The sequence below is a fragment of the Taudactylus pleione genome, unplaced genomic scaffold, assembly GCF_031769625.1.
Source record: "Taudactylus pleione unplaced genomic scaffold, aTauple2 ptg000484l, whole genome shotgun sequence".
NCBI classification, from domain to species: Eukaryota; Metazoa; Chordata; class Amphibia; order Anura; family Myobatrachidae; genus Taudactylus; species Taudactylus pleione.
This window is the reverse complement of record NW_028284886.1, coordinates 3944054-4016142: the sequence shown is the minus strand read 5'-3', so window position 1 is coordinate 4016142 and position 72089 is coordinate 3944054. Positions and strand designations below refer to the sequence as shown.

The following is a 72089-nucleotide window of genomic DNA, read 5'->3' as shown; positions in this document are numbered from 1 at the left end:
TTTGTGTTGCAAACCGTTTTCCGGTGCATATTGATCCTGAGGTTTGCCAGGATGCTGACCTTTCCTCAGCACCACCGGAAGGTATGGACGACGGAGTCTTTTCGCGCGAAGGCCTCATCGAGGGGTTAATTTCAAAAACTAATAATGTTGTTTATATTATGTTTTGCTTGCTGTTTAGCTTGATGGTCCTTTGGGATTTTTTCGTTTCGATTTGTTGCCGCTCTATTTTTTTTTTCATGTTGAAGAGTTGTTTTTTTTCCGACAGTTGTGGAAGTTCTGTTTTTTTAAGGTACGTTTAGATGTAGAAAAACTTACAAAATATAAAATGTCATGTAAAATGTCTCGTATTGTAAAATTTTACATTTTTTCTTTTTTCTAGTTCTGTTCCTGTTTCAAATTATTATTTTGGGATGGTTGGTTGATGTCTTTGTGCGATTGGAGAAAGTATCCAGAGGCCTCTACAGTCCCCCAACCGAACCTTATCCACTCGGCTTCCATGAGTACTTGTGAATGTCTCCAAAATGTGGGTCTCTATGCTGCACATTTGTTTCCATGGCTCGTTGCTATGAAGAACCAAGACGCAGCACTTTGAACATGGTGAGTTGAAATGTTTTTTTTTTAAAATATTTTTTTACTTGGTGCAAATGTAAAATTGTTGGCTAATAAAGTTTTCCTGCCTTTTTATTTAGCGGATTTGTTTTCCCTGCTACTCCTATGTTCATCTATTTCAGTTTAACGTGCTGTCGTTCGACGACCTACCCATGGACAGTGCATTTCACCTGAGTCCAACAATGCCCTGCCTGGCTTGAGTGCTTTCGGAGAAAGTATCCTGAGGCCTCTGCAGTCCCCCAAGCTAACCTTATCCACTCGGCTTCCGTGACATCCTCTTGTCTGACCATCCCAAATGAAGGACTTCAGCCTGCACGGTTGTTTCCAAGGTTCGGTGCTAAGAAGAACAAAGACGCAACACTTTCATCATGGTGAGTTGCAGTGTTTTTCATTGTATTTTTTTTTTTACTTGGTGCAAATGTTATTTTTATTTTTTGTTTTGTAAATTTATCAGCCTTTGTTTTTATGCATTTTGTTTTTCCCCTGCTACTCCAATGTTCATCTATTTCAGTTAATCGTGCTGTCATTCGACGACCTACCCATGGAGAGTGCATGGCACCTGAGTCCAACAATGCCCTGCCTGGCTTTAGTGCGTTTGGAGAAAGTATCCTGAGGCCTCTGCAGTCCCCCAAGCGAACCTTATCCACTCGGCTTCCGTGACATCCTCTTGTCTGACCATCCCAAATGAAGGACTTCAGCCTGCATGATTGTTTCCAAGACTCTGTGCTAAGTAGAACAAAGACGCAGCACTTTCAACACGGTGAGTTGCAGTCTTTTTTATTTGGTGTTGTTTTTCAGTTTGCGCAAAAGTAAATGTTTTTTTTTTTTTTTTAAATATATCACCCTTTGTTATGTAGCGTTTTGTTTTTCCCTGCTACTCCTATGTTTATCTATTTCAGTTCATCGTGCTATCGTTCGACGACCTACCCATGGAGAGTGCATGGCACCTGAGTCCAACAATGCCCTGCCTGGCTTGAAGTGCGTTTGGAGAAAGTATCCTGAGGCCTCATGCAGTCCCCCAACCGAACCTTATCCACTCGGCTTCCGTGACATCCTCTTGTCTGACCATCCCAAATGAAGGACTTCAGCCTGCACGGTTGTTTCCAAGGATCGGTGCGAAGTAGAGCAAAGACGCAGCAGTCTTATACAGGTATGCTATAGTGTCAAATAGGTTTGATGGCTGATGTTGTAAATTTGTGATATGTTTAATTGTATTTTTTTTTAATCATTGTCCTTTATTTTTTACATATTCAAATGTATTCCAGAATACACCACCTCCTTTGAAAACCCACCCTTGTGAAAGTTACACTCAGGACTTTTGAAGAATCTCATGGCAGGCAATGGTGCATTTGGTGAATGTATGTTTAAGCCGGTGCAGTTGGAAAATCCACTTTACTAAATCTGATACCGTAAGTATTTCTTGCTACACCAATCATATAAGAGCTTGCACCCTGCTTCTATGTTTCCTGGCTCGATGCTAATAGGACGTAAGTCGCTGCAGACTAATGTTGGGGAGCTGAAGTGAAATAGAGGCATGGAGTTGTTGGATTTTAGTAAATGTCCAATTTTAAACTCTAATTTGATGTATGTGTTTTTTTGTTTCTTATGGTGGAGTTTTGCCTGATGTCCTATGGGATTTTTTTCCTAAATGCTTGCTGTTTTCGTAGCCATCGCCCTTTGGTCAAAGAAAGTTATTGGATTACTTGAATTATAAATTTGCCTTATTCAAATATTGCCAGTAAGTATCCACATTCTTGTGTAGTACCGTAAAAATATCTATGCCACATCGCTTCTATGATGAATTTTCCTCTCAGTATGTAAATGAGGACCTTCAATATTTGTATGTTATTTTTGTTTTTGGGTTAAATTGTAGGTATTGTAGACTATTATTACAGTGTTAATAATTTTTTTGGTTTTAATTTTTTCACTCAGAATGGAACAAATACCTTGTGAACATATTGACCATCAATTTACTACTTTCAAGAACAAATCCATGTCATGTGTCATCCTCAAGGAAGAGACACTGCCTGTTTGTGACTTTTGGAAAATAGGATTTCTTAGATGCAACTAAAGGTATTTTTGTTATATTTTTTTTTTGCTAAACTTTTGTGTTTACATAGTGCTCGCCGGAAATATAGCTGTCATTGGGGGTTTTTTGTTGGAGAAATGTTAATTTATTTATTTTTTTTCCTAGACCACCTTAAACAACTGTATTAGAAGAATTGGATGAAGACGCAACTGTACTGGTGTTATTTTAAAAAATATTAAAAACTTTTTCTCTTCAAAAAAACAAACAATTGTTTTGAAATTTACATACGAAACTACAAGTTATGCTTAATTTCCACTGTGTGTAACTTATGAGAAAATAAACCTTCAAGATTGTTTTTGAAAAATGTGTTTGTCTTTTATTATTTGAAAAACATCTGTAGGGATGACATTTATCAGTTATTGTATATAAATATTGCTTAAAGGTCGAATAGCTGCTATAATGGAATGTTTTAGCATTTATCTACGTGTTTTTAACCATTATGTTTCGCAGTAGAATTCCTTCAACAATGTTTAAAGGCAGCAGTAGCGGGTGCCACTTTAATGAACACAAACACGAACACACCGTGAGTCTAGACTAGACTCACGGTGTGCCCATGTGGTTTTTCATTAACCAATTGAGCCAGTGGTCAAAGTGGGAATTATGAAGTGGGGGTATGGAGGTAGTCTGCATGTGCGCCGGGAAGGCATACGCCAAAAATGTGTTTGGCTGTTTTGTGGAGAGTGGCTACTCAAAATGGGGGTGTCAGCATCCTTCTCTTACCCTTTGCACCCATAGTAAAATAAAACGACCAGAAATAAAACACAAACGGAGTGAATTCAATTGTTCGGGGTGGCGTCTATGCTAATGGTTGATGGATGGAGCAATTCAATTGCTGCTCTTTCGGGCTCCCATTAGCTCTCGAAGACACATTTGTCAACGCAGTAGACTGACGTAGCGCGAAGGAAAGTGTGAGGTTTTTTTTGCAAAATGGTAGTTTGGGTGTAGAAACAATTACTTTAAAGAAGTTTAGTCGTGCATATTTTGCTTTTGTGTGCTTCAAAAATAATGGGGCACAAAAATTTAGAATTGCTCTCTTGGTCGCCTGGTACTTTACACACCCTGAAGAAGTGAATTTCCCCCTACAGACTTTGCCTATAATAAATGTACATATTGGCACTGATAGGAAAATATACAAATACATACGCCACCACTGATGGATAGGAAAATGTAGTGGGGTAGACAGAGGTAATAAGGCACACAGGAGTCATGGGATACACAGGGGTGGCGAGGGACTCAGAGGAGGCCTGGGACATGGGTGGCAGGGTACACAAGGGATGGTAGGGTACACTCTACACAAGTGTGTATTGTGGTATTAGCCAGCAGTTAATTTGATACAGACCTATGGAGGAGACTGTCAGACTTTGATTGAGGCCTGTAATGGTGTGGAGTGGAGAGATATCCATCCGGAAGATTGTGCAGGGCAGCAGGGAGCAGTGCAGGTGACAGTGGGTGGCAGCAAATACTATACTTAGAGGCCGCTGCATCAGGAATAACTCCAGGGCTCATCCATCCACACCAACAGTCTAAACGGTGGACCTTTATTGACCAGCTTTCATTGTCAGCATTGGTGCAAAGGCAACACAGGCGGCACTCTGGAGGGATTTGCTGTGTGGTTCAGTGAGGCACAGCCGTCCGGCAGGGGAAGATGCGCAAACAGGTCGCCCACGGAACACTGCAGGATACACACACACACAAAGGCCAACAGCAGTATGCTACAGTCCCCACAACATGGATAAGAGTTTTTGAATATCGGCAAAGGTAGCCATATCCAGACTGTGCCGCAGTGTCCACTAACATATGCTGTCAGGGTGGCGGGTGGCACCGCAGGGCTCCGGAGCATGCCTGAGTGAAACTGAGTGTCACTCTGCACTCAAGGAACGCCTCGGCACTCAGCTGTGCAATAGTGACATGTGAAAAAATAAAAAATAAAAGTGCTGGAAGTGGCGGTATGTTAATCCGTTGCATATTGGCACTCTTCAGGCACTGATTTGAGTGCCACCCGCTCTTGCTGCTTGTCTGTTGATTGTATAATGGGAAGTCAGCTCCAATTACTAATATATAGGTGTTAGTGGCAAGTATTTACAGTAATATATATATATATATATATATATATATAATACACACACACACAGACACTATCTAACAGCTCTGTAAGAAAATAAATATTTGAGGCCTATTAGGAAAGGATAGATTTTGTTAAGGTCCAAAAATATGGTAAAAACCCTTAGCGAATTTGCTTGTAACATGTGATATTATATATATCTATATATCTATATATATATATATATATATATATACACACACACACATACACAGATATATATATTTATATATCTGTATCTATCACAGGTTAATAGCAAGCATGCTCAGGATATTAACATTATTTTTAAATCGAAATGTACACTTTACCCAATTTGTAAAAAACTATTTTGGGTATATTACAAAACTGTTATTGGGTCTGTGCATATATGTGTGTGTATATATATATATATATATCTATATATATATATAGCAAATGAACGAGGCGAAACTAGAGGAATATATCCATGCTTAATCGTAATCGTATACGATTAAACATGGATAAAGTCCTCTAGGATATTAACATTATTTACATTATAACATATATTAACATTATTTTGAAATCGAAATGAACACTTTACCCAATTTATAAAAAAATTTTGGGGTATATTACAAAACTGTTATTGGGTCTGTGCATATATATATATATATATATATATATATATATATATATATAGCAAATGAACGAGGCAGCACTGGAGGGATATATCCATGTTTAATCGTATACGATTAAACATGGATATATTCCTCTAGTACCACCTCTTTCATTTGCTATTAGTTGTTTACTAAGGAGGGCAAAGAGGCAATCTGTTGAAGGGAATCAGGAGTGCCGAGCCGATGCGAATATATATATATATTTAATTATGTTAAAATATATATATATATATATATATATATATATATTGTGATAGGATCATTGGTAAAGTGGTCTGTGGCAGGTACATTTGTCCCAGATTCCTGTCTTATGTGTTTTAAACCTCCAGGAGAAAGTCTGCAGTGTAGCAGGCTTGAGTCTCGGTTTTTTGAAAAGCCCGTTTGGGGGTTGTGGGTGAGAGGAGAGGGAGGGCTCCACCCACGGCCACTCCAGGTTTTGGTTCTCTTAGCCTGGTAACAGGCTTGTTAGGGTTTCCACCTGAGAGTGACCAATATAAGCCTAGTGTGTTGAGGGCTGATTGTCTCACCTGGGAGAGCAGACAGGGAGTTTGCTCAGAGACACTTGAAAACCTAACTGTAAAGATGGCCACACATCTAAAGATTATCTGTCCAACCAGCCAACTAGTAGATTGGTTGGAATGAAAATCTGGTAAGGAATACAATCAGCAACTTGCTCCCAGACGCTGAAAAATGGACCAAAACTGTTGAGTAAACAAATAGTTTAAATCAAACATTTAACAAACTTGTCTGATGACCATTTTCATCTGTTTTCTGGCATTTAGGAGTAAATTTCTGATCATCATTTACTCCCATTCCTTACCAGATTTTCATTCCAACCAATCAACAAGTTGGCTGGTTGGATGTAAGTTGTTCTAGTGTGTGGCCAGCTTAAGTGTTGTGCTGTGCCCTTGTTGCTGGTGAGGGCATTAGGCCCTGCCAGGTTCTGGTAGTGAGGGAACTACCTGTGAAGTTAGTGCCCCGACAAGGCTAGGATTTATGTTTATGTTTTCTTTATGTTTGTTTCTGACATTGTACAATAAAGACTGTCGCCGACCAGCTTGTACTTGCATCCAGTCTGGCGTACTGTTTCCCAGCTGCTGTGTGTGAAAGGAAGGAGTCCTCTACCCAGGAGAGGGACCCCCTAACCTAACTGTGTCACAATATGGTGGAGAATGCGGGCAACCACACACACTGAAGTTGCAGCAAGAGGAAAACTTTCCGTTTAAAAATTAAAGGGACAGACACCCAATTTGTGAGTGTGGAAATAACACTGTGTCCTTGGAGTCCCATAGAGGAGGCGTCAGCCAATGCTCAGAGAGGCAAGGTTCAGCTTCCAACCTACACCCCAGGACAAAATGGAGGACATGATTAAGGCCTTCTCCAAGCTACAGCAGTTCAGCAGGAATCTACCAGAGCTCAGCAGGAGACGAACAAACTTCAGCAGGAATCTACCAGGGCTCAGCAGGAATCCACCAGGGTGCAACTGTTGGCCTTGGAGACAGCCCAGAGGCAACAACAGGTCGCCATCGAGGAAACCCGCCAGGCCTTAGCGGAAAACAGCCAGGCCATAAAAGAGGTGGTACAGCACCTGGTCGCCCGGCCCAGAGATGTTGCTACTGGTCCTCCCACCACCACTCACTCCGTACGAGCCAGTCACTTCCTCCAAAAGATGACTTCGGGCGATGATGTGGAGGCCTATCTCGCCGCATTTGAAAGAACGGCCGAAAGGGAGAGTTGGCCCAAGGAGCAGTGGGCAAGTCTGGTGGCCCCTTTTTTGTCTGGGGAGCCACAAAAGGCCTATTTCGACTTATGCCTGGCTGATGCCAAGGACTATAAAAAACTAAAACAGGAGATCCTAACTCGCTTGGGAGTCACCACCTTTGTTCGTTCCCAACGGGTCCACCACTGGGAGTTCCATATGGACAAGCCTCCACGTTCGCAGATACATGACCTCGTCCATCTGTCCTCAAAATGGCTACAGCCCGAGACGCTGGCGGGACCACAGATCGTGGAAAGGGTCGTGATGGACCGGTACCTGCGATCGTTACCTGTGAATCTGCGCAAGTGGGTGAGCCATGCAAACCCTAAGTCCGCGGACCAGTTGGTCGAGCTGCTGGAGAGGTACGTGGCGGCTGAGGAGCTGATGAGTATGCCCCACCGAGCCCCAATGGCGCACCGGCGAACTCCCACAGACACTGGTAAGACTGTTCCAGGGGAGAAGGGTGCTGGGCGGTGGAATGTACCTAAGACTGAGGGTGTAGAACCTGGAGACAGGCCTGCCAGGCCAGGAAGGTTCTTGCCCCGTAAACGACTAGACATTAATATGACTCAGTGTTTCCGATGTGGTGGCTTCGGCCATATTGCCGCTAATTGTTCACTTACAACTGAACCTATGCAATGTGATACTGCTCATGTCTACCGCAGGGGGTCTTTCTTTGCACAGACAGCCTGTACGGCTGACCGGCAGGCTGAGACTGATAAGCACATGTGTGTACTCACTGTAGATGGCAACCGAGTAGAGGCACTGTTAGACTCTGGTAGCTTGGTGACACTTATAAAAGCTGAGCTGGTGAACCCCTTGAGGCATACAGGGAAAACTGTTGGTGTGACCTGCATACATGGGGATACTCGATATTATGTTACGGCCGAGGTGAACATCGAGACACCATGTGGCTCTGCTATAGTTTCTGTGGGTTTGGTGCATGGTCTGGTGTACGATGCAATATTGGGGAGAGACTTTGCTCACTTCTGGAAGTTGTGGGAAAGCCGTTTTGTTCCAGAGGTGAACAACCCCGATCCATTTGAGAAGGTTGTCGATGTAGTGGAGGAGGGAGTTTCTTCTGAGTCAGAGTTATTCCCTTTTTCTACTATGGTTGGCGAACTAGAGAATGCGGAACGTGACGGTGGCCCGCCAACTGATGTGCCTCCCATTGAGGTGGGAAGTGTTGTTGGGCCAGGTGATCGTCTGCCTGATTTAGAGGTCAGAAGAGAGGTCTTTGCCGTGGAGCAGTTGAATGACCCTACTTTGGTAAAAGCCAGGGAGAATGTAAAAGTAGTTGATGGTAAACCCGTAGACCATGATAGTCCTTTGTCCTATCCCCACATGGCAATGTGTCAGGATTTGTTATATCAGGTGACTAAGAAGGAGGAAGATATTGTGGAACAACTAATAGTTCCCAAAGCCTACAGAAGAACAGTGTTGGATCTGGCCCATGGTCATATAACGGCAGGCCATCTAGGGGTAGAGAAAACCACTGAGCGAATAATGCAGAGGTTTTTCTGGCCCGGGCTTCATAAAGAGGTGTCTGACTTTTGCGCATCCTGCCCTGAGTGTCAGTATCATGCTCCCAGGCCACATTTTAAGGGTCCACTAGTTCCATTGCCTATTATAGAGGTGCCGTTTGAAAGAATAGCGATGGATTTGGTTGGACCCTTAATGAAGTCTGCCAGGGGACACTAGTATATTCTGGTCATAATGGATTACGCTACCAGGTACCCGGGAGCGATCCCGTTGCGCAATACGTCAACCAAGACCATTGCCAGAGAGCTAGTTCATGTCTTTAGCAGGCTGGGTATACCCAAGGAGATACTAACTGACCAGGGTACACCGTTTATGTCAAAAGTCATGAAAGAGTTATGTCGCCTGTTCAAAATTGAACAGTTAAGAACTTCGGTTTATCACCCCCAAACCGATGGGCTGGTCGAGAGGTTTAACAAGACGTTAAAACACATGCTTAGGAAAGTGGTCGACAAGGATGGTAGGGATTGGGATTACTTATTGCCGTATTTATTGTTGGCCATAAGAGAAGTTCCCCAGTCCTCCACCGGGTTTTCACCCTTCGACTTGTTGTATGGGAGACACCCAAGGGGGTTACTAGACATTGCCAAAGAGACATGGGAGGGGCAGTCTAGTCCTTACAAAACCGTGATTGAGTATGTTTCTCAAATGCAGGAGAGAATTGCTGTGGTAGTGCCGATAGTGAGAGAGCACCTGGAACAGGCTCAACAGGCACAGCAGAGGGTATACAACCGCAATGCTCGGTTACGCAGCTTTGCTCCTGGGGACAGAGTGTTAGTATTGGTTCCCACTGTGGAAAATAAACTTTTGGCTAAATGGCAAGGGCCCTTTGAAATCTTAGAAAGAGTGGGGCAGGTCAATTACAAAGTTTACCAGCCGGGGAAAAGAAAGCCGGAACAGATATACCATATAAATCTGTTAAAGCCCTGGAAAGATAGAACGGCACTGTCGGCCGTCCGAGCCCCTCCAGTAAATCCAGGGCCCTTAGTTCCCGAAGTGACAGTGGCAAAAACCCTGTCGGCAATTCAACAACAAGAGGTCAAGGAGTTTCTGATCAGAAATAGGGTGCTGTTCTCTGACGTACCTGGAAAAACCTTGGTCATTAAACATGACATCATCACTGACCCAGGGGTTAAAGTTAATCTAAAGCCCTATAGGTTGCCAGAAGCACAAAGAGAATCGGTGTCGAAAGAAATTAAAAATATGCTAGAGTTAGGGGTTATTGAAGAATCACATAGTGAATGGTCAAGTCCCATTGTGTTGATTCCAAAGCCCGACGGGAGTGTGCGTTTCTGCAATGACTTCCGAAAGTTGAACAGTGTTTCAAAATTCGATGCCTACCCGATGCCAAGAGTGGATGAATTGATTGAGAGACTAGGGACGGCAAGGTATTTAACCACTCTTGACCTAACCAAAGGGTATTGGCAAGTACCATTAACCGAGAGCACCAAACAAAAGACAGCTTTTTCAGCGCCAGAGGGCTTGTTTCAGTACAAGATGTTGCCCTTCGGGCTACATGGGGCACCTGCTACCTTCCAAAGAATGATGGACAGGATTCTAAGGCCCCATAGACGGTATGCGGCTGCTTATCTGGATGACGTGGTCATTCATAGTCCTGAATGGCAGTCTCACTTACCCAGGGTACAAGCAGTTTTGGACTCCATCTATAAGGCAGGTTTGACAGCCAACCCAAAAAAGTGTTGTCTAGGCATGGAGGAAGTAAAATATCTGGGATACACCATTGGCAGAGGCCTGATAAAGCCTCAGCTCAATAAAGTTGATGCCATACAAAACTGGCCACGGCCTCTGAATAAGAAGCAGGTGAGAGCCTTCTTGGGAATTACGGGGTACTACAGGAGGTTTATACCCAACTTTGCCACCATGGCAGTCCCACTGACTGACCTGACCAAAGGCAAACAAAAAGTCATGGTAGAATGGAGTCCTGAGGCGGAGAAAGCTTTTCAGGAGTTGAAAGTAGCGTTGTGTTCTCAACCAGTCCTGATGACTCCTAATTTAGACAGGGAATCCATAGTACAAACCGATGCATCAGAAGTAGGTATAGGAGCGGTCCTGTCCCAGAACAAGGAGGGTGAGGAACACCCTATTTTCTATCTAAGCAGAAAGTTGAATGTACATGAGAGAAACTATGCCACAGTGGAGAAGGAGGCGTTGGCCATAAAGTGGGTGTTAGAGGCTCTCAGGTACTACTTGGTTGGAAAAAAGTTCAAATTGATCACTGACCATGCCCCTTTGAAGTGGATGTCCGAAAATAAAGACAGTAATGCAAGAATTACGAGATGGTTCTTGGCGTTACAAACTTTAAAATTTTCAGTGGGACACAGGCCAGGAAGCCAGCTGGCCAATGCTGACGCGTTGTCACGCGTTCATTGTTTGGGGGCTTCAGTTGTTCCGCCCCACAGGTCGAAACAAAGGGGGGGGGGTATGTGATAGGATCATTGGTAAAGTGGTCTGTGGCAGGTACATTTGTCCCAGATTCCTGTCTTATGTGTTTTAAACCTCCAGGAGAAAGTCTGCAGTGTAGCAGGCTTGAGTCTCGGCTTTTTGAAAAGCCGGTTTGGGACCTGGGGGTTGTGGGTGAGAGGAGAGGGAGGGCTCCACCCACGGCCACTCCAGGTTTTGGTTCTCTTAGCCTGGTAACAGGCTTGTTAGGGTTTCCACCTGAGAGTGGCCAATATAAGCCTAGTGTGTTGAGGGCTGATTGTCTCACCTGGGAGAGCAGACAGGGAGTTTGCTCAGAGACACTTGAAAACCTAACTGTAAGTGTTGTGCTGTGCCCTTGTTGCTGGTGAGGGCATTAGGCCCTGCCAGGTTCTGGTAGTGAGGGAACTACCTGTGAAGTTAGTGCCCCGACAGGGCTAGGATTTATGTTTATGTTTTCTTTATGTTTGTTTCTGACATTGTACAATAAAGACTGTCGCCGACCAGCTTGTACTTGCATCCAGTCTGGCGTACTGTTTCCCAGCTGCTGTGTGTGAAAGGAAGGAGTCCTCTACCCAGGAGAGGGACCCCCTAACCTAACTGTGTCACTATATATATATATATATATATATATATATATATATATATAGATAGATAGATAGATAGATAGATATATATATATAATATATATAGAGATATAAAAATACTCACTTTATAAGCAAACACGGTCAGGTTTTTTCCAAATAGGCCTTAAAGAACATTACCTTTCTTACAAATCTGTGTGTGTGTGTGTGTGTGTGTGTGTATATATTATACACACACACACACATTAGCACCATGTACACTCTGGTTATTACCAAATTACAGGTAATTGAATATAGTCACTGGACTGAAAAAACAACATTTAATAATGATTTCATTTTGCAATGGGATCAGGGCATCCAGTACCACCCTTGTTCGCATTGCCAAATGTGAACATACAGGCTGAATGTACTATCCTGCACATTCAGGGATACCAGCTCCGAAAGGAGCCCGTCCCTGCGATGTGTTTGGAGTACATGCGGGATTGCAGCGCATGCGCAGTCCTGCGGTCTGCACATGAGCGGCCCCCAAATGCCGACAAAAGGATCTAGGAGATCCCCCCCGGCTGAAATGCCGTATGTACCCACAGACTACAGCGGCTAATGCTATCTTGAGATGGCGTTAGATGCTGGGGACAATATCGGGAATGCTTTGCATTCCCAATATTGATCAATTTTCCAGCATCGCATCCCCCATATAAACCTATGAGGGATGGGGCTGCTGGCTGCAATGGAGGGATCACAGTAGGTTTCAGAGATACCTGCTGCGGTCCCTCTTTCATACATGCGGGGGGATACTAAAAATTTTAAGTACACATTGCAAATTAGGTGCTTTTGGGGACATTACATTAAAGATATTTTAATAAGTGGCCCCCTATGTCTTGTCTACCACAAGTAAAGGACTTTAATACAACACTGTAGTCTGTGACTGATTTTGCATACATCCCTTTAACGTTTGGAGGCACACAAGCCTCATACAAATGACCCATGTGTGCCTCAAATTTAAAAAAAAAAAAATAGCAAAATCAACCACAGACTACAGTTTCCAAATAAAATATCTCATAACTTAAAAAACACCCATAAATTACTTCTATAAATCTATTGGAATAAAATGAAACAGAAACAGTAATGAAAAAAAATAAGATTTTTATTTTTAAAAAGATTGATCAATGAGCAATAAGAAAATAATTAAAGAGACATTGAAAGATCATATTTATTAAGTTTATTTCAAAACACTTTCTTGAAGATGTTTTCTTTCTTGGGGGTCTGTTTATTTTCTGAACAGCTAGTAATCTCTAAAAAAAAACAAAAAAAAAACATATTAGATCAGATGATTAACTTTTAAATACATCATTTTACAAATAAACATCTGGATGAAAGACTAATGCTGCCCATACACGCTACAATTATCGGGACGATCCGCCCGATATCGGCGGATCGCCGCGATAATTGTAGCGTGTGGGGGGGCGACCGAGGGTTAAATATTGCTCGGTCGGGCATGCTGGATTGTCCAGCATGCCCATCTGATGCGATATTTCCCGTTAAACTGTCGGCCGCATCGGGCAGTGTATGCCCAGCACAGCCGACAGACAGACATTTCCTGTGTTCCATCCTACGAAAGGAACAGGGAAATGTCTCCACCCCCGGGGGCGGAGCGCAGATGTGTGCCGAATACACTGTGCGAGAAATCTCACAGTATATGCCGGCGACTTCTGTGACTGGCAGCCAGCCAGATAAAATGTCTGTCGGTCTGACAGACATTTTATCTGGTAGTGTATGGCCAGCATAACATATCATGAATATGTACATTAATACTCACCAATGTTTAAATATTCCAAATGGGTGTTTTCTTGAAGTTCTCCCCAAATAATGTACTTGAAAGACGGTTCACATAATATGGCTCCCGGGGAAAAAAAGAACAAAACAAAGATAAAAAACGTAAATGATTTGTTTACAAAAATACACACAAACACAAAATTAACATACAATCATAGGATAAAAAAAAAAAAAAAGTGGGCTCAGAAAGCAAGTTTATGGCTATTTTGAAAATAAGTCAAAATTTTGGGAGCTGTCATCATTTAGCCACTTCACATACAATCCCATGTATGTTTTCGAAACACCCAAAACTCCCATTACTTAACTTGTGTTGAGGGGGGGGGTTTGGAAGGAAATTACATGTTAATTAAAATAACACATTCCAAAAAAAAAAGAGTGATACAACCTGATATTTTTTAGGAAGTTAATATCTTCATGAGGGACCTTCAACCTCCTGTTCTGTTCTTCAGACAATAGCTCCTGGTGGGTCGGGCGTTGGTGGACGACGTGGTTTTGATGGCCGTGCCGGTGCTCCCCTTTGGTAGAAATATGTTGGTGGTTGAAACTGCTGGGCCTCCTGACCATGCCATGGCTGTTGCGTTGAATGGGCATAGGGACGAGGCGATCCATGAAATGATGTCCTGTGTGTTCTAAGGTAGATCATCATGTTCTGTGTGATTTGTTGAAGTGATGTGGCGATGAGGCTGTTGCTCGTGGCGATGTCTCTTTGTGATGTCGCTTGGCATTCTGCGTTTTCAGCCATCCTATTGAGTGCGGTGGTCATGACAGACAGCTGATGTTCAATTCCACGAAATTGCTCCAGGCTTTCTAGATGTTCCTGTCTTCGCTGTCTTTGATCCTCTTGATAAGCTTCCGAAAGTCTTTGAAAACTTGCATCCAACTGTTCCAGTCTTCGGTCCACGACGTCCCTGAAGCAGTTCTGGCGATCTTCCATGTCTTGAGCCAGTTCCACAATCCTGTCGACTTGTGCGGGTGGAAGGGTCTGTTGAACCTCAGCCACTACTTGAAATTGTTGAACTAGGATTAAAAAATAAAATAGATAAATTGATAGAAAAATGCACAGTATATACATTACAACAACATTTAAAATCCCAAAAAAACAAACAAACTAACAACTGTTAGTATTAAAAAAAAATTAAAAATTAAAAACCGTCACTGTAAGTGAAGGTGGCTCAATTTGATATGCCTATGGCCATGAGCCCTTATACGGTAACATGTCGGTTACATCCCAGAACATTAACGCCCTGCTTGTCCATAGTCACGTTTATCACTATCAAAATGTCTTTTGGGGAAAAAAAAAAAACCCTTGTGGGAGGGAATTGTCGCCCGCAACCCCGAGTGAACTTCGTGTTGTAATACAGCTGGGAATTCTCTACTGACATCTCTGGTGATGTCAGTAGGGAACACCCAAAAAAAAAGGACTTTCATATGAAAAGTCTAAATTACACCAGCCACCCCCCTAGATGACCTAAAAGCAGGAGGTGAACACTGAAAGGCAAACCTGCCCCCCATCTTGCAGTTAGTCGCACTGAAAGTTTTAAAACCATTAGCTAAACTGCTTCCACACATAATCAGTAGGCTACACCTGCTCAGTGACCATCTTTGGAACCGCTTGAGAGTGCTATGCGGTCGCAAGCGGCTGACAATAAAGTCCATCCTGTGCAATTTTTTAAGGCAAATGTAACATAAAAAAACAAAAAACACAAATTAAAATGACCCTGACATAGGTATTTTTTGTGGTTATTTTGTAACCCAATAAAAACGATAGCCTTGAATTTTTAAGACCCATATTAAAAAAAAAATTACAAAAACAAAAGAAACATTTAGCATTTCAAAATATGTTTAGAACTTACCAACTGTTGTTGGTCTCAAAGGCGTAATTTGTTCAACATCCACATCCTCTTCATCCTGTGATTCCAGTAGATCCGGCCTGAAGTATGGTCCAATATTTGACGCAAGTCCTCCACTTGTTGATGGTCCAACGTTTTCTAAAAAAAAATAGTTTGCACTTACTTTTTTTGTTAAAGACAATTATTTAGAAGAATAATTAAAAAATTTATAATAACCATAATGATTTTTAAAAAAACATGTCCAAAAATTATAAAAAAAAAAAAACTGGTTATAAATTTAACAAAACTGTACAAATACATACATTTTACCCTAAAAACATCTTACCCAACGGTTCCAAAGAGTCTTGCACACCTATGCCCAAATCTTCTTGCTGTTGTTCACGATCTTCCAGGGTATCTTCCAATCTAGGTCCTCTTGAATTTTCTTCCAAAGTCGACTCTTCTAATTTAAAGTAAGGTTACAATTAAACATAACTAGGGGTTGTAAGGGTATATAATAAAATACAGATATACATTCTACACAAATCAGTATTAAAAATATGATTTACGATTAACTTTGCAGGATCCTCCATGGAGACCTTAAACCTTGAGCAAATCACAAATTTTTTTATATTAATTATACATTTGCTCATGCATAAAAAAAAAACTAAGAATAATAAAATAATTTCTAAAGCTAAACAAACAAATCACTATTAGTAAGTAATCAACTTTTATTGTGATAATGTTAAAATGTTACCCTCAATCCTTGTGACAGTTTGGGGTCTTTGCTCCACCGTTTGTCTGATGTTGACGTCTGTTCTTTCCTCTTCTGGTCCTCTGATCCTGCCGGTCTTGTCTACTGAGGTGCGCCAAATCTTCTTTGGTGGTTTTTGACCTGTAGTTTAGTGTAAAAATTAACATTAGAACCCAAAACTTTTTCATTTGCAAAAAAAATGTAAAAAAAAAAAAACATTAAACAATAATTATTTCAACTGTGGTCCCTCTGGGCACATCTGGAGCAATCTTACTTGTCCTCCGAACTGTGGGTCCTGCTCCTGTGTCTTCTGTTCTAACTTCTGCGTTCTCTTGACTTCTTTGAGGTCTTGTTTCTACTTTTGTTGGAGTATAAATAATCTTCAAAATAATATAAATGTATAATGTAATTCATTAAAAATATTAACAGGAAAATTACCGTCCACATGAGGAGTCACGCAGTCACGGCTATCTATTAAGCCTCCAACTCCAGAAACCATTATCGGATTCATCTGTTTCCGGATTTCTTCTTCCCATGGCAGCCAATGCATGGTGAGTTGTGGTCCACCGCCGGTTCTTCTCTGGTGCTGTCTCTGCTTCTTCATCTTCTCCTTTGTTTGGCGTTTGCAGTCTCCATATCTATAAAATAAAAAAAAAAAGGTTGTAAAACATTTTTGTCCTAAAAATGTAACCATCAAAACAATGTCCCATGCATCATCCAACAATGATTACTTTTAAACAAAAATGTTTACATTGTTAAGAAAATTATTAGACATAATTCATTCGAATCAGAGAAAGACCAGGGTTGTGTGTACATCACATGTTGTCAAATGCTACAATCCGAGAATCAATTCCAAATAAAAAAACATTTAACTTTACCTCTTCTTGCACACGGCTCCATCACGTGTACGGCCAGATGTTGCTGTTACCCTGGAGGCAATCTCATCCCAGATTGCCTTCTTCGCCCTTCCAGTGGTTCGCTGGGCTCGGTCGCCGAAGATCTTCGCGTAGTTACGGTGCACGCCTTCAACAAGGGTGTTATTTTCCGCCTCGCTGAATCGGACTTTTCTTCTTTTGACACTTTTTTCTCCAGTCTTCCTTGTCTCTTCTGTCCGGCGATAAAAAGAAAAAAACAAGATTAAAATTGTGGTGATGTACATGTTCTCTTAATACAATTACACAAGTAATTTTTTGTTAATAAAATAAACATGCATTTACTTTGTGATACGTGAAAAATTACGTTATCTGAAACTGAGATGTCAGGAAGTATCCTTACAAACTAACATTACCCTACTTTTAAAAAAGTAGTATATCATTAAAACAAAAAAAAATTGCACATGTTTTGGGTTTAACACTGTATTCAATTTCAAAGGCTTTTCACAGGTTTAAAAAGTATTTGAAAATAAACGGGGATAACTTAGCACCACTGAATAGTTGGGGAAAAAAGTGCAGATTTGGTGTTTAGGGGTACAGGATTACATAAAAAAAAGCATGCACTCCTGGAAAGATAATTTTTTTACAAAAAATACAAGGAAAAAACTGTTTCAAAATAAGATATTAGGCTCAGGGATATTCAGCACATATGCGGCAGCTGTATTCTAAAATAGATTAATAGCGGCAGGTGTACAGTTGCAGGTTTTTTACAAATATTACCTTAGGGGCATAAAAATATGCTATTAACCATTTTCTGGTACCCCAAATTTGAGGGGAGCACTTTAAAATAAAACAAAAAAAAACAACCGAAGTGCTCTTTTGCATCACTTTTTAAAAGTTGGGATTCAAAACACCTGCCACAGCTTTTTACAAACCCAGACTTTCATTTGCAGGCTAAAAACAGGGGTATCCATAGTGATCCCCAAATTTTCTACAACTTTAGGGTTGGTGGCACAATTTTTAAAATAACATATCATAATGTCATGCGATTCTCAGTTCACAGGCTCCCGTTTTTGTAGGTTTCATATCGAATACGGGGATAAGCGGTGGCGCAGCGGCTTTTTTGTTATCCTAGGTCAAAGCTCCAATATGAATTGTAAACTTCAAAAGCAAAGATTACGTTTGAGATTGATTACCGTAGGGTTATTCATTATGAAAAGGAAACTTTGCTATTGAAGTTTCCTTTTCATAATGAATAACCCTACGGCATTCAATCTCAAAAGTAAACTTTGATCTTGAAGTTTACGATTTATTTTGGAGCTTTGACCTAGGATAACAAAAAAAAAGGTGCGCCACCGCTTATCCCCGTATTCAATATGCAACCTACAAAAATGGGTGCCTGCAAAGTTGATTTTGCATTACAGTATGATATTTTATTTTAAAACATTGTATCACCAACCCTAAAGCTGTAGAAACATGGGCGATCTTTATGGATTCCCCCGTTTTTAGCCTGCAAATGAAAATCGAGAATTGAAAAAAGCTGTGGCAGGTGTTTTGAATCCCAACTATAAAAAAGTGATACAAAACAGCATTTAAGTTATATATTTTTTAGGTTTGGAGTGCTCCCATCACATTTGGGGTACCAGAAAATGGTTACTAGCAAATTTTTATGTCTTTAAGGTACTTTTTTAAAAAATCCAGCAATTATACACCTGCCACTATTAATCGATTCTAGAATACACCTGCCACATATTTGCAGAATAGCCCTGAACCAATTTACAAATTTTGAAACATTTTTTTCCTGGTTATTTTTTTTTTTGGTCAAAGGGGAAAACAATTTTTGTGGTATTATTATTTTGCAATATTTGATTTTTAATTGACACAGTTCTATTTAAAATTTAATTTCCCAGGGGTGCAGGCTATTTGTTTTTAACGCCTGCACCCCTAAACGGCACTTTTTTTTACAAAATATTCAGTGAAAAGTTATCCCCGTTTTTTTACAAAGACTTTTTTAACCTGTGAAAAGTGACATAGAAAACAGTGTTAAAGTCAAATCTGCGATTATGCCGCCATAGGTGCAATATTACCGGGGAAAAAAAAGAAGTTAATGTTCCATATGGAATTAATCATTGAGCAAAAACTCCCTTTTTGCTTTAAGGCACCAATGAAGTAAATTTCCCTGGTTTTAGTTTTACACTGTATTCAAATTAAACGACTTTTTGCAGATTCATTTAAAATCTAGTAAAAAAAAAAAAGGAGAAAACTTCTCACCACTGAATATTTGGAGAAAATAGTGCAGATTTGGCAATTAGGGGTGCAGGCTAAAATAAAATTGCCTGCACTCCTGGGATTGACATTGTAAAAAGAATTGTGTCCAAAAAAAAAAAATTGTAACACCATTAAAAAAAAAAAAAAAAACCACCATTGAGGTGAAACAAAAATAAAAAATTAAAAATAGGGCAATCCGTTCAGGGCTATTCTGCAAGTATGCAGCAGGTGTATTGTAGAATAGGTTATTAGCACAAGGTGCATAGATGCAAAATTATTAATAAAGGACTTTAGGGACATAAAAATATGCTAGTACCCATTTTCATGTACCCCAAAATTTGATGGGAGCAGTTACAAAAAGGGGAAAAAAAATACAACACTTCCGCAACACTTCATCAATGTCAGGGGCAAAAAAATTTACCTGCTGTGGTTAATTAAATCCCCACCTTTCAATTTCAGGCTTAAATGGGGGTAACCATAGTGATCAACCATGTTATTACAACTGTAGGGGGGACCTACCATTTTGACAAGGAAAAAATTTGAACTTATCAAACAAATCCCAAAACGCACCTTCCCCTTTCCCTAGATTTTGTAATCTGAATACTGGGATACAGCGGGCGCACGCCAGATACTTTATCCCAGAAAAAAAAACCAAAATGGAACGTAAACTTCGACAGCCAAGTTTACGTTTCATTTTGAATACCCATGTGTGTAAAAACAAAAATTACCTCCGAAGGCTGATCTCCACGGTCCTGTGATGTCGTTGTCCCCACCGTACCACTCTCCCTCTGTCTTGACCCATCTTCCTGTGACGCCTGCCACTCGTCACCGGTGTCCGGAGTCTGTTCAGAGGATGAGGACGAGAGGGGTACTCCGCCTCTCTTCTCCCTTGACATTTCTTCTTTTTGGTACCTGAAATGACAAACAATTATTAATTTATTTTTAGTGGTCAAGGATATTATATGCAAATACATTTGTAACTGTTGCTCTCTGCCTAACGCTTAAAAAAAACTAAAAAAAAAACTAGAAGGGTGTACACCGAAATTTGAAAAATAAGTCAGCGAACTATGGACAGACATGTAAGAATGTAAAAAATAGAGGCTAAAAATAAAAATACACCCCTCCAATTTTTTCAATGGTATCAAATGTTATCATGTACAGTTAAGTTAGGCTACAATTTTTTTTTTGTGGTTGTAAATGTGGGCTGCCATTCATGTACTTACTGCGGTTTGTGACCGTCAGGGCTGTAGATAGGGTAGTGCGGCCGGTGCCATGGGACAGCGCACCACAGGTAAGGGGGTGCTGTTTGTGCCTGTTAAATTTCAGATTATTATCATTCTCTGTTATAGCTTCCGCTTGTTTAATTTTCTGCATCTCCTGGCCTCCCATATCTCTTCCTTGACCCTTCCCCATGAGGCAATTTTCCTTTGTGCATTATGGCCCTTTAAAAATTGTGGGGTGCGTCTATGTTTTTATCTGGCACAGGCTACCAAAATGTAGAGGTATGGCTGTGTTTAACGTGGTTTGTACCATAACTTTCTGGTGGCCTGTTGCATGAAAAAACATAGACGCACCCCATAATTTTTAAAGGGCCATAATGCACAAAGTACAAAGGAAAATGGCCTCATGGGGAAGGGTCAAGGAGGAGATATGGGAGGCCAGGAAATGCAAAAGATTAAACAAGTGGAAGCTATAACAGAGAATGATAATAATCAGAAATTTAACAGGCACAAACAGCACCCCCTTACCTGTGGTGCGCTGTCCCATGGCACCGGCCGCACTACCCTAGCTACAGCCCTGATGGTAACAAACGGCAGTAAGTACATGAATGGCAGCCCACATTTACAACCACAAATTAAAAAAAATATATAGCCTAACTAAACTATACATTATAACATTAATACCATTTAAAAAAACAAAAAAAAATGACAAAGCATTATAAACATTTTAAAACATGAAAGTGTACATATGTTTGGAGGGAAAAGGGCATTATAGATGTACATCACTGCATGAGTGCATGGGGCAGGTGACAGTTGGTATTGCAGTGCATGTACTTACAGGGGACAAGGCACTATAGGCTTAATAATATGGCTTCAGTACATGGATCAAAGTTGATGTAAATGTACATGTGCTCAAAAGTGACTAGGGCACTGCTGTTCAATATAAAATATTACAGTTAATGGGTCTGGATGGACTTACAGGCAACATGTTACTATTTATTACCGTTTAGTATAACAGTGCCAGGGTCAGGGTGCTGTTAGTGTGCATGGCTTTAAAATACTAAACACTTATGGCCCTCCAGCTACTGTTGAACTACACATCACAGCATGTCCTGCAAACATTTTTAACATAACACCATGCTAACACTATGGCAGGCCATCCTGGGATCAGGAGTTCTACAAAAACTGGAGGGCCGTAGTTTAAAGATCCCTGCCATCTAGCGCGTGGGGGGGAAGGGGGGGGGGGGGTGCAGGCTGGAAGGGGAGGGGGGGGAAGAGGAGAGGGGGCGATTTTCTAAAAGTTAAATCAATTTTACCAAAGGGGCAAGGTGTGGCTAAGATATGCACTACAGATTACACTTACCTAAAACAAACAGAAATAGGACAGATGTCTTCCTCCACGGGCTGGCTCCTCTGCTCCCAGTCGCTGTCTTCTCTCCTCTGGGTCCTGGATTGCTGGTCACTGCTGCTGCTGTCTCTCTTGCCAACTTCGTTCACCAACAGGTGCCCTTGTCAGCAAGCCAAATTGATCAGGGACACTGCACTCTCCACACTGCAGGCTGATCAAAATGGTGGCTCACCAACAGCCAATCAGAGCCTTATATAGTCCCTGGGGAAAAGGGCGCCAGGCCAGCCCCCAGTTACCCACCCCCTTGCAAATCCCGCCTGTCGTACAAGACCCCGTTGAAAAGTCTCCACCTCCCGATTCGCGGCATTGGCTACTTTCCGCATTTTTGGGCGTTTCGACTTTTTCAAATTGAATACGGGGATAAGCAACGGCGCACGCGTTACTTTAATGCAATTTAAAACTGCGATGTGCGGCGTAAACTTCACCCGACAAAACGGCGAAGTTTACGTTTTTATATTGAATACCCCTGTTAATGCGCTATAATCACCACTATTTGACACAACAAAATTCGGTATGTAAGAAAGCAGATAACATAGAGAAAACCACCGTTCTCCATCTTATTTGCAAAAATCTAATGATTTTGCCATCGAAAATCATTTAAATGTTATTAAAACACAAAAAAGGCACTTTTGTGGCTTAATATTTTTTTTCATATCGGCCGGAATATCTGCCGGTGTGTGTTCTAACCTGCAGCGACTTTTGTGGGGGTCTTTAGGCTGCGCACTAGGTCTCGCGTTGTTTGTGAGATCTCGCTCTTGCGCAGTAGGGTCAGTCAGGAGGTAAAACTCAGCACTAGGCTATGCGTTGTGGGTTTTGCACGGATCGCCAGAGGTGGGAGTTTTCTCTCCTCATTCCGGCACTGAGATGTTAATACATCTCGGTGTTAATGCTTCCTGCTTCACCTCGATAAGAGGCCACCTGCAGATCTGTCTGTCTCTAGCAGGTGTTCAACCCCTAGTGTAAAAAGTACTTCTGGGGATGATCACCATTAGCACAGACCTTTGCAGTTTAAAGGAATTGTAAGCAATTTGAAAAATTTTGCCAACCCCTTCCCCAAAGTGACCCGAGCACCACCACTCATCACAGCCTGAACTAGTTGCTGCTAATATGGGGGAGGGGGGGAACAACAGTGTGTGGGGACCCCTGCCAAAGCCACAACCAGCACCAGGCTATGACTGACACAATGATGGGGAAAGTCGCAGCATGAGTACCCCTCTTATAGGGGGTGTGTTCCCCATCTTGTTCAGGCTGGCTGATTCTCCTGGAAGGCAGACTTGCAAAAAAATGCGGGACCCCTGCCATCAAGGTCAGATAGCCCCTTGCCGAAAGTGTCTCCTCCTATGAGGTACTAATGTGAAATAGATTAGAAAACACATATTTTCGTTCATGGCACTACTGGTCCGAGCATCAAGGGTCCTATGGAACCTGTAATGCCATAAAGAAAAATATGTAAAAAAAATACCACACACCATAGCAATCTTACTTTATTTAAATAAAGTCCCCACCAGTCCCTGGTTCTCCAAACTATTACACGCCTTATTCCAATGGGATGAGCATCTTTCTTTTATTTTAATCCAAAGGGAATAAAAAAACATACATATGTACGGCACCAATTACAGGCCGGTGAGCCTCTCAGCAGCTAACTAATACTGATCAGCTATGCTTTGATTGGTTAGAGCATGTGAAAACAGCTCTGATTGGGTAGTTGCATGTGACATCTACGGATGCCGGCCTGACTCTTACAAATATACAGCATATACATTGGAGGTGGCCACCTCACTGTACCAAGACATTGAGGATGTCAAAACAGATGACCGAGTCCAAGAATATTTTTTATTCATTAATATGATCGGAACTTCAGACACATCTATTGCGCATCACATCAATGTGACTCTAGGGGGTAGATTTACTAAAGCTTCTAAAACACAAGTGGTGATGTTGCCCATAGCAACCAATCAGATTCTAGCTATCATTTCTCTATTGCATTCTAGAGAATGAAACACAGAATCTGATTGGTTGCTATAGGCAACATCACCACTTGACTGTTTTAGAAGTTTTAGTAAATATACCCCAAGGTTTCAGAGTTATTGCATTTGAGTGCCTGCTGCTATTCATGTACAACATCCCATTCCAGCCATCTAGTTATGGACACTGCGGCACTCTGACTTACCATCCAGGAGCGAGTAAATATGTATTTTTTTACATATATTTATACAATTTTTGCTAATTTATTATATATTATCTGAGATTGATTTTTTTTCGTGCTATTTACAATTTTTTATTGATTTATACTGAATATCCAACTAAAATGTGTATTATTATTATTATTTTTTATGTGACCGTATCTGGCCCTGTTTTCTGCCTTTTTCTATTGCTTTATATTTCCATCACTTCTGTTTATCTGGATGTTTTTCCTATAGTCCAGATCTCCCATTATTATTTGATGTCCTTGTTTGGTGTGACGATAAACCAGGCGCTAAGTGATTTTCCCACATCTCCCAGCTGTCCCTATTTCTGCATGACAGTCACTTTGGGTGTTTGCACTGATTTGCTTTGTCAAAAAGTGGGTGAGAAAATTTGGTGTGTTCGGGTGGATCGGGGGTAGGGCTTAATTTGGTCTTCATTCTAGTACTCTGCACCTGTCACATACCGTGCAGTTCCTCTTTCCTGCCTGGGGTGTCGCTCTCTGCTCTGGTGCTTCTAGCATACTCCACTAATGCAACAAACTGCTCAGATACAGACCAGAGTGTGCTAGAAGCACCAGAGCAGAGAGCGACACCCCAGGCAATGCACAGGTTGGTGACCGATGCAGGGTGCTAGAATGAACACTACTTCATTTGTCCCAATTTTGCCACTTTTTCTAAATGACATAAATCCCCATCCTTCCCAATAAAGGTACTGTGATGGCAGGACCGCAGGCTTAACATACAAAAGGCCGTTATCAGGTTAGGTGGGAACCTGAAATAAGTTGGGGCGTATCTCTGCTCATTCGGAAGCTCTGATAGGGTGTGTACCGCCGCATCACAGAGTTATACCTCCCATGCACTACCAGGACCTCAGAGGCACAGTTACTGTTTACCTGCCTCCCCCCTCAGCCAGAACTTCTCAGCGTAGCCTTGCTCTCTATAGCACAGGTTCTCAAACTCGGCCCTCAGGACCCCCAACAGTGCATGGTTTCCAGGTCTCCTCACAGAATCACAAGTGAAATAATGAGCTCCACCTGTGGATCTTTTAAAATGTGTCAGTGAGTAATGAACACACCTGTGCACCTGCTGGGTGACCTGGAAAATGTGACCTGTGTGGGGTCCTGAGGACTGAGTTTGAGAACCACTGCTCTATAGCATAGCAGATATGACATAGCATGTTGACTTCCAATTACAGATATTGGGGTCTATTTACTATGCCTTGGACAGAGTGAAAGTGAATGAAGTTAAAGCCCCAACCAATCAGCTCCTGACTGCCATGTCACAGGATGCATTTGAAAAATGACAGTTAGGAGCTGATTGGTTGGGACTTTATCTTCGTTCATTTTATTTCCATCCAAGGCTTAGTAAATAGACCCCATTGTGATGGGCAAAAGGTCTGGCTGTATATTAGTCATAGGACCCTGCCAAACACAGAGAATAAACGGGGTCCAGGCGGAGGACTAGGAAAGTGCTATAATTGGAAGAGGAGGAGATTTAATACACATCTTAAATAAAAAGACTTCTGTAACTTGTCAGTGTCCTAGCACTCGTGTGATGAAGTTTATCCGGACTCTCCTGAGCCCACAGTTTCCAGCAAGGAGTTTTATGTCCTGATTGACACCAGTAGCTCACTCATTCCTGCAGTCTATATTCCCCGATGCTGTGGGGACACTCACTCCCCGTAGGTGTATGTCCTGATGGACACCAGTAGCTCAGTCATTCCTGCAGTTTATATTCCCCGGTGCTGTGGGGACACTGACTCCCCGTAGGTGTATGTCCTGATGGACACCAGTAGCTCAGTCATTCCTGCAGTCTATTTTCCCCGGTGCTGTGGGGACACTCACTCCCCGTAGGTGTATGTCCTGATGGACACCAGTAGCTCAGTCATTCCTGCAGTCTATTTTCCCCGGTGCTGTGGGGACACTGACTCCCCGTAGGTGTATGTCCTGATGGACACCAGTAGCTCAGTCATTCCTGCAGTCTATTTCCCCCGGTGCTGTGGGGACACTGACTCCCCGTAGGTGTATGTCCTGATGGACACCAGTAGGTCAGTCATTCCTGCAGTCTATTTCCCCCAGTGCTGTGGGGACACTGACTCCCCGTAGGTGTATGTCCTGATGGACACCAGTAGCTCACTCATTCCTGCAGTCTATATTCCCCGGTGCTGTGGGGACACTCACTCCCCGTAGGTGTATGTCCTGATGGACACCAGTAGCTCAGTCATTCCTGCAGTCTATTTCCCCTGGTGCTGTGGGGACACTGACTCCCCATAGGTATATGTCCTGATGGACACCAGTAGCTCAGTCATTCCTGCAGTCTATATTCCCCGGTGCTGTGGGGACACTCACTCCCCGTAGGTATATGTCCTGATGGACACCAGTAGCTCAGTCATTCCTGCAGTCTATATTCCCCAGTGCTGTGGGGACACTCACTCCCCGTAGGTGTATGTCCTGATGGACACCAGTAGGTCAGTCATTCCTGCAGACTATATTCCTCGATGCTGTGGGGACACTGACTCCCCGTATGTGTATGTCTTGATGGACACCAGTAGCTCAGTCATTCCTGCAGTCTATATTCCCCGGTGCTGTTGGGACACTCACTCCCCGTAGGTGTATGTCCTGATGGACACCAGTAGCTCAGTCATTCCTGCAGTCTATTTTCCCCGGTGCTATGGGGACACTGACTCCCCGTAGGTGTATGTCCTGATGGACACCAGTAGCTCAGTCATTCCTGCAGTCTATATTCCCCGATGCTGTGGGGACACTCACTCCCCGTAAGTGTATGTCCTGATGGACACCAGTAGCTCAGTCATTCCTGCAGTCTATATTCCCCGGTGCTGTGGGGACACTCGCTCACCGTAGGTGTATGTCCTGATGATGTTTATAGATGAGGGTGTTTTTGGGGATTTTTCTTTTTTTTTCAGTTCCAGGACGATGAGATGGATGGATCCAGTTTCAGACTCCAAACAAGGAGATTTTTGTGCTTTTAAAAAAAAAAAGGGAAGAATTTATTTATAACATGGTAGGAAGGTAGGAAGAGGGAGTGTAAGCAGAGCTGCTCCGTGCAAAAGGTAAGACACTACAAAAATCTTTCTTACAGATTAATAGGTAAATTACTGTGTAATAATAACTTGTTTGCAATGTGGCCACAGTGGATGGATGTAATGTGCGGACAAAGCCGGGGAGTGGGAAATACTTTACTGCACTTTCCCCTGAGTGTGATAATCAGAAGTGAGGTTTGCAACATTTATATTTCTGTCGCATGTCATTTGCAATAACCACTTGATTACTCGGCTGAAAGTTAAGGCCAACTGGAGGCACTTCGCCTGCCATGGGACTACAAGATCCAGCATGTTCTGACAGCCTCTGCCGGCAGAGTCACAGGTTTCCAGCCTTGTTTATATCGGAGGCTATGCTAGAAAAAGGCCACTGTATGATATTACACAGGAATAAAAAATCCCAGAGAGATCTGATCATCTTGTAGGCGTCTGAGGTTATCTGGGGTCATGCCATTCTCTTATCAGTAGTCCATACCCTGCTGGCGTCGGGCTTTGCAGTCGTGCCAACTCTTGTCCGCTCTGCATGCAGAGCAGGTCTGGTGTGAGAACCCTGGATTTGTGGCTATTGTTGGGCTGTTTCCACGGAGCTCCTGGAAACGTTGTCTTCTTTGTATAGATATCGCATGTCAGTCTATGCCTCTGGCTGAAAAACTCCTGGTTTGGCTCCTCAACTAAATTGCTGGGCACACAATTCACCACTGCTGAGGATGCTTTGCCTGGGCATCAGATAGGCATTTACATGTGGTGTATGACGCCAGGCTATGGTTATTAGATGCCACGTCTCTGTTGTGAGGGCCAAGATGTGGTAGATTGCTACTGTCTGTCCGTACAGAATATATGTATGTGTGATTATGTACGTGTCTGTGTTAGTGCTTTGGGCTGTTTGCTGTTGTTTTATACTGAATTGTACTTTCTTCAAATTTGTGGTTTAATGGGCTGGACGTGTAAGTTATTTTTTAATCGCATTTATGTTTTGTTTTTACCTGCCGGTAATAGTTTGTCCTGTATCTGTGTTTTTTTCCTAGTAATATGGATCTGAAAATAAATAGGAAGCAAAATGCTGAGCGTAACTATACCAGACTTGTGTCCATGCCTAGTTCCTTCAATTGAGGCTGTGCATTGCATGTACCATACCTTTAAAAAAACTAAAGCGTGGTTTAAAAATGGGTGTGACTAAAGGCCCCCATATATCAGCAACTGATTGCAGCAATTCTGCAATTTGCAATCGATTGTGTATAAAAAATCTTTCCCTTTTTCAATCAATTGCAGAATTGCCACAATCGATTGAAAAAGGGAAAGATTTTTATACACAATCGATTGCAAATTGCAGAATTGCTGCAATCAATTGCTGATGTATGGGGGCCTTTATACTCATAGTAGATGACGTTATGGCTGCCCCCGAAATCACAGACCCTCCAGCATGACCCTTCCCATCAGGTTTATAATGCTCTGCCCCTGGCCTTCCCACCTAATGTATAATTGCAGCCACCTGTGTTCCTGTGTTGCACTACTTAATTGATGAGAAGGATGTTTCTACACAGGTGACGGCAATCATACATTATGGGAGCAGTCCTGGAGGAGATCATTTTGTACCTGGTGGAGAAGGTTATGTTGACGGGTATGATGTCGGCAATGTGGGGGACATGGCATAGTAAAGGGGGTGCGATTCCGCTACTGTGGCCTCACCTTCACAATTACCTGCACTGTGAAGCCTGAGTCAGGGCCACACAATTCAGCGTAATCACGTGATTGGCTGTCCATACCACGCACTTCACTAGGGAACGTGGGCGGGTGGGCTCCAGGAGACTTGCCCACTCTTCTGGGCATCCAGGAGAGTCACCCAAGATTCATGTATCTCCTGGATGTCCTGTAAGCAGGTATACGTATACTATTGTGCAGACACTGTGCCCAGTGGATAATGTGGCTGATGATGTACTAACCTTCAGCTATATATAAGCAGAAAAGATGAAAACATTATTAAATTGTCCTTGAATACATATTATGTTCCTTTGTTATGTTAATGCAGTAATTAAAGAAACGCCTCACACCTATTGGTAGTGAAATGAATGCAGCCAGTTAGTAACATGATAATCTGCAAATGATTGATGCTGACGTTTCTGCTGGTTTATGGTAAGGGGCAATTTTACCTCATTGGATGCATAATAGCAGCGCAGGGGCCTCATTCTACTCCGGCCAGGGTGTCTCTGTGCCTAGTTTGTATGTGTTCCCAGCATTCGTGTGAGTTCTTTCCAGGAACTCCCATTTCCTCTCATACTAGTAAATTATTTGGCATTAAATGAATTGGTCCTGACTTGTGTATATACCATCTATGCCTATGGGAAATTAGAGTGTAAGCTCCGCTGGAGCAGTAACAAATGTGCCTGAATAATGTTCTCTGATTATACAGCTCTACAGAATATGTTGTCGCTGTGTGAAAAAGAAATATCATAGTAACCGGATATTCTAGACCGACCATCGATTATTTGAAGCAGAAGCCATAGTTACTTACTGTCGAAGCTGGATTACTGGCTGAGACAAGATCAGTTTAAAATTGAATCGCAGCGACACCATCTTGCGACTGGCCGCAAGACGCCATTTTGCGAGATGGCCGCCTAAGCGCCATTTTAGATAAACTCACATTTTAGTACATGTGGCGATAATACCATTAGCATCATGCGAATGCATCTGTGACCATTACCATAGGTTACGGCGATTCACTAAAAGCCTATTTCATTACTTTACGTATTATAAGGGATATATTCCAGAAATGGCTTTGCAGTATTGCATTAAGCAAGTGGCCAGGTGACAACTGGCTTGTGTAGATAAGCTTCCTGCATAGTGTTTGCCCACAACGGGTGGTCTGGCTAGAATAAATAAGCAAGCTTCCTGCAATGACACAGGAAAGGTGGGAGGGCCTGCTGACAGCAGATGTAGAACTATCTGGCCCAGCATGCTAAAATGTTAGAGACAAATGCACTCATCTTCATACACACATTAACTAGCGTCCTTATATCAAACCCTGAATACCCACACATTTCATATTCACACATAAGGTTCCATAAGCATCAAAATGTATGATCTAAGTTGGTTAAGTTAGTTTCAACGCTGAGAAATAAAGGTTTTTGATAACTAAGGTATTATACATGATAAGCAAGTTGTGTTTGGTCTTGTTCTGATGCATACGCTTTTTACAGCATTCCGGTATTATCGGTGGAGAGATCGCATCATGCAAACTCAAGTTATGGATCGCAGAACCTACAAGCAACAAAATGTTTAAACTGTTGGAATGTACAGAAGGCGTTACTAGAAAGATTCCCCTGCTGTTAGAGGCAGGGAGAGTCAATTTGAACCAGCCTGTTAAATGTACTGTAACATATGCTTCTCCTCTGGGAACCAATGATATCAGCAAGAAACTTTCCCTTTGTCCTGTTTTAGTCTGAGGGGGATAAATATGTGTGCTTGTATACTGGTTTTTTAGTCCATGCTGAAGGTTGTATGAACTGAGGGTCTCTAGTCTGAGGTCTATCTCTGGGTCCGAAGGCGCAGCATATGTATACTGTACTTGGGTCTGTAATATTTCCTTTTACGCCTAAATTGTGTATGTATCAATTGCGTGTAACTGACTGTACTTTTACCTGAATAATACTTGTGCGTTGGAACCACAGATTCCACTCCTGTCTTTATTTGCGGTCAGACTGCATACGCAAATTAGCGTTATTCTTAGAGGTTTATAGGTAGGATTTAAGAAGGTATAGGCAGGGGTATATAAAGGTTCTGATCCAGTTTCGTTACATACATTCTGGTCCTACACGGTCCAGACAGCAATCTGAGTGAGGCCTTAATTAAAACTGGTTGTGGGGTCAGCATCCCAGTGAGTTATCGCAATAAATGGAACCGAGCTGAATCTCAGGAAGGAACTTAAGGTGCCCATCCACTTGCCGATAATACTGAGCGATTGTATGTTTACGACATCGTAATTGTGCAATCGCTCAGTTATCGGCTACACATCGGGCATTTAAATGTCTAAAACGACCAGCGGCACGCGCGCCCGCTGGTCGTTTCTTACATCTATCATCGCCTGAACATGACGGTCAACCTGGCGACCATCATCAGGTTGCCCATGTTCGGGGATGATTGATGTGCATACACTGAACGTCTGAATGTTCAGTGTATGCATTTCACCCCTAGGGAGACGACGGCACAATTAGGATGTTGTAATCGTGCCGTCGTCCCCGCACCTACAAGTGGATGGGCACCATTACTGTAAAGACAGATAAGCAGCGAAGGGATAGATACAAAGTGACAACAGATTCAGAGCAATGGCACCATATCTTCACATTCAGGGCCGTAACTAGGGATGTGTGAGTGGTGCCTACGCCCAGGGCACAGGGGAGTGACACGGCACAATGCAGCCTGTAGAGGCGGCAGGAATGTCCCCTAACCCTATAGCTTGTAAAGTCACCCGGAGTGTCTATAGGATGCGCCAGGTACTCCTCTGCTTGCTGGTCCCGTGACCTGGGCAGCACTGTAACTACTGTTGGGTGAATTGACTCAATTGAGTCTGAAATTAAATACGTGATCTGAATTTGTTAAAAAATTAATACAATTTCTGAATAGATAATTCAAATCTGAGAATCAGACGTATCATAGTGCATGGAGAGTAATGCATCAACACACATGACTAGTCTATGGCCTTATACACTGAGAATCCAGCCCCTCACACACTGAGTAATAAACGCTAAACAAGGCTTGTCTGGCATTTATTTCTACTGCCATTTTAAAACTGAGCCAAAGGCGCTGATGATTGTTGGCTTTGACAAACCGCTCGTTAGTAAATCTACCCCTAATTCATCTTGGTTCATTCTAGAGCAGTGGTTCTCATACTCCGTCCTCAGGATGCCTAACAGGTCATGTTTTCCAGGCCACCTCGCTGGTGCACACGTGTACTCATTACTCCTCACTTTACTACTCTCCCAGGCATGATACATCTCCCCCAGAATCTATCAAGTGTCAATATATACAGGCAATCCATTACCAACACTTCTCCAAACACACTGGTCACCACAATACCCAATTATGTTCTGTGCTTGTCAGTAATGCCGTTAGCTATATAGGTGCAGGAATACAGGCAGCCACTGAGATCTCCACAGGTGTGTTACTATATGAATGATATCTGACCAGGGACAAGGTGCATGAATCATCCTCCTTATCCGCAGTGACTCAGGGTCACTCAGCCGCCACTGACACATTGTATAAGAGAATTTATCCAGTATGTTTATTGTGATTGCTTTCTGGTGGAAGCCTCTCAGTGTGGCCTCGGTAATGGTGGAAGGGCTTTCATGGGGTAGAGACAACACCAGCTAGATTGTACAGATCTAACCTGGGCAATGCCAATCAACTGCACTTTAATGGCAGCTGAAGTGTTCCTAAACCTATATTAACCTATATTTAAAAAACATTAGAAACAAAAAAATACAATTTAGCGTGTCACTGGCCCTTTAAGGCATAAGTGGTGACATCAGAACCTGTAAGCAGTGTTATGTCATAAAGGGCATTGTCAGGTGACAGTTAAGAACCCTGCTGGCTGGCAATTCTGTACCACTGTCTGCCTTTAAGCCTACAGAGCAGCAGAGGTTTTTGTCAGTGATTTATTTACAATTTCCCAGAGAAATGAGAGAATTGGCCACTTATAGTCGTGGTTCTATACCATCAAGGAGCCCAGCTTGTAGCTCCACATTATTTTCATCCAGCCAGGACAGCTGCAGAACAAGTCCATATGCCACCATGAATGACACACATGGAGAGGAGAAACCTAGAAAGCCATATAGCCTAGGTGAGGACCTCTATGACTATACAGAGAAGGCAACAAATAGAATCTACGCCAGGCTTTTTCCTAACTCAGCCTCCAAACAGTCGTCTAACGTGAGCCGGCAGGAACAGTGCTCTGCACAAAGACACGGCATCAAAGCACAGCCATCTAGAGACTCTGCTGGTGATGGCTGTAGAAGGGCAACACTGGGCAAACCACCAGCATGTCCACTGCTCATTACTAAATTGCCGTTATTGCCACAGATTAATCCAAGAAAAACATTTGGACCACTGTATAATGCTTCAGATGTGAAACTCTCCCATCTCCCTCCATCGAGGAGCCCAGCATGTAGCTCTGCATCAACAAGTCCATTTTCATCCAGGCCGGACAGCTGTACAAGTCCATATGCCACCATGCAGGAGATACAGGTAGAGGGGAAACATGTCTCACCTAGAAAGCCATATAGCCTAGGAGAGGACTTCTACGGCTATAAAAAGAAGGCAGAAAATAGAATCTGCGCCAGGCTGTTACACAACTCAGCCTCCAAACAGCCATCTAACGTGGGCTGGCAGGAACAGTGCCCTGCACAAAGACACGGCATCAAAGCACAGCCATCTAGAGACTCTGCTGATGATGACTGTAGCTGGGCAACCCTGGGCAAACTACCAGCGTCTACACTGCTCGTTAATAAATTGCCATTATTGCCTCAGATAAACCGGAGCACAAGATCTGAACCAGCTCCTGCCTTAAATCTGAAACCCTCCCGTCTCCAGGCACTGAAGCCAAGAAGGTCATCTGATGCTCCAGCTTCCAAACTGAAGACCAGAGGCGCCCTTAGCGGGAAGGTTTCCTGTATCCCAGCACCTCCCACACACCTGAATTAGGGCTGCTCTGTGGTTGAGGGAGTAGAAGTCCAATCAAGTCCTCCCGTATCCCACAGCTGACTCTCATAAACACATCTGCTGTAGGTGCTTCCTCATCCTAACTGAAGACCACCTGTATCTCACGGCTGAAGCCTAGTTCCTCCCACCAAAGTGACTGCTTCCCGTGTCGCACAGCTGCAGCAATTGTCTGTAGTTAGAGACAATAATAAATAAAATTCTGTTTGAATCTATTATTTATGTTGTGTCGTAATTTGATGGGATAGGGCAGCTGTGAGAGGTCTGGGGGCTTTTACCCAGGTTCCAAAGCAGGGTGACATCAACTCCAGGTGCAGTAATATCTCTGTGAGGAGAACTTCTTTATTTTCTGGGCCTGGAACGTATGAATGACTGGAAGGTTGGGTGGGTAGGTTATTTCCCTCCCCCTCTCTTTTATTCCAGTATTATTTTGTTATTGTATCAGTACTGTATAAACAAGCACCTGTATCACTATTATTGTGCCCAATATTCATTATAGTCTTATGTAGAGTTGAACAAAATTTATGTAAGAATTGCTCTTCTGCTGCGGCCACTCCGACCATTTATCTCTATTGTCTGCATAGAAAGCACTGGCTCATGCAATAACAACCAATCAGACGCTGGTGGGATTAAAGTAGCTGCTGTAAATATACTTCCCATGGTCTTTTAGAGCATGATTTTATTGTTTCTGGTGTACTACAACCCCCAGACGTGGAGAGAGCTTAGCGAGGTCTCCTGGGGTGAGTGGAAGCCGGGCTCTCCCACATCTGTAGCTATATCACATAGACTGGCAATTACCACTCGTGTTCGGGTGCATTCAGTCCGACCTTAAACACATTTACATTCTCTTGAAAGTGTCTCAAATTGGATTTTAATGGTGTAGCTTGAAAACATATATTTGGTAATTGGCTCATCTTTGTTGAGGGAACCCTACATTTAGGAAACTTTGTAGTCTGCTTGACTTTGTGATCTGGCCCCACAGACATGTAATGTGTTTAGGATAGTGGTCGCCAACCTTAATTGAGGTGTGAGCTACTTTAGAAAGATGAAACCTCCTGAAGAGCTACTAAAATTGTATAAAAAAAAAATCTGGCTAATAACTGAACAATTGAAGGTCATTTAATGAAAATGAAAAAAATGTTTCATAGAAAATAAAAATACATTTAAATATTACGGTGATATTGTTGTAGTTTGTAAATACAATTTAATTACAGGCACATTTCAATGTTAATTACTGGCTCCTCGGAGGTACGTGCAGTAGAGAAGTAAAAGATATAGGCAGGGCAGCTGTGTGATTTTCTGGCAGGGCCAGGTGGGAGTCAATCGCTCTGCTGTAGAGTACACGCTGTGGGTGGAACCACGTTAGGAGATTGCTGTAGAGGCTGCGGCAATCACCGGACGTGCTTCCCTGTGGCTCCACCCATGGCGTCGACACCACGGGGGAGCACACATCAGAGGTCACTTCCTCCTAGTTGACTCGGCAGTACTGCAGCTAGGTGAGCTACCAAAATGAAGACTGCGAGCTACCGGTTGGAGACCACGGGTTTAGGATACGTATTTAGAAGTTTAGAGATGCTTTCCTGACATCACCAACACCACATGCTGAGCCAGCGCTTGGAGAAGAGATCATCTCCAAGTGCCAGCTCTTCCTATTCTGTGAATGGGTCCCAGATCGCATCGACACGGGTTACCCGTGTACATTGTATAGCGAGCCGGGTTGAACCCGTGTAAATATTGGCTGCTTTTGCATGCGGCCCACAAATGCTGGACAGCTTTGATGGTACAAGGTGACTCCTTGACAAAGGCGGAAGCCGAAACGCGTTGGCGGACATCACACACACCAAGTCAGGCACGTGTCTCCAGCGGTTTGCCCACACCAGTGAGACCTGCTTTTCCAGCATATGACGAGGCAGCCACAAGGTTTTACCCGGACCACGTACATCCCAGACGACACCCGAAGGAAGGTAAGAGCCGGCAAGGAGAAGGAGCAGCCGCCTGGCAACCACTGAGGGAGGTAAGTGTCCTGTCTATTGGAGGGGCGCGGCGGTGACTGCTTAGGCTTACCGGAGCTTTTGCTGCTGTGTCCCCTCCTGTCAGACGTGTAGGCTCTCTCCGTGTCCCATGACGCGGGTGGGCGGCTGGCTCACCCGGCCTGCACGCCCGCGCCCACATACACGGCAAGCCGACAGTCACGTCCAGGACCTAGCCCCCAGGCACCAGAGTGTGTAGCCATACTCCCTCTCTGGGAAGACACCCCCGGGGCACCTACTTGTAAATCATCAACCAGCGGGACGCCGCTGCTACGTTTTTTTGAGACTTTGGAACTAACATTCAACTATTACTGCTTGGCCCCCCTTTTTGCCTCATCCCCAATCCCTCTACACCGTGGTCACTACCCATACAGCTGATTATCATCAGTGCATCTGACCTATGTTATGTCATTCATGATTTGTGATTTATTGTTATTTTGTTTGAGCCACAATACCACATACTCACTGAGGTGAGGTTTTTCTGTGGTTTCATGACACTAGTGCTGGAATATTGTTCTTAATTTTTGATACAGTAAACATTGATATGTTCATAAATAATCCATTGTACTGTTGCATTGATTGACATGCACCATTGGATTTAACCCATTAGAGCGATTTTCTGTTTCAAGCACACACTGACTGCACATGGTGTAGCACTCCGAATTTTCCTTTGTTATTTACCTTTTTGGGAGATAGGACATCCCCATTTCTTCGAAGCAGCTCCCCTGTGTAATACACGCTTATCTTGAAGCGCAAGGTCCTCTCTTTCTTCTAATTTGTTGGTACACTGCAATTTAGTTTTCAATTTGGACACACCCCTCCCAAATCTAACTCTCTCTGCCCATGTTACACCTGTCCCACCTGCAGTGCAGCATGGTGTTACCAAGGTGCACAGTCACTGGCTGTATCTTAAGGTGCCCACACACATAGCGATATTTTACACGATCTGGCCGATTCCGACACATTGGAACGACAGATCGTGTAAAATATGGCCAAATCGTGAGGAAATCGTGAGTCCCCACTCACGATCACGATGCGATACGCGTCCCCGTAGGTCGCACATCGCATCGTCAGATCTGCCGTGCAGTAGGGCAGATCTGACAATCTAGGAGGCGATGCACTGTGACAGTCTGGATGCAGGAGAGATCGTTTGAAGATTGGACACCAAATCATGTACAGATTGTGTGGAGATCGTGCGCAGAGCTGCCGAGGAGAGTTTCAAGGGAAATCGTACACATAGGCTGATCGTGGGCAGATCGGTATGTGTGTGGGCACCTTCACTCTATTCCTAAAACAGGCCCAGTGTTAATAGACAAAACAGGTTAAACTGAGTTGAATATGAGTGTGAAAGATCTACATGGGGCCCTATACATAGGAAATATCTGCATGGGGCCCTATACATAGGAAATATCTGCATGGCACCCTATACATAGGAAATATCTGCATAGCACCCTATACATAGGACATATATGCATGTGGCTCTATACATAAGAAATATCTGCATGGGGCCCCATACATAGGATATATCTGAATGGGTGCCCCTATACATAGGAAATATCTGTATGGGGCCCTATACATAAGAAATATCTGCATCGGGCCCTATACATAAGAAATATCTGCATGGGGCCCCATACATAGGAAATATCTGAATGGGTGCCCCTATACATAGGAAATATCTGTATGGGGCCCTATACATAAGAAATATCTACATCGGGCCCTATACATAAGAAATATCTGCATGGGACCCCATACATAGGAAATATCTGCATGGGGCCCTATACATAGGAAATATCTGCATGGGGCCCTTATACATAGGAAATATCTGCATGGGCCTTATACATAGGAAATATCTGCATGGCACCCTATACATAGGACATATATGCATGTGGCTCTAAACATAGGATTTCTACTTCAGGGTCCATAGGGGGTCCACAGGGTTGACCTTGGGGTATAGCTGGATCTGGATCCACGGGCACCACGCAGTTAAAGCTTTGCTGCTCCCAGGATGCACTTGGGTCCGTCCTCCTCTATACCCCGCCCCCGAGCCACAGGCACCTCAATTTTAGTTGGTGCCAGGCCGGAGTCAGGTCACCCTGCGCAGTGGGGCTGCATAAGCAGCCCCTAAGCTTTATTTTTATTTTTTTAAAAGAAGATTTTATTCTTTATTTTTACTATCTTCAGAGCGGCAGCAATGGACTGTCCATCTGGACGTCCACACTGCCGCTCCAACAGCCACGCTGGCGCTGCGACACCAGTACTGATCTGGGGATCGCAGCGGGACCCCGGAGTCAGTACTAGCGTGGCTCCAGGACCTCCCAAGGACTGCTGCCGGATTCCACGGGGGCAGGTAAGCCGCGTGCAGCGCGTCGCGCTGCGTGCGGGGACAAATGCAGTCTTTTAGCCGCCGGTCTCTGGGGACAGACCGGCGGCGGGCTCCCCCACTCTGGTATACCCCGCGTGTCTGCTGGCCTCCAGGGTGTAAGTACCGGCGGGGAACCGGCTTCCCTGGGGGTTTAATACTAGCAGGGGAGGCAGCCTTCCCTGCTTTAGCGCTCCTCCCCTCAGTCCAGCGCGCCTTCTCTCATGTGTGCTGGCGTCGCTGGGCTGTTATCTCCTGGCCACTCTTCCTCAGTGCTCTCCGGCGGCCATTTTCAGGCAGCATCGCAGAGCTCCCAGGCGGTATACAGTGGACCAGTCCCCCTGCGTACCTCTCCCCCTGCAAAGGACAGTGTTCGCAGCGCTATAGCCCTCCCAGACACTGAATCTGGAAGGTTGATTGTAGCTGAAGGTGCAGTGAGTATAACTTCCTGCCTGGTATGTGACTTTTGCTAGTGCTGCTGTCTGTGCTCTTTTCTACTTACTGTCAGCTTTTACCTATCCCTTTCCTTCTCCTACGGCCCGCAGGTGCGTGGGGGAGGGGTGTTCTTTCTGTGTACCTCACTTATATAGATCTATGTATTTGTGAGGTACCAGATTGTGGGCTATTTGTGTTGCATACTTGGGAGTGCGTAGGTGTTATACGCCTTACCTCTTTTCGGTGATACATTTTTTATTGCAAAAGTTTTGTGTCATGTCTGATGAGGAGAATGAGCGCTCCGTGGCTCCTGTGTTGTTTTCCTGCCGACGCTGTTCGGCAGGGGTTGACAGGGCGGATTTGTCTCAGGACGGTCTGTGCGGACGGTGCCAGCTGGTACCTGGTCCCTCTAAACCCCCGGTGGCGCAGGATCCTCCATGGGCGATGTTTACACAAGTGCTGGCGTCGATCGCGGACCGGCTGGCGGCCCCGACTGCGGTCCCTTCTAGGGCGTTGCCCCAGCCTACCATCCCCCGTTCCCCGGGCGTGACACATCTGGTGCAGTCTCCTCCCGGGTCTCAGACTGTGGGTCCTTATGCGGGATTGCCTGTATACGTGCAATCTCCCATGGTACCGCAGCAGTCGATGGTACCGTTTCAGGGGTATCCTCAAATGGTACCCCCCCCTCCCTGGGTGGATGTCCTCTCCAGCTCCTCTCCAGCTCTGTTCAGAGCCTGGCGGCTTCGTCATCGGCCTTTCAAACTATGTTGCACAGTGATTTGCCACCAAGGGCGTCCAAGCGACCCGTTGCGGCTTCATTGGCGGCACAGTTTACGGACACAGACGTGTCTTCGGATGACGGGGAGATCCATGAAGACTCTGACTCGGATGCCGAGGCCCAGGAGGTGGAGGCTAAGTCCTTCATATAGAGGAGGATGCGCCGGCTCCCAGGTCGAAGTACCCTAATTTTAAGAAGGCCAAAGTAGCTTCGACGGTTTTTCCCCTGTCCGACCAGTTAACGGATCATATGGCAGGGGCCTGGCAGTTGCCCAGCAAGAGGTTCCAACCGCAGAAACGGTTGGCTTCAAACTATCCTTTTCCTGAGGCTCATTGCAGGAAGTGGGAAACTCCGCCTGCGGTGGATTCCCACGTTACCCGCTTAATTAAAAGCGCTACGCTGCCTTTGCCGTCGATCTCCTCCCTGAAAGATCCCACGGACAGGAAAGTGGAGACTTGTTTAAAGTCTATCTACTCTCTCTCAGGGGCTGTGGCCCGTCCGTCCATGGCCATCTCTTGGGTGGCTAAGGCCATCGAGAGCTGGGCCAACGCTTTGGAGGATACCTTTCCGGAAGATGCTCCGGAGATTCAGAGAGCGTTGATAGGACAAATGAGGGATGCGGCTTCCTACATTGTGGAAGCATCGTTAGATGCATGCCTGCTGACCTCTCGGGTGTCGGCTGCAGCTGTGTCGGTGCGTCGGTCCTTGTGGCTGAGGTCTTGGAGAGCTGACGCAGACTCCAAAAAGGGACTGGAGGCCTTACCTTTTAATGGGGAGTTGCTTTTTGGTCCAGACTTGGACAAAATTGTGGATACTCTGGCTAAGTCTAAATCAGCCTTTCTCCCTTCGGCTTCTGCACCTACCAAGGTACGGAGCTCTGCCTTTCGGTCCTTTCGGGTTCAGGGCAAGGCCAAAGGTCAGTCCTTCCCGAGGCAGTCGGCGACCAAGGCCGCTTCTAAGCCCAAGAAGCAGGCCTGGAGTGCCAGGCGCCCTTCTTCCAAGCAGGAGGATAAACCTTCTGCCTGATGGGACGGGCCTCCATCTGGGGGACCCAAGAGTGGGAGGCCGAATTCTTCTATTTGCCCAGTGCTGGCGCAATACCACCACGGATGCCTGGGTTCGAGAAGTGGTCTCCCAGGGGTACGCCCTGTCTTTTCGACACAGACCGCCCCACCAGTTTTTCTGCACGAGTCCTTCTCAGGATACGACTAAGACTTTACAGATTCAGGAAGCTATAGAGTCCTTGCTGAAAGCAGGGGTCATTGTTCCCGTTCCTCAATTACAACGCGGGACGGGTACTATTCTTCTCTGTTTCTGGTGCAGAAACCCAATGGTTCTCATCGCCCTATCCTCAACTTGAAGTCTCTGAACAAATTCCTCAGAGTTCCCAAGTTCAGGATGGAAACGTTACGTTCCATCATTCTGGCGATGGAACCGGGGGATTACATGGTGTCCCTGGATATCCAGGACGCCTACCTCCATGTTTCGATAGCACCTTCGCACCAGCGGTATCTGAGGTTCGCTATCCTTCAACATAATTTTCAGTTCCGGGTGCTACCCTTTGGCCTCTCCACGGCACCGAGGGTGTTCACAAAGATTATGGCGGTCATGGCCGTACATCTTTGGAACCAGAATGTACGGCTGCTGCCGTATCTGGATGACCTCCTGTTGCTGGCGAGCTCCCGGAAGGTACTGCTTCAACATCTCCACCTGACGATCGCTTGCCTGCAAGCGCACGGGTGGCTGATAAATTGGAAAAAGTCCTCCCTGATTCCATCACAGCGGATAGTTCATTTGGGAGCCCTGCTGGATTCTCGTCAGCAATGGATTTTCCTGACTCCGGAGAAGGTCTCCTCCCTGCAGCTGCGGATACACAGTTGCCTAAGCAGTTGCCGCCTGTCGGTCCATTCGGCTATGAGAGTTCTGGGGTCCATGGTGTCGACATTCGACATGGTGGAATTTGCCCAGTTCCATTCCCGGCCCCTGCAGGGGCTAATTCTATCGGAATGGAACGGGTTACCTCACCGGATCCGCTCTCAGATGCTGGTGTTGTCCCCGGAGGTTCGGCAGTCTTTGGCTTGGTGGCTTCAGACAGCGCATCTGGTCGAGGGGCGCCCCTTTTGGATCCCGGACTGGGTCCTGCTCACGACGGATGCCAGTCTCCGGGGTTGGGGGGCAGTGACCCGCTCATTATCGCTTCAGGGTCGTTGGTCCGCGGAACATCCTGGAACTGCGGGCAGTATACAGGGCCCTGCAGTCGTCCGGCCCCGCTCTTCACAGAAGGGCGGTTCAGGTGCAGTCCGACAACGCCACCATGGTGGTGTACATCAACCACCAAGGAGGAACTCGCAGTCGGGCAGCGATGTCGGAGGTGTCTTGCATTCTTGCTTGGGCGGAGTGTCACATTCCAGCGATCTCGGCAGTCTTCATTCCCGGAGTCCTCAATTGGGAGGCGGACTTCCTCAGCCGTCACGACGTACATCCCGGGGAATGGTCGCTTCACCCAGAGGTGTTTCAGCTACTCGTGGACAGGTGGGGGCTGCTGGAGCTGGACTTGATGGCCTCCCGTCACAATCACAAGTTGCCCGTTTATGGGTCAAGGACAAGAGACGCAGGCGCCTGTCTGGTAGACGCACTGTCGGTGAAATGGACGTTTCACCTGGCGTATCTGTTTCCTCCGATATCCCTGCTTCCTCGGGTTCTGCGGAAATTCAAGCAGGACGGCGGCACGCTCGTGCTGGTAGCTCCGGCGTGGCCCAGACGTCCTTGGTACTCCGATCTGCGGTGCTTCTCCATCGACGCTCCGTACCTTCTCCCTCAGCGTCGGGACCTGTTGTCTCAAGGGCCCTGCCTTTACCCGAATCTGGGTCGGCTGTCTTTGACGGTGTGGCTCTTGAGACAGCCGTCTTGAGGTTTAGGGGTTTCTCCAGTTCGGTCATTGGTACCATGCTTAGGGCACGCAAGCCTGCTTCCGCACGGATTTACCACAGGGTGTGGCGCACTTATTTTCCGTGGTGTGAATCCAGAAACTATGATCCGCAGGTGTTCCGGGTTTCCAGAATCTTGGAGTTTCATCAATCGGGTTTGGACCTCGGCTTACGCCTGGCCTCTCTGAAGGTTCATGTGTCTGCTTTGTCCATGTGGTTTCAGCGACGGATTGCTACACTACCAGATGTTCACACCTTTTTCCAGGGTGTTCTCAGGATCCAGCCTCCCTTTGTGCCTCCGGTGGCTCCTTGGGACTTGGTGGTGGTGCTACGGGTCTTGCAGGGTCCTCCTTTTGAGCCGCTTGAGTCGGTGGAACTCAAGTGGCTGACGTTTAAGACCGTTTTTCTCCTGGCAATTGCTTCTGCCAGGAGGGTGTCAGAATTGGGGGTGCTTTCCTGTCGCCCTCCTTTTCTGATTTTTCACCAGGACAGAGCGGTGCTCCGCACTCGTCCTGAATTTTTGCCCAAAGTGGTCTCAAAGTTCCACATTAATCAGGAACTTGTTGTGCCAGCTTTTCAGTCACCTGATCTTTTAGCTGGTGAGGCTTCCTTAGATGTAGTCTGGGCACTTAGAATCTATGTGGACCGGACTGCTTCGGTTAGGAAGTCGGATTCATTGTTTGTCCTCTTCGGTTTTCACAAGAGGGGTTGGCCTGCCAACAAGCAAACGTTAGCCCGTTGGCTTCGTTCAGTTATTTGTGAGGCTTATGCACAGGAGGGTTTACCTGTGCCAGCCTCTGTTAAGGCTCATTCCACTCGTTCTGTGGGTCCCTCTTGGGCTGCTAGACGTGGCGCCTCTGCTGTTCAGCTGTGTAAGGCGGCCACTTGGTCTTCAATTCAAACGTTTTTGAGGTTCTATGCGTTTGACACCTTCGCCTCTCAGGATGCATCCTTCGGGCGCCAGGTGCTCCTTTCAGCACAGGAGCGTCCCCGCCCTTAGTTGAACTGCTTTGGGACATCCCCAAGGTCAACCCTGTGGACCCCCTATGGACCCTGAAGTAGAAAACAAGAGATATGGTAAGAACTTACCTTTGTTATCTCTGTTTCTACGAAGTCCATAGGGTCCACAGGGCGCCCGCCCTGACGCACCTGGCTTCATATGGGCTGTGTGGCTGGTCACCGGTTTTCCGTCTCCCATTTCTGTGAGTATGGTTTTTTGTGTGTTGCAGTCTTCCTTCTCTCTGTTTAGTCTCCTCCTCCGGCCTTGGCTGCTTACCAACTGAGGTGCCTGTGGCTCGAGGGCGGGGTATAGAGGAGGACGGACCCAAGTGCATCCTGGGAGCAGCAAAGCTTTAACTGCATGGTGCCCGTGGATCCAGATCCAGCTATACCCCAAGGTCAACCCTGTGGACCCTATGGACTTCGTAGAAACAGAGATAACAAAGGTAAGTTCTTACCATATCTCTTGTTATATCTGCATGGGGCCCTATACATAAGAAATATCTGCATGGGGCCCCATACATAGGATATATCTATTTGGGGCCCTATACATAGGAAATATATACATGGGAAATATCTGCATGGGGCCCTATACATAGGAAATATATACATGGGGCCCTAAACATAGGAATTATCTGCATGGGTGCCCCTTAACCACTTGCCTGGCGTAGTGGCATAAAATGTGTCAGATTGCCCACAGACGGTTGCTGGAATGTCATTTTCCGGCAGCTGGCAGGCTCCGCACACCTGGTTGGTCCCTTGTCATCCTCTGGTCACTGCCGTCAGCCTCTTCCTCCCCGGCCATCTAGATCTCCATCCTCGGGCAGGAAGCCAGGAGCTAAATGGTGAAAAGGGAAACGTTAGATGTTTATTACTCCAAAAATCAGGCTTTCTGCAGCACAACAGTTATTGTTGAACTACATCTCCCAGCTTTGTGTTCTAGTCAGTTACTAAGAGGTGCAAAAGCAGTCAGGTAGCCCACCGGTACACTTCAGTCTCATATGCCAGTCATGTGCTAATTACCAAATACCCCTTGATGTGTATTACTCACGCTCACTCCATGGCAATGTGACTGTGACTAAAGCTGGCCACACACCAGACCAACTTACATCCAACCAGCCAACTTGTTGATTGGTTGGAATGAAAATCTAGAAACGTATTGGAATAAATGATGATCAGCAATTTGCTCCTAAATGCCAGAAAACAGATGAAAATGGTCTTTCAGACAAGTTTGTTAAATGTTTGATCTAAACAATTTGTTCAAACAACAGTTGTCGTCCACTTTCCAGTGTTTGGGAGCAAATTGCTGATTGTATGTCTTACCAGATTTTCATTCCAACCAATCAACTAGTTGGCTGGTTGGACAGATAATCTTTAGATGTGTGGCCAGCTTAACTATAGAAATTGCCTCCATGTTTACCTCCATGCAATTTGAGTCACCGGTAATTGCTCTAAGTAGCGTATGCGGGCCCCAATGCGTGCACAGTTCGCTAAAAGTCACTAGATCCATCAGCAGGAGGGATTACATGCAACTCAGAATCAGGCCCTTTGTGCCCAATATCGCACTTAGGGTTACCTGCACTGAGGGCCACACAATTCAGCGTAATCACGTGATTCGCTGTCCATACCACGCACTTCACTAGGATAATGTGGCTGGCGCTGTACTAGCCTTCAGCTGTATATAAGCACAAAAACTGAATACATTATTTAAAAAAAAAAAAAAACCTTTGTGTCCCTGAATACATATTATGTTCCTTTGTTATGTTAATGCAGTAATAAAGAAACGCCTCACACCTATTGGTAGTGAAATGAATGCAGCCAGTTAGTAACATGATAATCTGCAAATGATTGATGCTGACGTTTCTGCTGGTTTATGGTAAGGGGCAATTTTACCTTATTGGATGCATAATAGCAGCACAGGGGCCTCATTCTACTCCGGCCAGGGTGTCTCTGTGCCTAGTTTGTATGTGTTCCCAGTATTCCTGTGAGTTATTTCCTCTCATACTGATAAATTATTTGACATTAAATGAATTGGTCCTGACTTGTGTATATACCATCTATGCCTATGGGAAATTAGAGTGTAAGCTCCGCTGGAGCAGAAACGTATGTGCCTGAATAATGTTCTCTGATTATACAGCTCTACAGAATATGTTGGCGCTGTTTGAAAAAGAAATATCATATAACCGGATATTCTAGACCGACCATCGATTGTTTGAAGGAGAAGCCATAGTTACATACACACTGGCCCTCATTCAGACCCACTCGCGAGCGGCTGTCCGCTCGCAAGTGGGTCGATGGTCCACACTGCGCATGCGCACGATGGAGGGACCTCCGTCGTGCGCATGCGCAAGACCCAACGAGCGAAGGACTTTCCTTCGCTCGGAGTGTCTCATCAAAGGGGGCGTGCTGTCGATGGTGACTGACAGCACGCCCCCTTTGGTGGGCGTGCCTGCCAGATGGAGGCGTTCCCAAGGGAACGCCTACCGTCTGAAGCCGGCCCCTCTGACATCACTAGTGATGTCAGTGGGAGTGATTTTGGCTCTGATAGAGCCCAAATCACTCCTGGCCTTGCGGTTGAAAAACCCAACCGCAGGCTTTTGCTCACAGTTTCGATGGTCAAGACCATCGCGACCATCATTTTGCACGCTCGTATATGCTGTGGGTGGTGACCCACAGCTATACGAGCGTCCAGGAGGACGCTCCATATTAATGGAGGTGGGCCCTGATTCAGAGCGAGCGCTCTGGTCAGAGCGTCCGGCTCTGAATCAGGGCCACTGTTCTTACACGGTCCAGACAGTAATCTGAGTGAGGCCTTAATTACCACTGGTTGTGTGGTCAGCATCCCAGTGAGTTATCGCAATAAACGTAACCGAGCTGAATCTCAGGAAGGAACTTAAGGTGCCCATCCATGTGCCAATAATACTGAGCGATTGCACAATTACGCCATCGTAATCGTGCAATCGCTCAGTTATCAACTGCACATCGGGCATTTAAATGTTTAAAACGACTAGCAAGGCGTGCGCCCGCTGGTCATTTCTGACATCTATCATCGCCCGAACATGACGGTCAACCTGGCGATCAGGGCTGGATTAAGGTTTATGGGGGACCCTGGGCAACAAACTTGTGGGGGCCCCTATATACCACCGTTTCTCGTCACCCTAGGATTTTTCTTTCTTTCTATTCACCTTAATGCCCCAATGCCCACTGTAGAAGTGCCCCTTATGCAATGTCCCCAGTAATTGTCCCCACTATACAGTGCTCCTTATGCAGTAGTGCCCCCTATGCAGTGCCCCCTGTAGTAGTGCCCCTTATGCAGTGCCCCCAGTATTGGTCTTCCCTATGCAGTGTCCCTTATATAATGCCCACAGTCGAGGTCCCCCCTATACAGTGCCCCCTGTAATTGTCCCCCCTATGCATTGCCCTCAGTAGTAGTTCCCCCTATGCACTGCCCGCAGTAGTTGTCCACCCCTATACTGTGCCCCCAGTAATAATCCCCCCTATGCAGTGTCCTTTATATAGTGCCCCCAGTAGTATTCCCCCAAAAGCATTGCCCCCAGTAGTAGTCCCCCCCATGCTCTGCCACCAGTAGTAGTCCCCCCATACAGTGCCCAAGTAGTAGTCCCCCCATACAGTGCCCAAGTAGTAGTCCCCCCATACAGTGCCCAAGTAGTAGTCCCCCATGCTCTGCCCCAGTAGTAGTCCCCACCTATACAGTGCCCCAGTAGTAGCCCCCCCATGCATTGCCCCCAGTAGCAAACACCCCCTGTATACAGTGCCCCCATGAAGTGGCCCCCCTATACAGTGACCCTTGTAGCTGCCCCCCTATACAGAGACGCCAGTAACGCTCCCCCCACCCCCAATGCAGTGACAGTGCCCCACACACACACACAGAATAAAAAGAGCTTACCTGAATCCCGGCTCCTTACGCGAGTCCCGGCTCTTCTGTTGCACAGTTGGGAGAGACGTCAGCGTCATGATCACCAGCTGCGGGGGGGAGCCGGCTCCCTTCCGTTGTACAGCAGCCAATGAGAGTCTGTCTGACTATGTCACTGTGTAGTCTACACTACACTAGTGGAGGGGACGCTAGCGGCGGGCGCAGACAGCGCAACGCTGCTAGTGGGGGACCCTCCATGTGTGGGGGCCCAGGGACAACCGCCTCTGTCACCCCCCCCTTAATACAGCCTTGCTGACGATGATTGAGGGTCTACCAGGGATGATTGATGTGCATACACTGAAAGTCTGAACGATGTCATAATCGTGCCATCGTCCCCGCATCTACAAGTGGATGGGCACCTTTACTGTAAAGACAGATAAGCAGCGAAGGGATAGATACAAAGTGACAACAGATTCAGGGGCATGGCACCATATCTTCACCTTCAGGGTCGTAACTAGGGATGTGTGAGTGGTGCCTACGCCCAGGGCCCAGGGGAGTGTCAGTGTCACTGCTCCATGACACCTGCATTTGGTTTGCAGAGAGCCTGACACGGCACAATGCAGCCTGTAGAGGCGGCAGGAATGTCCCCTAACCCTACAGCTTGTAAAGTCACCCGGAGTGTCTATAGGATGCGCCAGGTACTCCTCTGCTTGCTGGTCCCGTGACCAGGGCTGCACTGTAACTAGTGTTGGGTGAATTGACTCAATTGATTCTGAAATTAAATACGTGATCAGAATTTGTTAATTAATTAATACAATTTCTGAATAGATAATTCAAATCGGAGAATCAGACGTATCATAGTGCATGGAGAGTAATGCATCAACACACATGACTAGTCTATGGCCATATAAACTGAGCATCCAGCCCCTCACACACTGAGTGATAAACGCTAAACAAGGCTTGTCTGGCATTTATTTCTACTGCCCTTTTAAAACTGAGCCAAAGGCGCTGATGATCGTTGGCTTTGACAAACCGCTCGTTAGTAAATCTACCCCTAATTCATCTTGGTTCGTTCTAGAGCAGTGGTTCTCATACTCCGTCCTCAGGATCCCAAACAGGTCATGTTTTCCAGGCCACCTTGCTGGTGCACAGGTGTACTCATTACTAACTGACACATTTTAAAAGAACCACAGGTGGTCTGGAAAACATGAACTGTTGAGCTTGCAACGAGACTCTAAGGTTGGGTCTCGGCAGCCGCAAGCCCCAGGGAGCTTCCTGCTCTGATCGAGCAGGAAGCTCCCCACTGACATCACTGCTGATGTCAGTGCGGCCGCCCATAAAACGGCAAGCGTTCCTTAAGGAACGCCTCCGTTTGTGAAACCACCCCACCGCCCCGCCTACAAAACGGGCCGAGCTGTCGATCAACATCGACAGCCGGCCCTTTTGTAGTGAGCTCCGGAGCGAGAGAGTTTCTCTTTTCCTCTGGGGCTTGCGCACGCGCAGTGCGGCCACTGCACGTGCGCAGGGCCTAACCATCGACCCGGTTGCGAGCGCTCAGTGCTTGCGACCGTGTCTGAATGAGACCCAATGTCTACATAGACCCCAGATGTTAGACAGTGAATAGGTCAACAGGTACAAAAGGTCGACACACTATAGGTCGACATGTAAGAAGGTCGACAGGTACAAATGGTCGACAGGGTCAAAAGGTTGACATGAAAATGGATGACACAAAAATGGTCGACACATGATTTTTGTTTTTTAGCCCTAATCTGCACTTTAACTCTAACCCTAACTCTCCCCTTGGTGCCTAACCCTAACCTTCTCTTCTGGTGCCTAACCCTCCGGTGAGTGCCTAACCCTCCAGTAAGTGCCTAACCGTAACCGTCTTGGTAAGTGCCTAACCCTAACCTTGGGGGTAAGTGCCTAAACTCCAGAAAAAAGTGTAATTCATTTTTTTTGCGTCGACCATTTGTACACGTCGACCTTCTTACATGTCGACCTATAGTGTGTCGACCTTTCGTACCTGTCGACCTATTGACTGTCTAACATCTGGGGTCTATCTAGACATTGTCTAACTAATTACTGTCTATCTACAGTCCGGAACCCTCCACTGACACATTGTATAAGAGAATTTATCCATTATGTTTATTGTGATTGCTTTCTAGTGGAAGCCTCTCAGTGTGGCCTCAGTGATGGTGGAAGGGCTTTCATGGGGTAGAGACAACACCAGCTAGATTGGCATTGCCCAGGTTAGACCTGTACAATCTACTGCACTTGAATACTTGAATGGCAGCTGAAGTGTTCCTAAACCTATATTACTCTATATATAAAAAGCATTATATACAAACACAATTTAGCGTGTCACTGGCCCTTTAAGGCATAAGTGGTGACATCAGAACCTGTAAGCAGTGTTATGTCATAAAGGGCTTTGTCAGGTGACAGTTAAGAACCCTGCTGGCTGGCAATTCTGTACCACTGTCTGCCTGTAAGCCTACAGAGCAGCAGAGGTTTTTGTCAGTGAATTATTTACAATTTCCCAGAGAAATTAGAGAATTGGCCACGTATAGTCGTGGTTCTATACCATCAAGGAGCCCAGCATGTAGCTCCACATTATTTTCATCCAGCCAGGACAGCTGCAGAACAAGTCCATATGCCACCATGAAGGGCACAGAGGGAGAGGAGAAACCTAGAAAGCCATATAGCCTAGGTGAAGACCTCTATGACTATACAGAGAAGGCAGCAAATAGAATCTACGCCAGGCTGTTACCTAACTCAGCCTCCAAGCAGCCGTCTAACGTGAGCCAGCAGGAACAGTACTCTGCACAAAGAAACAGCATCAAAGCACAGCCATCTAGAGACTCTGCTGGTGATGGCTGTAGTAGGGCAACACTGGGCAAACCACCAGCATGTCCACTGCTCATTACTAAATTGCCGTTATTGCCACAGATGAATCCAAGAAAAACATTTGGACCAATGTATAATGCTTCAGATGTGAAACTCTCCCATCTCCCTCCATCGAGGAGCCCAGCATGTAGCTCTGCATCAACAAGTCCATTTTCATCCAGGCCGGACAACTGTACAAGTCCATATGACACCATGAAGGACACACATGTAGAGGAGAAACATGTCTCACCTAGAAAGCCATATAGCCTAGGTGAGGACTTCTACGACTATAAAAAGAAGGCAGAAAATAGAATCTACGCCAGGCTATTACACAACTCAGCCTCCAAACAGCCGTCTAACGTGGGCTGGCAGGAACAGTGCCCTTCACAAAGACACGGCATCAAAGCACAGCCATCTAGAGACTCTGCCGATGATGACTGTAGCTGGGCAACCCTGGGCAAACTACCAGCGTCTCCACTGCTCGTTAGTAAATTGCCGTTATTGCCTCAGATGAACCGGAGCACAAGATCTGAACCAGCTCCTGCCTTAAATCCTAAACCCTCCCGTCTCCAGGCGCTGAAGCCAAGAAAGACATCTGATGCTCCTACTCCTAAACTGAAGACCAAAGGCGCCCTTAGGGGGAAGATTTCCTGTATCCCAGCACCTCCCACACACCTGAATTAGGGCTGCTCTGTGGTTGAGGGAGTAGAAGTCCAATCAAGTCCTCCTGTATCCCACAGCTGACTCTCATAAACACCTCTGCTGTAGGTGCTTCCACATCCTAACTGAAGACCACCTGTATCCCACGGCTGAAGCCTAGTTCCTGCCACCAAAGTGACTGCTTCCCGTGTCGCACAGCTGCTGCAATTATCTGTAGTTAGAGACAATTATAAATAAAATTCTGTTTGAATCTATTATTTATGTTGTATCATAATTTACTGGGATAGGGCAGTTGTGAGAGGTCTGGGGGCTTTTACCCAGGTTCCAAAGCAGGGTGACATCAACTCCAGGGAAGGTGCAGTAATATTTCTGTGAGGAGAACGTCTTTATTTTCTGGGCCTGGAACTTAGGAATGACTGGAAGGTTGGGTGGGACGGTTATTTCCCTCCCCCTCTCTTTATTCCAGTATTATTGTGTTATTGTACCTGTACTGTATAAACAAGCACCTGTGTCACTAATATTGTGCCCAATATTCATTATAGTCTTATGTAGAGTTGAACAAAATTTATGTAAGAATTGCTCTTATGCTGCGGCCACTCCGACCATTTATCTTTGTCTGCATAGAAAGCACTGGCTCATGCAATAACAACCAATCAGACACTGGTGGGATTAAAGTAGGTGCTATAAATATACTTCCCATGGTCTTTTAGAGCATGATTTTATTGTTTCGGGTGCACTACAACCCCAGACGTGGAGAGAGCTTAGCGAGGTCTCCTGGGGTGAGTGGAAGCCGGGTTCTCCCACATCTATAGCTATATCACATAGACTGGCAATTACCACGTGTTCGGGTGCATTCAATCCGACCTTAAACACATTTCCGTTCTCTTGAAAGTGTCTCAAACTCTATTTTAATGGTGTAGCTTGAAAACATATATTTGGTCATTGGCTCATCTTTGTTGAGTGAACCCTACATTTAGGAAACTTTGTAGTCTGCTTGACTTTGTGATCTGGCCCCACAGACATGTAATGTGTTTAGGACAGTGGTCGCCAACCTTAATTGAGGTGTGAGCTACTTTAGAAAGATGAAACCTCCTGAAGAGCTACTAAAATTGTAGAAAAACAAATCTGGCTAATAACCGAACAATTGGAGGTCATTTAATGAAAATGAAAAAAAAAATGTTTCATAGAAAATAACAATGCATTTCATTATTACGGTGATATTGTTGTAGTTTGTAAAAAAAATTAATTACAGGCACATTTCTATGTTAATTACTGGCTCCTCGGAGGTACGTGCAGTAAAGGAGCAAAATATATAGGCAGGGCTGCTGTGTGATTTTCTGGCAGGGCTAGGTGGGAGTCAATCGCTCTGCCATAGCGTATACGGTGTTGGTGGAACCATGTTATGCGATTGCTGTAGAGGCTGCGGCAATCACCGGACGTGCTTCCCTGTGGCTCCACCCATGGCATCGACACCACATGGGAGCACACATCAGAGGGCACTTCCTCCTAGTTGACCTGGCAGTACTGCAGCTAGGGGAGCTACCAAAATGAAGACCGCGAGCTACCGGTTTGAGACCACTGGTTTAGGATACGTATTTAGAAGTTTATAGATACTTTCCTGACATCACCACCACCACGTGCTGAGCCAGCTCTTCCTATTCTGTGAATGGGAACCAGATCGCATCGACACGGGTTACCCGTTCACACTGTATAGCGATCCGGGTTGAACCCGTGTAAATATTGGCTGCTTTTGCATGCGGCCCACAAATGCTGGACAGCTTTATTGTTACACTGCAATTTAGTTTTTAATTTGGACACAACTCTCCCAAATCTAATAGTGCATACACACGGTCAGATGAACGATTTGAAAGATTTTACGAATGATTTGAACGATTTCTGAGAGCATTAAAATGAATGGAATCGTCCAAATCTGACTGTAAACACATCAGATGTCAGATATCGTTATCTGACAAGCGGGAACGCGCATCGTTCATCTGACAAACATGTCAGATATGTCAGAATTTCCTTCAGATATGAACGATTTTTAAAATGGTTATTGTACAGATCTGAAGGAAAATGTGACCGTGTGTATGCACCATTACTGACTCTGCACATGTTACACCTGTCCCACATGCAGTGCAGCATGGTGTTACCAAGGTGCACAGTCACTGGCTCTATCTTACTCTATTCCTAACAGGCCCAGTGTTAATAGACAAAACAGGTTAAACTGAGTTGAATATGAGTGTGAAAGATCTACATGGGGCCCTTTATATAGGAAATATCCACATAGGGCCCCTTAAATTGGAAATATCTACATAGGGCACATTATCTACATGGGGTACCCTATATAGGAATTATATACATGGGGCCCTATACATAGGAAATATCTGCATGGGGCCCTATACATAGGAAATATCTGCATGGGGCCCTATGACATAGTAAATATCTGCATGGATGCCCCTTAACCACTTGCCTGGCGTAGTGGCATAAAATGTGTCAGATTGCCCACAGGCGGTTGCTGGAATATCATTTTCCCGCAGCTGGCCGGCTCCGCACACCTGGTTGGCCCCTTGTCATCCTCTGGTCACTGCCGTCAGCCTCTTCCTCCTCGGCCATCTAGATCTCCATCCTCGGGCAGGAAGCCAGGAGCTAAATGGTGAAAAGGGAAAAGTTAGATGTTTATTAATCCAAAAATCAGGCTTTCTGCAGCACAACAGTTATTGTTGAACTACATCTCCCAGCTTTGTGTTCTAGTCAGTTACTAGGAGGTTCAACAGCAGTCAGGTAGCCCACCGGTACACTTCAGTCTCATATGCCAGTCATGTGCTAATTACCAAATACCCCCTGATGTGTATTACTCACGCTCACTCCATGGCAATGTGACTGTGACTAGCTATAGAAATTGCTTCCATGTTTACCTCAATGCAATTTGAGTCACCAGTAATTGCTCTAAGTTGCGTATGCAGACCCCTATGCGTGCGCATCGTGAGGACAAATCGTGTAAGATATGGCCAAATCGTGAAGTTCTACTCCTGATCACTCCTGATCACGATGCCGATGCGCGTCCCCGCTCGTTGCATCTTGAGATCTGGCGTGCTGTAGGCCAGATTTGCCAATCTGGGACACATTTTGATCCAAATCGTGAGTTTTTTTTTACTCACTATGTATCTCACGATTCATCGTACTTTGGGGAATTTGACAGACAGGACGCTGTATACGCCCAATCGCCATCTTGTGCAGCATCGTGGCCAGAAGAAGGAGGAAGTACGATAGAGCCTGCACAGTGAAGTCTGGATTACCGCAGTTTGGTGAGTATTGGTACTGTATTTAATGCAACCCCACTGCCCACCAATGTGTGCCAGTCACTTCTAAATGCTTGACCCAGCCACCGCCCGCCGGAATGAGGCGGGCGGTGGCTGGGCCATGCATTAACCTCCCACTGCCCACCAATGTGTGCCACCCACCTACCCACCAATGTATGCCACCCACCTACCCACCAATGTGTGCCATCTACCTACCCACTAATGTGTGCCAGCCATTTATAAATGCATGCTAATTTAACTGACAGTGTGAGGCGTTTGTGGGTGGTAACAGGGGAAGGTGCATGAAAACGGGGAGTGGAGATCCGAACGCAAGCGTGCCAAATGGACAAAACGGGCGTTTTAAGGGTGTGCATAATTAACAAAGCAGCGTCATTGACCACGTCACTTGGTTGTATTTTAGCCAGAACTGCTCGCATGATTGCGGTAGGAAAATACAACCACAAGAATAGCGAGCAGTTCGATGTACTCGATTAATCTAATAAATAGCGGAGATGACGTATGATGCGAGCGGCCAGGAGGCGTTTTTTTCAAAATAGTGTGCGCATGTTTTGTTCGCTCGTTCAAACATAGAGGCGTCAATAGACCGCAAAGAGCGAGCGGTCAATTTAAATAGGCAGCCCCTTTTTCTGAACGAGCGTCCGCAAATAGTGTCCGGCTTTGAATCAGGCCCACAGTTCATAAGCATTTTTTTTCCTCAATCACAGTTGTCCACTATAGTCATTTGTCTCACAGACAGCCTTCCTGCCATGGCACCGCACCTGGTCCATTGAAATAGGCCATATACTCCTCCCTCACTTCTTTGGCACGTGCTGTTGATGTTGTTGCATTTGTTGCTGCAGACATTGATGTAAACTGGGCAATGTCCTCCAGAGCTCCTACATCTTCTTGTCTAGCTGGGACTGGTCCTCGTTGTGTAGTTTTCCTTCGCAGAAAGTTGTGCAGCACACAGCACGCCATCACGACCCAGTCTATCTTCTCCACGCGTAGGTTAATGGTGATGTGGAAAAGGTGGAACCGGTTGCTGAGTATTCCAAACGCATTTTCCACAATGCGCCGTGCCAGTGATAGACGATAGTTGTAGATCCTCTTCTCTCTGGTCAGGCCCCTCTGTGCAAATGTCTTCATCACATGTTCATGTAATGCAAAAGCCTCATCTGCAACGAAAACGTAATTTAGGCCGTGCTTTGTCTCGTCCAGTTATGGCAAGAGTTTTGTTGGCGAGTCTCTGGTAGAAAGCTGTCTGTTTGAAGGACCCACCATCCGAAGCATGGCCATTCTTGCCGACATCCACAAACAAAAATTCATAGTTGGCATTCACCACTGCCATGAGAACGATGCTGAAGAAGCCTTTGTAGTTGTAGTAATATGATCCAGTGTTGGCAGGTGGGTTGATGCGGGTGTGTTTTCCATCAATGGCTCCTCCGCAGTTAGGGAAATTCTTCAGTGATGCTCTTCCACGGTGTTAGGAAACTGGAAAATAGAAAAATAAGTTTATAGAAAAACATGACTTTAATATTGTTTTTTTTTTTCTATATAGACTCCCACCCAAGATCCTGATTTGTCCATAACGCCGGACCTAACTTTGATTGGGGACAGCGAGGTGGAAAACTTCACCACAATTACCACAACCATTGAACCAGGAGCATCATCCTCCTCGGTACCGCTTCAAAAAAAAAAAAAAATAGCAAAGGCACACAGAACAGGAGGATTTGTTTCTACAAAAAGCAGAATCATCCGTCAAAAAGCCCCTGATGATATTGACGACTTTACAGCTCACATTAATAGTCAGATGAGAAAAATGGATGCGGCAACTTCCAAAAATTTCCATAGGCTCGTCTATGAGCTTCTCATTCAATCCTTCAATAGTAATTTGCACAGCTCCACCTATATTACTGACCCTATGCTTTATTCCCCTGCTCCAAATGCCTATGTCAGGCCCCCCCCAGCCCAGTTGGAGTTTACTCCCCCACCCAGCACCCCAACCACAAGCAGGACCGCTTACAATGCTCTGCTGGAGTCAGAGGAGGATTTGCCACGTTACTCTTAATTTGTATTTTTTCTCTTCTTCTTGTGTATTATCACCAAATGTCATCATTCCCAATAGGTGCAGGCTGTATGCTATACGGTGGTGATGACACTAATTGGACAAGGACCCTACACACATGGCGCAAGTACAGATTGCTGGAAGCCGGGGCCACAATCTGTACTTGTGCCATATGTGTATTGGCCTGTTCAATCTGGTGTCTGACCCGCCGTACAACATACAGCAGGCTACCTATTGGGATTGCTACAATTTGGTGATACTACTGTTTTGTACTGTTTATACACATGATTATGTAATATATTTAAAATGACGTAGTGTAATGTTCTTACAACACAAATGTTATGACTGCTATGCAGCACAGTTTTGTTAATGCAGCCTTATTGGCTGGGACAGTTATATAAAGAGTTAAATTGAAAACAAAAAAAAACAAAGACAAAAATAAACACTTTTTTTCTTTCACATGAAACAAAGGTGTAGTGTGTTATTTCTTACCTTACAATACTGGTACTGCAGCACTGTAACGATAGCCTTGCAGGTCTCTGGAATGATGACGCCCAAGAACTGAGGTGAGATGAGGGTCCCAAACTTCAGGTCTTCAAATGACCTTCCTGTAGCCAGATACCTCATGGTAACCACCAGCCTCTCTTCAGCAGGGATTGCCCTCCGCCACCTCGTATCTTGCCTCCGGATGTGGGGGGTCACCAAAGTCAGCAACTCCTGGAAAGTGGCGTCATCCATGCGCAGGTAGTTGCGGTAGTCGTCCGGGTTATTGTCCTTGATCTCCATCAGTAGGGACATGTGAGAGCGGGTATCCCTTTGCTGCAGCCACTCTTTGGTCCAGCATGCTCTTCTCCTTCGCTGGGTCCTCTCATGGATCGACTGGACCCCAGCTTGGCGACCAACACTTTATACTGATAGGGATCCGTCAGCACAGAATTCAGGAACAGGATAGAATGCAGGTAGCAGACACTTACAGGTAGAAGACACTTTGTAAAAGGTAAAAGCCAAATACAAAGCAGAGCACAGTAGCAATGTACAGGTTTCAGCTGGTATAAACCAAACCTCACTAGTAGCAGAGCACAGTAGCAATGTACAGGTTTCAGCTGGTATACACCTAGCCTCACTAGTATCAGAGCAGAATGTGCACAGGGATAAAATGGTGGCTGCTTTTTATACACCCTGGCTAGCCCCTCCCTTTGTTATTATTATTTAAATTTCCCACCAATCATGAAGAGCCTCTTCTCTTGTTTGGGAAAGACAAGATGAAACTCACGATTCGTACGATCCCAGAGATCGTGAGATTGGAAGTCAAATTGGCAGGTTTTTGGACCAAATCGTGTTCACGACTGCCGGGGAGCTCCCGTGGAGAGTTCACGCCAAATCGTACACAATAGGCTGATCGTCAGCACATCGCTATGTCTGTGGCCAGCTTTAGACTATTGTGCAGACACTGTGCCCAGTGGATAATGTGTCCTTGAATACATATTATGTTCCTTTGTTATGTTAATGCAGTAATAAAGAAACGCCTCACACCTATTGGTAGTGAAATGAATGCAGCCAGTTAGTAACATGATAATCTGCAAATGATTGATGCTGACGTTTCTGCTGGTTTATGGTAAGGGGCAATTTTACCTCATTGGATGCATAATAGCAGCGCAGGGGCCTCATTCTACTCCGGCCAGGGTGTCTCTGTGCCTAGTTTGTATGTGTTCCCAACATTCCTGTGAGTTTTTTGCCAGGAACACCCATTTCCTCTCATACCAGTAAATTATTTGACATTAAATGAATTGGTCCTGACTTGTGTATATACCATCTATGCCTATGGGAAATTAGAGTGTAAGCTCCGCTGGAGCAGAAACGTATGTGTCTGAATAATGTTCTCTGATTATACAGCTCTACAGAATATGTTGGCGCTGTTTGAAAAAGAAATATCACAGTAACCGCATTTTCTAGACCGACCATCGATTGTTTGAAGCAGAAGCCATAGTTACATACATACTTACACGGTCCATACAGTAATCTGAGTGAGGCCTTAATTACCACTGGTTGTGGGGTCAGCATCCCAGTGAGTTATCGCAATAAACGGAACGGAGCTGAATCTCAGGAAGGAACTTAAGGTGCCCATCCACGTGCCGATAATACTGAGCAATTGCACGATTACTACATCGTAATTGTGCAATCGCTCAGTTATGGGCTGCACATCGGGCATTTAAATGTCTAAAACGACCAGCGAGGCACACGCCCGCTGGTCGTTTCTGACATCTATCATCGCCCGAACATGACGGTCAACCTGACGACCGTCGTCAGGTTGCCCATGTTCGGGGAAGATTGATGAGCACACACTGGACGTCTGAAGGTTCAGTGTATGCACTTCACCCCTAGGGAGACGACGGCACGATTACGATGTCGTAATCTTGCCGTCGTCCCCGCACCTACAAGTGGATGGGCACCTTTACTGTAAAGACAGATAAGCAGCGAAGGGATAGATACAAAGTGACAACAGATTCAGGGGCATGGCACCATATCTTCACCTTCAGGGTCGTAACTAGGGATGTGTGAGTGGTGCCTATGCCCAGGGCCCAGGGGAGTGTCAGCGTCGCTGCTCCATGACACCTGCATTTGGTTTGCAGAGTGCCTGACACGGCACAATGCAGCCTGTAGAGGCGGCAGGAATGTCCCCTAACCCTACAGCTTGTAAAGTCACCCGGAGTGTCTGTAGGATGCACCAGGTACTCCTCTGCTTGCTGGTTCCGTGACCTGGGCTGCACTGTAACTAGTGTTGGGTGAATTGACTCAATTGATTCTGAAATTAAATACGTGATCAGAATTTGTTAAAAAATTAATACAATTTCTGAATAAATAATTCACATCGGAGAATCAGACATATCATAGTGCATGGAGAGTAATGCATCAACACACATGACTAGTCTATGGCCTTATACACTGAGCATCCAGCCCCTCACACACTGAGTGATAAACGCTAAACAAGGCTTGTCTGGCATTTATTTCTACTGCCCTTTTAAAACTGAGCCAAAGGCACTGATGATCGTTGGCTTTGACAAACCGCTCGTTAGTAAATCTACTCCTAATTCATCTTGGTTCGTTCTAGAGCAGTGGTTCTCATACTCCATCCTCAGGATGCCTAACAGGTCATGTTTTCCAGGCAACCTCGCTGGTGCACAGGTGTACTCATTACTAACTGACACATTTTAAAAGAACCACAGGTGGTCTGGAAAACATGAACTGTTGAGAGTCCTAAGGACGGAGTTTGAGAAACACGGATTCTAGTAGAAAGTGTCTGCGGATGCAATGTGTGACCAGATATAAGTACCCTGGTCTACTGTACACTAGTCTAGTGCTACATGTCTGTGTATTCAGTCTGGTTATCACTCCTCACTTTACTACTCTCCCAGGCATGATACATCTCCCCCAGAATCTATCAAGTGTCAATATATACAGGCAATCCATTGCCAACACTTCTCCAAACACACTGGTCACCACAATACCCAATTATGTTCTGTGCTTGTCAGTAATGCCGTTAGCTATATAGGTGCAGGAATACAGGCAGCCACTGAGATCTCCACAGGTGTGTTACTATATGAATGATATCTGACCAGGGACAAGGTGCATGAATCATCCTCCTTATCCGCAGTGACTCAGGGTCACTCAGCCGCCACTGACACATTGTATAAGAGAATGTATCCATTATGTTTATTGTGATTGCTTTCTGGTGGAAGTCTCTCAGTGTGGCCTCGGTGATGGTGGAAGGGCTTTCATGGGGTAGAGACAACACCAACTAGATTGGTCTAATCTGGGCAATGCCAAGCTACTGCACTTTAATGGCAGCTGAAGTGTTCCTAAACCTATATTACCCTATATATAAAAAACATTATATACAAACACAATTTAGAGTGTCACTGGCCCTTTAAGGCATAAGTGGTGACATCAGAACCTGTAAGCAGTGTTATGTCATAAAGGGCATTGTCAGGTGACTGTTTAGAACCCAGCTGGCTGGCAATTCTGTACCACTGTCTGCCTGTAAGCCTACAGAGCAGCAGAGGTTTTTGTCAGTGATTTATTTACAATTTCCCAGAGAAATGAGAGAATTGGCCACGTATAGTCGTGGTTCTATACCATCAAGGAGCCCAGCTTGTAGCTCCACATTATTTTCATCCAGCCAGGAGAGCTGCAGAACAAGTCCATATGCCACCATGAATGACACACATGGAGAGGAGAAACCTAGAAAGCCATATAGCCTAGGTGAGGACCTCTATGACTATACAGAGAAGGCAACAAATAGAATCTACGCCAGGCTGTTTCCTAACTCAGCCTCCAAACAGTCGTCTAACGTGAGCCGGCAGGAACAGTGCTCTGCACAAAGACACGGCATCAAAGCACAGCCATCTAGAGACTCTGCTGGTGATGGCTATAGAAGGGCAACACTGGGCAAACCACCAACATGTCCACTGCTCATTACTAAATTGCCGTTATTGCCACAGATGAATCCAAGAAAAACATTTGGACCACTGTATAATGCTTCAGATGTGAAACTCTCCCATCTCCCTCCATCGAGGAGCCCAGCATGTAGCTCTGCATCAACAAGTCCATTTTCATCCAGGCCGGACAGCTGTACAAGTCCATATGCCACCATGCAGGAGATACAGGTAGAGGGTAAACATGTCTCACCTAGAAAGCCATATAGCTTAGGTGAGGACTTCTACGGCTATAAAAAGAAGGCAGAAAATAGAATCTGCGCCAGGCTGTTACACAACTCAGCCTCCAAACAGCCATCTAAAGTGGGCTGGCAGGAACAGTGCCCTGCACAAAGACACGGCATCAAAGCACAGCCATCTAGAGACTCTGCCGATAATGACTGTAGCTGGGCAACCCTGGGCAAACTACCAGCGTCTCCACTGCTCATTACTAAATTGCCATTATTGCCTCAGATAAACCGGAGCACAAGATCTGAACCGGCTCCTGCCTTAAATCTGAAACCCTCCCGTCTCCAGGCACTGAAGCCAAGAAGGACATCTGATGCTCCGGCTTCCAAACTGAAGACCAGAGGCGCCCTTAGGGGGAAGGTTTCCTGTATCCCAGCACCTCCCACACACCTGAATTAGGGCTGCTCTGTGGTTGAGGGAGTAGAAGTCCAATCAAGTCCTCCTGTATCCCACAGCTGACTCTCATAAACACATCTGCTGTAGGTGCTTCCACATCCTAACTGAAGACCACCTGTATCCCACGGCTGAAGCCTAGTTTCTCCCACCAAAGTGACTGCTTCCTGTGTCGCACAGCTGCAACAATTATCTGTAGTTAGAGACAATTATAAATAAAATTCTGTTTGAATCTATTATTTATGTTGTGTCGTAATTTGATGGGATAGGGAAGCTGTGAGAGGTCTGGGGGATTTTTACCTAGGTTCCAAAGCAGGGTGACAAAATCCAGGGAAGGTGCAGTAATATCTCTGTGAGGAGAACGTCTTTATTTTCTGGGCCTGGAACGTATGAATGACTGGAAGGTTGGGTGGGTCGGTTATTTCCCTCCCCCTCTCTTTTATTCCAGTATTATTTTGTTATTGTACCAGTACTGTATAAACAAGCACCTGTATCACTATTATTGTGCCCAATATTCATTATAGTCTTATGTAGAGTTGAACACAATTTATGTAAGAATTGCTCTTATGCTGCGGCCATGCATTAACAACCAATCAGACGCTGGTGGGATTAAATTAGCTGCTGTGAATATACTTCCCATGGTCTTTTAGAGCATGATTTTATTGTTTCTGGTGCACTACAACCCCCAGATGTGGAGAGAGCTTAGCGAGGTCTCCTGGGGTGAGTGGAATCCGGGCTCTCCCACATCTGTAGCTATATCACATAGACTGGCAATTACCACTCGTGTTCGGGTGCATTCAGTCCGACCTTAAACACATTTACAATCTCTTGAAAGTGTCTCAAATTGGATTTTAATGGTGTAGCTTGAAAACATATATTTGGTCATTGGCTCATCTTTGTTGAGGGGACCCCACATTTAGGAAACTTTGTAGTCTGCTTGACTTTGTGATCTGGCCCCACAGACATGTAATGTGTTTAGGATAGTGGTAACCAACCTTAATTGAGGTGTGAGCTACTTTAGAAAAATGAAACCTCCTGAAGAGCTACTAAAATTGTATAAAAAAAAAAATCTGGCTAATAACTGAACAATTGAAGGTCATTTAATGATAATGAAAAAAATGTTTCATAGAAAATAACAATACATGTAATTATTACGGTGATATTGTTGTAGTTTGTAAATATAATTTAATTACAGGCACACTTCAATGTTAATTACTAGCTCCTCAGAGGTACGTGCAGTAGAGAAGTAAAAGATATAGGCAGGGCAGCTGTGTGATTTTCTGGCAGGGCCGGGTGGGAGTCAATCGCTCTGCCGTAGCGTACACGCCGTGGGTGGAACCATGTTATGCGATTGCTGTAGAGGCTGCGGCAATCACCGGACGTGCTTCCCTGTGGCTCCACCCATGGCGTCGACACCACGGGGGAGCACACATCAGAGGTCACTTCCTCCTAGTTGACTCGGCAGTACTGCAGCTAGGTGAGCTACCAAAATGAAGACTGTGAGCTACCAGTTGGAGACCACTGGTTTAGGATACGTATTTAGAAGTTTAGAGATGCTTTCCTGACATCACCACCACCACGTGCTGAGCCAGCGCTTGGAGCTGAGATCATCTCCAAGTGCCAGCTCTTCCTATTCTGTGAATGGGTCCCAGATCGCATCGACACGGGTTACCCGTGTACACTGTATAGTGAGCCAGGTTGAACCCGTGTAAATACTGGCTGCTTTTGCATGTGACCCACAAATGCTGGACAGCTTTGTTGGTACACTGCAATTTCGTTTTCAATTTGGACACACCCCTCCCAAATCTAACTCTCTCTGCCCATGTTACACCTGTCCCACCTGCAGTGCAGCATGGTGTTACCAAGGTGCACAGTCACTGGCTGTATCTTAAGGTGCCCACACACATAGCAATATTTTACATGATCTGGCCGATTCCGACACATTGGAACGACAGATCGTGTAAAATATGGCCAAATCATGAGGAAATCATGCGTCCCCACTCACGATCACAATGCGATGCGCGTCCCCGTTGGTCGCACATCGCATCGTCAGATCTGCCGTGCAGTAGGGCAGATCTGACAATCTAGGAGGCGATGCACTGTGAAAGTCTGGATGCAGGAGAGATCGTTTGAAGATTGGACACCAAATCGTGTACAGATTGTGTGGAGATCGTATGCAGAGCTGCCGGGGAGAGTTTCAAGGGAAATCGTACACAAATCGTACACATTGGCTGTTCATGGGCAGATCGGTATGTGTGTGGGCACCTTTACTCTATTCCTAAAACAGGCCCAGTGTTAATAGACAAAACAGGTTAAACTGAGTTGAATATGAGTGTGAAAGATCTACATGGGGCCCTATACATAGGAAATATCTGCATGGGGCCCTATACATAGGAAATATCTGCATGGCACCCTATACATAGGAAATATCTGCATGGCACCCTATACATAGGACATATATGCATGTGGCTCTATACATAAGAAATATCTGCATGGGGCCCCATACATAGGATATATCTGAATGTGTGCCCCTATACATAGGAAATATCTGTATGGGGCCCTATACATAAGAAATATCTGCATCGGGCCCTATACATAAGAAATATCTGCATGGGGCCCCATACATAGGAAATATCTGCATGGGCCTTATACATAGGAAATATCTGCATGGGCCCTATACATAGGACGTATATGGATGTGGCTCTATACATAGGATATATCTGCATGGGGCCCTATACATAAGAAATCTCTGCATGGGGCCCTATACATAAGAAATATCTGCATGGTTGGTACCATGCTTAGGGCACGCAAGCCTGCTTCCGTACGGATTTACCACAGGGTGTGGCGCACTTATTTTCAGTGGTGTGAATCCAGAAACTATGATCCGCAGGTGTTCCGGGTTTCCAGAATCTTGGAGTTTCTTCAATAGGGTTTGGCCCTCAGCTTACGCCTTGCCTCTCTGAAGGTTCATGTGTCTGCTTTGTCCGTGTGGTTTCAGCGACGGATTGCTACACTACCAGACGTTCACACCTTTTTCCAGGGTGTTCTCAGGATCCAGCCTCCCTTCGTGCCTCCGGTGGCTCCTTGGGACTTGGCGGTGGTGCTACGGGTCTTGCAGGGTCCTCCTTTTGAGCCGCTTGAGTCGGTGGAACTCAAGTGGCTGACGTTTAAGACCGTTTTTCTCCTGGTAATTGCTTCTGCCAGGAGGGTGTCAGAATTGGGGGAGCTTTCCTGTCGCCCTCCTTTTCTGATTTTTCACCAGGACAGAGCGGTGCTCCGCACTCGTCCTGAGTTTTTGCCCAAAGTGGTCTCAAAGTTCCACATTAATCAGGAACTTGTTGTGCCAGCTTTTCAGTCACCTGATCTTTCAGCTGGTGAGGCTTCCTTAGATGTAGTCTGGGCACTTAGAATCTATGTGGACCGGACTGCTTCGGTTAGGAAGTCGGATTCATTGTTTGTCCTCTTCGGTTTTCACAAGAGGGGTTGGCCTGCCAACAAGCAAACGTTAGCCAGTTGGCTTCGTTCAGTTATTTGTGAGGCTTATGCACAGGAGGGATTACCTGTGCCAGCCTCTGTTAAGGCTCATTCCACTCGTTCTGTGGGTCCCTCTTGGGCTGCTAGCCGTGGCGCCTCCGCTGTTCAGCTGTGTAAGATGGCCACTTGGTCTTCAATTCAAACGTTTTTGAGGTTCTATACATTTGACACCTTCGCCTCTCAGGATGCATCCTTCGGGCGCTGGGTGCTCCTTTCAGCAGAGAAGCGTCCCCGCCCTTAGTTGAACTGCTTTGGGACATCCCCAAGGTCAACCCTGTGAGCCCCTATAGACCCTGAAGTAGAAAACAAGAGATATGGTAAGAACTTACCTTTGTTATCTCTGTTTCTACGAAGTCCATAGGGTCCACAGGGCGCCCGCCCTGACGCACCTGGCTTCATATGGGCTGTGTGGCTGGTCACCGGTTTTCCGTCTCCCATTTCTGTGAGTATGGTTTCTTGTGTGTTGCAGTCTTCCTTCTCTCTGTTTAGTCTCCTCCTCCGGCCTTGGCTGCTTAACAACTGAGGTGCCTGTGGCTCGGGGGCGGGGTATAGAGGAGGACGGACCCAAGTGCATCCTGGGAGCAGCAAAGCTTTAACTGCGTGGTGCCCGTGGATCCAGATCCAGCTATACCCCAAGGTCAACCCTGTGGACTTCGTAGAAACAGAGATAACAAAGGTAAGTTCTTACCATATCTCTTGTTATATCTGCATGGGGCCCTATACATAAGAAATATCTGCATGGGGCCCCATACATAGGATATATCTATTTGGGGCCCTATACATAGGAAATATATACGTGGGAAATATCTGCATGGGGCCCTATACATAGGAAATATATACACGGGGCCCTAAACATAGGAAATATCTGCATGGGTGCCCCTTAACCACTTGCCTGGCGTAGTACACTTCAGTCTCATATGCCAGTCATGTGCTAATTACCAAATACCCCCTGATGTGTATTACTCACGCTCACTCCATGGCAATGTGACTGTGACTAACCATAGAAATTGCCTCCATGTTTACCTCCATGCAATTTGAGTCACCCGTAATTGCTCTAAGTAGCGTATGCAGGCCCCAATGCGTGCGCAGTTCGCTAAAAGTCACTAGATCCATAAGCAGGTGGGATCGCACGCAACTCAGAATCAGGCCCTTTGTGCCCGATATCGCACTTAGGGTTACCTGCACTGCGAAGCCTGAGGCAGGGCCACACAATTCAGCGTAATCACGTGATTCGCTGTCCATACCACGCACTTCACTAGGGAACGTGGGCGGGTGGCCTCCAGGAGACTTGTCCATTCTTCTGGGCATCCAGGAGAGTCACCCAAGATTCATGAATCTCCCGGATGTTCTGTAAGCAGGTATACTTATACTATTGTGCAGACTGTGCCCAGTGGATAATGGGGCTGGCGCTGTACTAGCCTTCAACTGTATATAAGCACAAAAGCTGAAAACATAATTAAAAAAACCCTTTGTGTCCTTGAATACATATTATGTTCCTTTGTTATGTTAATGCAGTAATAAAGAAACGCCTCACACCTATTGGTAGTGAAATGAATGCAGCCAGTTAGTAACATGATAATCTGCAAATGACTGATGCTGACGTTTCTGCTGGTTTATGGTAAGGGGCAATTTTACCTTATTGGATGCATAATAGCAGCGCAGGGGCCTCATTCTACTCCGGCCAGGGTGTCTCTGTGCCTAGTTTGTATGTGTTCCCAGTATTCGTGTGAGTTATTTCCAGGAACTCCCATTTCCTCTCATACTGGTAAATTATTTGACATTAAATGAATTGGTCCAGACTTGTGTATATACCATCTATGCCTATGGGGTTTCCTGTATCCCAGCACCTCCCACACACCTGAATTAGGGCTGCTCTGTGGTTGAGGGAGTAGAAGTCCAATCAAGTCCTCCCGTATCCCACAGCTGACTCTCATAAATACATCTGCTGTAGGTGCTTCCTCATCCTAACTGAAGACCACCTGTATCCCACGGCTGAAGCCTAGTTCCTGCCACCAAAGTGACTGCTTCCCGTGTCGCACAGCTGCAGCAATTATCTGTAGTTAGAGACAATTATAAATAAAATTCTGTTTGAATCTATTATTTATGTTGTGTCATAATCTGCTGGGATAGGGAAGCTGTGAGAGGTCTGGGGGCTTTTACCCAGGTTCCAAAGCAGGGTGACATCAACTCCAGGGAAGGTGCAGTAATATCTCTGTGAGGAGAACGTCTTTATTTTCTGGGCCTGTAATTTAGGAATGACTGGAAGGTTGGGTGGGTCGGTTATTTCCCTCCCCCTCTCTTGTATTCCAGTATTATTGTGTTATTGTACCTGTACTGTATAAACAAGCTCCTGTATCACTATTATTGTGCCCAATATTCATTATAGTCTTATGTAGAGTTGAACACAATTTATGTAAGAATTGCTCTTATGCTGCGGCCACTCCGACCATTTATCTTTATTGCCTGCATAGAAAGCACTGGCTCATGCAATAACAACCAATCAGACGCTGGTGGGATTAAAGTAGCTGCTATAAATATACTTCCCATGGTCTTTTAGAGCATGATTTTATTGTTTCTGGTGCACTACAACCCCCAGACGTGGAGAGAGCTTAGCGCAGGTCTCCTGGGGTGAGTGGCAGCCGGGCTCTCCCACATCTGTACCTATATCACATAGACTGGCAATTACCACTCGTGTTCGGGTGCATTCAGTCCGACCTTAAACACATTTACATTCTCTTGAAAGTGTCTCAAATTGGATTTTAATGGTGTAGCTTGAAAACATATATTTGGTCATTGGCTCATCTTTGTTGAGGGGACCCTACATTTAGGAAACTTTGTAGTCTGCTTGACTTTGTGATCTGGCCCCACAGACATGTAATGTGTTTAGGACAGTGGTCGCCAACCTTAATTGAGGTGTGAGCTACTTTAGAAAAATGAAACCTCCTGAAGAGCTACTAAAATTGTATAAAAGAAAAAATCTGGCTAATAACCGAACAATTAAAGGTCATTTAATGATAATGAAAAAAAATATTTCATAGAAAATAACAATGCATCTAATTATTACGGTGATGTTGTAGTTTGTAAATTAAATTTAATCACAGGCACATTTCAATGTTAATTACTGGCTCCTCGGAGGTATGTGCAGTAGAGAAGTAAAAGATATAGGCAGGGCAGCTGTGTGATTTTCTGGCAGGGCTGAGTGGGAGTCAATCGCTCTGCCGTAGCGTACACGCTGTGGGTGGAACCACGTTAGGTATTGCTGTAGAGGCTGCGGCAATCACTGGATGTGCTTCCCTGTGGCTCCACCCATGGCGTCAACACCACGGGGGAGCACACATCAGAAGTCACTTCCTCCTAGATGACTTGGCAGTACTGCAGTTAGGTGAGCTACCAAAATGAAGACTGCGAGCTACCGGTTGGAGACCACTGGTTTAGGATACGTATTTAGAAGTTTAGAGATGCTTTCCTGACATCACCACCACCACGTGCTGAGCCAGCGCTTGGAGATGAGATTATCTCCAAGTGCCAGCTCTTCCTATTCTGTGAATGGGACCCAGATCGCATCGACACGGGTTACCAGTGTACACTGTATAGCGAGCAGGGTTGAACCCGTGTAAATACTGGCTGCTTTTGCATGCGGCCCATAAATGCTGGACAGCTTTGTTGGTACACTGCAATTTCGTTTTCAATTTGGACACACCCCTCCCAAATCGAACTCTCTCTGCCCATGTTACACCTGTCCCACCTGCAGTGCAGCATGGTGTTACCAAGGTTCACAGTCACTGGCTGTATCTTAAGGTGCCCACACACATAGCGATATTTTACACGATCTGGCCGATTCCGACACATTGGAACGACAGATCCAATCCAGGAGGCGATGCACTGTGAAAGTCTGGATGCAGGAGAGATCGTTTGAAGATTGGACACCAAATCGTGTACAGATTGTGTGGAGATCGTGTGCAGAGCTGCCGGGGAGAGTTTCAAGGGAAATCGTACACAAATCATACACATCGGCTGATCGTGGGCAGATCGGTATGTCTGTGGGCACCTTTACTCTATTCCTAAAACAGGCCCAGTGTTAACAGGTTAAACTGAGTTGAAAGATCTACATGGGGCCCTATACATAGAAAATATCTGCATGGGGCCCTATACATAGGAAATATCTGCATGGCACCCTATACATAGGAAATATCTGCATAGCACCCTATACATAGGACATATATGCATGTGGCCCTAAACATAAGAAATATCTGCATGGGGGCCGATGACATAGGAAATATATGCATGGGTTCCCCTTAATCACTTGCCTGGCGTAGTGGCATAAAATGTGTCAGATTGCCCACAGGCGGTTAAAGAATGTCATTTTCCCGCAGCTGGCCGGCTCCGCACACCTGGTTGGCCCCTTGTCATCCTCTGGTCACTGCTGTCAGCCTCTTCCTCCTCGGCCATCTAGATCTCCATCCTCGGGCAGGAATCCAGGAACTAAATGGTGAAAAGGGAAAAGTTAGATGTTTATTAATCCAAAAATCAGGCTTTCTGCAGCACAACAGTTATTGTTGAACTACATCTCCCAGCTTTGTGTTCTAGTCAGTTACTAGGAGGTGCAACAGCAGTCCGGTAGCCCACCGGTACACTTCAGTCTCATATGCCAGTCATGTGCTAATTACCAAATACCCCCTGATGTGTATTACTCATGCTCACTCCATGGCAATGTGACTGTGACTAGCTATAGAAATTGCCTCCATGTTTACCTCCATGCAATTTGAGTCACCCGTAATTGCTCTAAGTTGTGTATGCAGGTCCCAATGCGTGCGCTGTTCGCTAAAAGTCACTAGATCCATTAACAGGTGTGATTGCACGCAACTCAGAATCAGGCCCTTTGTGCCCAATATCGTACTTAGGGTTTGATCCTGATCCGGACACAAAGTTGATATTTTATGTAGATTAGGCGATTTCCACCATTGCGCGTGCGTATAAGCCGCAGTACACACGCACAGTGATTGAATTGCTATTTTGGTCACAAAGTGGATTTACTCGCAAAGTGATTGACAGGGAGTCGACCTTTGGGGGAGGATACGGGGGGAGGCTACAGAAACACTGCCTTCTGGTTGTGCATACTGTATATTAGCTGATGGGATCTTGTTCGCAGCTGGAGAGCCCTCTGCGTGCTTGGAGAGCCGCTTTCTTTGGGACAGGTCAGACTTACTCAGAAGGACGATGGGCACCCAATCTGCATCAATGTTACTGGTGTTTACGTTATTGCATGTCGTCGGACGGATATGAGGAGGCAGCAGTGGGCGTCCCTATGCTCAGGTAAACTTCTGAGTCATTAGCATATATTCACATTTGTGGAGCAGGTGAAATCACAAATGCAGTTGGAATCCAGTCCGGATCAGAATCAGGCCCTTAATTACTGAATATTATGATACGAAATTTGCTAGTTCATGAGTGTGATTATAGGTGGCCAGAGGGGTCTCACTAAAGCAAGATCGCTCGCAGCCCCTGCTATGCCTCTGCCTGATTGACAGAAATGGGGGCGCGAGTGGCAAGGCCAGGATCTGCGTCCATGGCCCGAGGCCTTCTCAGCTGGCCAGCGCTATCCAACATCGCGACCAGCGCCGGGATCACGCAGACGCAGCCGGAGGTGTCAGGCCCCTCTTGCTGTATTTGCATCTTAGCAAGGACAGAAGTGTAAATCTGCTGTGTGCGGCTTTGCAATTGCGTCCTCAGCGGACTCAGGCTCTTAGTTAGATACCTCTACTAATTAGGGGTGAGCGGGTTCGGATTTCTGAAAATCGAACCCCCCCGATCCGAGTCATATCCGAGTCAGGCTCGACTTTTCCCGCCTGACTCGGATCTGAAATCGAGGCAAAACGTCATCATCCCACCTTCCGGATCTCGCGGGTTTTGGATTCTATAAAAGGTCCCCGCGCCGGCGCCATTTCTCACTCCGGCTGTGGACAGTGAAGAGGGAGGGTAGGAGCTAGGGCTGGCGGGGCTGTGTTGTGCTGCTGTTGTCCATAGGGGCTGTGTCCACTCAGACCATAGGGGCTGACTGGGCTGTGTTGTGCTGCTGTTGTCCAAAGGGGCTGGCTGGGCTGTATTGTGCTGCTGTCTTAGGGGCTGGCTGGACTGTGTTGTGCAGTGTCCCATAAAGGCTGTAGTCGTAGAGGGGTGCTGTAGTGTTGTCCAGGGGGTGATCTGTGCATCAGGGGTGCTCCCCCAAAGTGCACTCCGAAAAAAAATAAATTCTGTGTTTGTGAGTTGTGTGCGCAGTCCATAGGGGCTGTGTTCACTCAGTCCATAGGGGCTGACTGTGCTGTGTTGTGCTGCTGTTGTCCATAGGGGCTGGCTGGGCTGTGTTGAGCTGCTGTCATAGGGGCTGGCTGGACTGTGTTGTGCAGTGTCCCATAAAGGCTGTAGTCGTAGAGGGGTGCTGTAGTGTTGTCCAGGGGGTGATCTGTGCATCAGGGGTGCTCCCCCAAAATGCACTCCAAAATTTTTTTTTTTTTCTGTTTGTGAGTTGTGTGCACAGTAGCCGCACGTGCATCAACAAAGTAGCGTCAAGCGTGCGCCTGTGTCATAAGTAAAGGGCCAGCTGGCTTGACCGTTAAAGGGTGCTGTAACCCCCAAAGTGCACTCCAAACAAAATAAAAAATTATTTTCTGTGTTTGTGAATTGTGTGCACTGTGGCTGCATGTGCATCAACAAAGGAGCAGCGCCAAGCGTGCGTCTGTCTGTTAAAGGGTGGTGTAACCTCCAAAGTGCACTCCAACAATAAAAAACCATTTTCTTCTGTGTTTGTGAATTGTCTGCACTGTACGTGCATCCTCAAAGCAGCAGCACCAAGCGTGCGTCTGTCTGTTAAAGGGTGGTGTAACCCTCAAAGTGCACTCTAAACAAAATAAAAAATGATTTTCTTTCTTTGTGAATTGTGTGCACTGTAGCTGCACGTGCATCAACAAAGGAGCAGTGCCAAGCGTGCGCCTGTGTCCCATAAGTAAAGAGCCGGCTGGCTTATTTCTTAAAGGGTGGTGTAACCCACAAAGTGCACTAGTCTCCAACAAAAATAAGAAATTATTTTCTGTGTTTGTGTGCGCCTTAGCCGCACGTATATATCAATATAACATAAATGGAGGACCAAACTTTCTCCGATAAAAATAAAATAGGGAAAGACCAAGAACCACTTCCTCCTAGTGTTGAAGCTGCTGCCACTAGCCATGACATAAAATGCCATCAAC

General features: G+C 45.5%; 2 protein-coding genes across 2 annotated transcripts; both read right to left on the bottom strand.

Annotated features, from left to right (window-relative positions):
- Positions 1-12951: 12951 nt before the first annotated feature.
- Positions 12952-20133, bottom strand: LOC148502771 (uncharacterized; the record flags this gene model as incomplete). The annotated part of the gene is made up of 9 exons (XM_088449436.1): positions 12952-13044; positions 13569-14602; positions 15439-15573; positions 15761-15877; positions 16172-16309; positions 16443-16526; positions 16607-16806; positions 17047-17275; positions 20037-20133. Coding segments are annotated over 8 exons (1572 nt in total), but the record flags the coding sequence as incomplete, so codon positions are not given.
- A 35030-nt stretch (positions 20134-55163) lies between these two features.
- On the bottom strand, positions 55164-57023 carry LOC148502770 (uncharacterized). The gene is made up of 2 exons (XM_088449401.1): positions 56693-57023; positions 55164-55626 (listed from the first exon to the last, which is right to left on the bottom strand). The coding sequence occupies exons 1-2, from the start codon at positions 56996-56998 to the stop codon at positions 55597-55599; spliced, it is 336 nt and encodes a 111-aa protein (XP_088305527.1). The 5' UTR covers positions 56999-57023; the 3' UTR covers positions 55164-55596.
- Between the last annotated feature and the right edge of the window lie 15066 nt (positions 57024-72089).

What these genes read in the sequence shown, in the direction of transcription:
- LOC148502770 (XM_088449401.1), bottom strand. Translation starts at nt 56,998, where the DNA reads ATGTCCCTACTGATGGAGATCAAGGACAATAACCCGGACGACTACCGC. An exon ending in TGCAGTACCAGTATTGTAAG is followed by an intron (nt 55,627 to 56,692) that starts GTAAGAAATAAC and finishes TCTATTTTCCAG; the next exon opens with TTTCCTAACACCGTGGAAGA.